This window comes from Ictidomys tridecemlineatus, chromosome 9 (genome assembly GCF_052094955.1).
Source record: "Ictidomys tridecemlineatus isolate mIctTri1 chromosome 9, mIctTri1.hap1, whole genome shotgun sequence".
Lineage (NCBI taxonomy): Eukaryota > Metazoa > Chordata > Mammalia > Rodentia > Sciuridae > Ictidomys > Ictidomys tridecemlineatus.
This window is the reverse complement of record NC_135485.1, coordinates 72,836,904-72,908,992: the sequence shown is the minus strand read 5'-3', so window position 1 is coordinate 72,908,992 and position 72,089 is coordinate 72,836,904. Positions and strand designations below refer to the sequence as shown.

The following is a 72,089-nucleotide window of genomic DNA, read 5'->3' as shown; positions in this document are numbered from 1 at the left end:
ACTTCCTGATTTTGAAATATATTACAAAACCTCAGTCATCAAAATTGGATGGCATTGGCACAAAGACAGACATGTAGACTTGTGGGACAGAACAGCAGGCTCAGAAATAAGTCCACCCAAGATCCACTAATCTTTGACAAAAAAGAACAATGGGGAACGACAGTCTCTTTAACAAATGTGTTGGGTAAAGTGGATATTCATACCATATACAGTCTCTCACACCAGATACAAATATCTCTTCAAAGTGGTTTAAATACTTAAGTGCAGACCCAAAATTATAAAACTACTGGAAGAAAACATGGGGTAACCTTGTTCCCATTGGTCTTGGTGTGTGTTTTTTATGAGACACCCAAATCACATGCAGCTAAAATATGAACAAGTTGGATTGCATCAACTAAGATGCTTTGTACAGCAAGGCAAGCAATCAACAGAGGAAAGACGCAATCTACACAATAAGAAAAATGTGTTTAAACTGTCGATTTGATGGGAAGTTAACAGCCAAAATATGTAAGCAATCCCAACCGCTCAATACAAGAGGTGATAGACCTGAAATATGTTTCTCAGAAGTCATATAAATGGCAAAGTGGCCAAAGAGTGCATATTTTTGCTGCCCCAAAATGTTGTGGGTATATGAATTTTTATAGCCATTATGGTAATAAAAATTTTGCTACAAAATGTGTAGCATCATTAGTCATCAAAAAAATACAAATCAAAGCCACAATGAGACAGAGATCTACACCTGTTAAAATGGCTGTTTTCAGAGACATGAAAGAGAACAACTGTGAGTGAGGCTGTGGGGAGAGAGAACACTTGGACCCTGTTGTGGGGATGTAAATTTTTATAGCCATTAGGGAAACAGAATGGAGGGTCCTCAAAAAACTAAAAACAGAGCTGCCATTCAACCCAGAAGTTCAACTTCCAGGTGTACACCCAAGGGAAATGAAATTGAGGTCAAAGAGACATCTTCACTCCCACCGGCACAGGGACATTAATCCCAATATGCAAAACAGAGCAACAGAGTGCCCGTGACTGACCAAAGGTAAGGACAGTGAGGTGCATGCACATACGATGACACAGGATTTTGCCTTAGAAAGGGAGAGCTTGTCCTCGGCAACCTGGGCAGACCTGGACAGCAGTGCCAGGCACCAAGGACAAATAACGTGTGACTGATCTCATTGTGTGCAATCTAAAGTCGGACTCTGGGAAGTAAAGTGGGTTGGTGATTACCATGGGCTCAGGGTTGGGAAAATGGGGACATGTTAATCAAAAGGCGGGGGGTTCAGTCATGCAGGATGAATAAGTTCTAGAGACCTAATGGACACTATGGTAACTATGGTTAATATTGTAGTTTGAGATCTGCTAAGAATGTTTGACACTTTTCTTAATCAAATCTTTAGAGTCAGGGTAGTAAAGTGTAGCCTGAGAGCCAATCCCGTTTGTCTATTTTTGAAAATGAACTTTTATAGGAACATGGCCAAGCCCTGTGGCTATTTTCATGTCACCACAGCAGTGTAGAATATTTTCACAGTTATTTACTAACTCTTCCTTTACCCAGAATGTATTATGTGAACTTTTTCTGCCACCTCCCATTTAGTGTAAGAGTAATGTCTTGCCTCATGCCTTGAGTTGGTCAGTGTGAGAGCAGTGCACAGCCCTGAGAACCTGACAAGAGCTCCAGGGCTGCTCCACCTAGAGGCAATGCTCCCTGTGATCCTCCTGTGGTGCAGGCGGGCTGTTCCTCTCTGTAGTGTGGTCAGCCAGCTGTCCTCTGACTCTCCTGCAGCCCACCCGGACCACTATCAGGCATAACTGTACTCCTCTTTCTTTTTAATGTTTCCTAAGCCTCTTTCTGTCCTTCAATTTCTGGCCAGGAATATCTGGTGAAGCTGCAGGCCAGGCCCACAGACCCACAGATGACAAATCCCGAGAAACAAGTTTGCTTTTATAATGATGGCTGCTATCTAGTTTTAAATTTGTTGGCACAAAATTCTGATTTATTTTTACCAATTAGAGTGTCAGTTTTTGCCATGACAAAAAATGGATTTCTGACACTATATTCCTATTGATACTCATTTGCCTTATGTCTAACCCTAGAAGATTTCGTGTCTTTTTCAGCACAAGGAAGGTGAAGATGTACACACACTTGTTGAAATCCAGAAAGACTGCTGTCCGACCCTCTCCCCTCTGCCTGTGTGGAGCCATTCTGGGCCCCAGCACCCCCAGCACTTTGTTGGGCCCAGTTTTAAATCCACTGTAACAGAAATTTAAGTCAAAAAGTAAAATTCCTAGTGAGGAGTGGCACATAGGTCTATGGCTATGTCTCCAATTACAAAATAAGAAACACTGGAAGGACTTTATTCAGAAGAACAGTGAAATAATAACTGTTTTAGGCTTTGGAAATATATATAAAATTTTTATTTACCAGAAAAATGAAACCATTACTGACCTTACCATTGCTTATGGATATAATCAAGACATTGCATTTTGTAATACTTAGCCTTTAAAAATAAAACCCTATATTTCTAAAAATACAAATAATTTATTTAGTAAAAGAGAAGGAAAGAAAATTCTGGATGGTAATTTGACCCAGAATAACTCCACATATTTGTTTGGCACATTCTTTTACCTTTGAGTGGAAACAGAAATGAAAGATGCCGGCAGCCATTTCTGAACCTTCAAAGTCAGTTACTTAAACTTATGGAAGTTTTCTAATCGTGTAGAACATAAACATGTCGTGCATTAGTATTCAATTTCTCGTTGACTTTATGGCTATTACTGTATCAAAAATATATTACTCATTTTATCATTCTTTATTAATGCCTACGTGCCTATAATCATAGGATAAATTTTAGCAAGGTGCGTGGCCTGCACTCAGCTGAGGTTCAATTTTGTAATTACTTTGTTTACAATGAGTTTACAGAACATCCAGAAGAGTAGAATTTGAAAAGAAGGGTGACATCACAGTATGTCCTATGGTCTTAAAGGGCTTCATAAAAATTAAAACGGAACACAACCCTGCCACCTAGTGGATACACAGAGAAATGAAATGGTGTTTATATTGTTTCAAAAACAATTGTAATAAATTTCAACAAAATGTTGCATGTTTCTTGAGCAAAATAGGACCTGTCTCCTTATGGCTTTTGTGAAGATTTATGCATGTGTGAATAAGATTTTTTGACAATGTTTTGAAAAAATGAGACTTAGATATTGCAAGTTAAAAGGTAGACATAGTGTGTACAATGAGTGACAAATTAATGTTTTCATGGGTGGAATACCACAAAGCAAGAGCAAGAGAAGAAGGGGAGAGCAACAGATCTCTTTATTAAATTTTCCAAAGGGGAAAACAGATTTAAAAGGAGCATTGCTTAGCAAATCTTTAAAACGTAAACCAGAAGCCCCCAAGGTTCAAGGAATTATTTAGTCTTATGTATGGAAAGCTTGGCAATGAGAAAAAGTGTCTTTTGGAAGAAATGTTAACATCTGGGAAGAGGGATAAAAGAGAAGATGCAGAGCGGCTGAAAGGAAGGCCCGCACAGAAGTGCAAGGCTCACTGCAGCCCGGCCTCCTCAGCTTGGCCTCATACTTTCTGGGCTGGGTGGAGCTGGGGGAAACCAGGAGCCAGCCAGTAGGGGTGCTCAACTCTGCTCTGCCTTGATAAAGTGAAATAGCATCAAAAGGCTGAGTTGATACCAAGCAAAGGGAACCCGAGGCCAGTCACGGCCTCGAATGTCTGCTTGGTATCATAGAACGCACAGGTGGCAGGAGTCTTGGGTCTAAGGTGGTCCTGCAATGGTGAAAACAGGTATGCAGGAGAAAACAGCAACAGGACAGATCCATTTTGGACTCTGAAAGTGATTTGTGGCCTATTTCTCCTCAGTCCTATCAAGAACATCCCACTGTGTTTCTCAAAGTAAGTTTTTGAAGAGGAGAAAAGTGACTAAGACATAGTGTGAACTCAATCAAACATTTATTAAAAATAACAATATGACATTGATTGTATTCAGGATGTCCAAGTGTGCTTTCATGATGGTGTAGGTTTATAGCTCTTTAATATAAGTGACATGAATTCCAGGGAATTCACAAGGACATGAATTTCAAGGCGTTTAGGAAGAAGATCTGCCCGTGGCTAGCAGCCTGTGACTGTGGAGAAAACCCTCCAGATTCCAGACTCCAGCTCAAGGCGCTGGACAGCCAGAGCCCTAGCCTTCTTGTCCATTTCTTACAAGGAGACCTCAGCAGGGTGATATATATGTCACCCACACAGTCAGGGGAAAGAGGGCTGGCAAGCCTTGGCTAGCCACAGCATCCACAGTCATTTTCTGGGTGTGAAAGCCATGTGCCCTCTGCCCATTCCATCCTTGCTGGGCCTGTCAGTGGGCAGTTTTGATGGGCCTTCTAGAGCGATACCAAAAAAGAAATGAAGAAATGACCAGGAGGGACAGCAAGCTGAATGTTTACCACAGGGTAGCCAGTCCATGGTACTGATAATTCGCAGCATATTAGAGCAATTTGCAGTGTATGGAATTGGTAAATAGTTCCTCTGTAGCAAGAGGGAGATCAATGACATGGACAATACTTTAGGAGCAACATTTTTGGGCTGGCTAATAAACAGGAGAGGTTGGTTCCAACACAGTTATTTGGAATTAGTGCTATATTCTTGGATTGAAAATATGATTTGAACTGAGTGATAGTGACAATAAAAAGAGAAAAAAATAAAATAAAATTGAGATCACTAGCATAATTTATGAAATAGAATGCTATTTGAGATCTAACAGATAAGCTCATCATATCCTTTTGAGAGGAATGATAAATAGTTCAGGAAACAGGCAAGATGAAAAAAATTGTAACACTTGGAGGTTTGGTCTGCAACTGTACAGTTTGGGTTTGGGCTCTCAAGCTGGCTGTGAGAACCTTGAGGTACTGGGTGTAACTAGAACCTCCTAGGGCCTCCCAGTACCTGGGACCTGGGGGCAGGTGGTCCAATGGAGGAAGTCTAGGAAGGCAGACACCTGTGACAAGCTGTCCTCCTGTTAGAGCAACTTGGCCCAGTGTCGTAATCTGCTTCATAGGACTGGGAGCTCCTAGAGGTCTGGCCACTTCTTTTTGGGTGTCTTTGACTGGATCATGCCTGGACATGAGAACCAACGAGGAACCACTCCAGCACTCTCAGGAATATAGGGTTAGAGCCAATTCCAACTCAAACCTCAGGCTAAAATGGTTGGACCACCAGGATGTAAACTGCTTTACTAAGTGAAGGAAGGAGCAGAAACAGTCTGCAGAGAGACAAGGTGAATACAGGGAAGGAGTGGAGACCAGGAGCCTGAAATAAAGACCTCAACAGTTTCAAGTTACCATCCTGCTTCCTTGCCTGGCCCAGCCATGTGCCTGCCCTTGAGTTTCAGTAGATACCTCTGCACTGATATGGAACATGCTCGATTTACTTAAGTAAAGACAAGCAAATACCTGTTCTTTGCATGAAGATTAATAACACACACAGCAATTTACTCCACACTGACCAAACTCAGCCACGGGGGCCAGAGGCAGGATTTCAGTGTCTCAGACTTTAGAATGTGGGGACCCCAATAGGTTTCCCAGTCTCTGGAAATGTGATAAAATGAATTTCTGATGGGCCTTTTAGGGGATACCACAGTCTCGAGCATTCTGTTAACACAGGGTGTTATGTGGGAGTTGAGGGTAAAGTCAGTATTGAACCTCAACATATTCTAAGAATATAGTGATTAAGCCCTAAAGAGGTCAAGAGAAAACATGGCTGGAAGAATATTATTCTAGTTGTGCTCTAATCTTCATAAGATAAAGCGACTAGAAATGTTTGCACATCCCCCTTTGCACTCACATTCCTAAGCATACACAGGAAGCAAGCTACCCGGGTGGGAGAGCCCCGGGAGGCTAGCACACAGGGACAGCACTGAGGACAGAGGGTCCTCATGATGGATCATGTGACCAGGAGTGAGGGTGTGGACTCAGGGAACTGCAGAAGCAGTTCTTCATGTGCCATGTGGTGGTATTGAAAGCTGGATACTTTTTTTTCTGGTGTCAGAGATTATAAATTTGCCAGAAATGGTGCATTGTCACTGATAAAGAAGAGCCAGGAGGGGGAGCCTAGGATGAGGAGGGGAGGAAGTGGTGTCCAGTCCTAATGAAAGAGATGGGCACATGGAGAATCTTGAGCAGTGATTGAAGAACAACCAGTATTTTTCTCTCCATTACTGTTAGCTTTCTTCACTAAATCACTGTATCTCACGTGGACCTGTGAACTTTGTTCTTAGTTAAATTATTTATATAGAGACCCCCCATATTCACCTCGAGGGTGGCCCTGAGCTGTGTGGCATAGGCAGAGGCACACACCACAGGAGCAAGGAAACTGCAGACGACTGCGCTGGGGCCCAGTCCAGGCCTTGGCGGAGGAGGCCCATGTAAACAGCTTCACTGAACAGCAGGAAGAGCCTGCCCCCTGGCTGTGGCCTGCCTGTGGGCGGTGGCCTGGGGCAGGGCAGTGCTCTGTGTGCCCGTGGAGGGCTGCCTAGGGCTGCGTGAGGTGTGTCTCTACTTGCTTTGAAGATGTCTTGAGGTCCTCCTGCCCCTTGTGTTTACTGCAATGCAGGGAGATTCTGACAGGTGGTTTAAGAAAGGGGAGTGGAGAGAATATAGACAAGTAATCAACCATTAAGATGAGGCTAGAGGGTCAGGACACAGCTCCCAAACCATGGCCTAATATGACTCAGAGTATGCTTTGGATGACAAATGTCCCCAAACACAATTTGTTTCTAACTGTGAAGCCATACGGTCAGAAGACCTAATGGTGTATGTGCGTGTGTGTGTGTCTGGTGGAGGCTCACTGGGACTCCCTAGATGAGTTGATACAGGCTGTTCTAGTTAAGGGTACGAGCAGTGCCATCACCAGAGAGGAGATAATATGTTTTCAAATAAAGACTTCCAAACTGACAGAAGAGAAAGCTTGGAAAGGGAAGAGAGAGGCAAGAGGCAGGCAGAGTTCAGACTCTGCACGGTCTACAGAAACCGTACATTCCCGGCAAACCAGGCACCAGGGAAGCACAGGGACTGGTGGCACCTGTCTGAGCTGTCGCTCTGGCTGCAGGCTGAAGGCAGGAGCAGGGTGAAGCTGCTCGGAGTTGACAGCGGAATGAGGTGGACTAACTCCAGGAGATGGATGGGACACTAGCTGTGGGTGCACAGCCTCACAAGAGCACTTACAGGCATGGGTGGGGACAGGGAGTAGGACAGCTCAAGTGCAAGGTGCTGTGGGGTCCCTCGGGGTTTCTTAAGGGGAGATGCACCTGGAGGATGGAGGCCTCTGACTGGAAGTCTGGGGTGAGGCTGGCTTGTCCCTCAGGCCAGAGGCCTGTTGTTCAGCCCGCATGCCATCTGGACAGCAGGGCACTGGAGCCAGGCACATGCCTTCTCTGTGTAATAGTGGCTTCCAAATGCTAAAGGGGAGGAACACAGATGTGGCTGGTACACGCCATAAACAGAGTGCTCACTTACTTTACAGTGGGCCGCCCCATGCCGGGCTCAGAATGAAACTCCAAACCACAGAAAGTGTTCCTTCTGCACCGACAGTGAGGCCCCATGTTCCCCTATGTTGTCACATACACACCAAATGGCTTCCGGTCCTCACATTAGGGAGTCACATTCACACGGCCATAGCATGCATTTGAAGACAGCCTTTCCCTGCACAAATACTCACACTGACCCCTCTCTGAATTCACTGAGACACCTACCCATTGCCAGATGTCCTCCTGTCTTGAGCCTATGCTCTGACCCTGTGGGAGGTCTGTATTCTCCACATTCAGAAAGAAGTCAGTCTGGGGAGAGTGAGTGGCAGCTTAAAAACAAGAATGTCCTCAAAAGCTGTGGCTTCATCACTCAGATCAAGAAAGACTTATCAAGCTGGGCACAGTGGTGCATGCCTGTAAACCAGCGACTTGGGAGGCTGAGACAGGGGGATCACGAGTTCAAAGCCAGACTCAGCAAAAAGCAAGGCACTGAGCAACTCAGGGAGACCCTGTCTCTAAATAAAATTTAAAATAGGGCTGGGGATGTGGCTCAGTGGTCTAGAGCTCCTGGGATCAATCCCTGGTTACTCCCCACCAAAAAATAAAGACTGATCAATATTAAGTTTTCCTTCTGAAATTTTGGTTGAGATTTTAAGAATTCACTTGCAGTCTACAATAGGTCTCCAAAAATATTTTACAGTGTCATTTAGAAACTCGGTGGCCTGCAAGGCATTTGTTCTGATTATCTGTTCTGTGACAGAGCACAGAAGAAACTTCCTTTCAACTTCAACACTTCAGAGGTTAAAAAGGAAAACCAGTCCTGCTGAGGAGAAGCCTGACTCTGAGCGCCAGCTGTGGCCGCCATGTTTCCACTGCCTTTTCTTGGATTTGTGCAGCTGTGAAAAACCAAGTGTGGGCCCAAGGCTTCCCTGTGCCACAGTCTGTTTGCTACAGCACTCACACTGCTGTTTCACTCCTGCAGGTGTCCACATGGGGTCCCCAGAGCCTAGGGACATGGGAAGAGTGGGTCAGGGGGCCCTCTGGTCCCTGTGTTGGTCTCAATGGAACAATTCCTTTTTAGGTGTCTCACATACTGGGTTCACCTAAAATTATTAATTAGGAAAATGACTTCTACTCAGAAATTGCTGACTATTGTACCATAAAATCAACTCTAATGAAGCCAGGGAACTGAGGAACTGTAGCACCAGGGAGCAGAACCAACATCAGGGTCAACATGGTGAACCCCCTACCTCTCCTTGTCAAAAATAAACCAAGCACATTTAGTACAAAGACCGACTAGCTTCTGTCCCTCCAGAATTCGGTGACACTGCGTGCTATAATGCCCAGTGAGTGCTCAGAGCAGCCCAGCAGAGAAGCTTGGTCCAACAGGCAGAAAGGGGCTGAAGGGAGACCACACAGGATGCTTCGACCATCTCGAAGGCTCTTCCCTATCAGGCTAAAACAGGGCCTGCCTTACTACACTGGCCCAGGGGACCGAAATCTCCTGTTCTTATGAAAACTAGCCTATTTCCAACTCCAGTTTGTGTGCATGGCACGGAGGGTCAGCGTCCCCTGGCCTGGGTTGGTCTGCTGGGGATAGGACAGGAGGCTACTCTCCAGTGGCCTGTCATAAATCTGAGCCTCCAGGATGTCTGAAAGTATACTTTTGTCTTTCCCCAGTGTCCATTGGCAAATGACTCACAGGATGCTGTTTTCTTATCTTTATTTTAAAGATGAATACAAAGGATTCTGGAATCCTAAAGAACTTTATAGATGTGCCTGAGGCACTGATAAATACTATGGAATGTGGATGGAACATAATCACCTTCTAGAAAGGGTCGAGGGGTGTCAGTTGGTGGAGGAGCCTAGTTTCAGCTAGGGTGTGCTTTTTTGTTTGTTTTTTTTCCAGATTACTGTGAGTTTATTTTATTTTATTTTTTTAGTTTTATTGATTTTATTTTTAAAAAATACATGACAGCGGAATGCATTACAGTTCTTATTACACATACAGAGTACAATTTTTCATATCTTTGTATATAGAGTATATTTATGCCAATTCATGCCTTTATACATGTACTTTGGGTTTTTTTGCATTACAATTCTTATGACACATATAAAACACAATTTTTCATATCTGTTTATATATAAAGTAAATTGACACCCAATTCAAGTCTTCATACATGTACTTTGGATAATGATAGACATCATTATCCAGGAGTTCTTTGAAGGAGACCCTGACTAACTGCACAGCTCTCTGGGCAGTTCCAACAGGAAGGAGAATCTTGGCTCTGCTGCATTTCGTTTTTAATCAGTTTTACTGAGGTGTAATTTACTGGGTGCTTTGCCAAACCCACTTCCACTTCCAAGGACATTGCTTCTTTTACATCACCCCCTGCAGATGGAAGTGGCCTTAATTATTTCTGGAGAGAGAGTTAACCACAGGTTCTGAAGGGCAAGCACAGTGCACCATGCTCATCAGCTGGGGCCTTCACAGCTACCAACGCTCAAGCCCCAGGCCCAAGCTGGAACCTCGGGCGGCCAGCACTCTGAGGCCAAAGGCCCTCCTGGAGACTAGAATGCACAGTGAAGTCCAAGCTGGCCTTGGATGAGGCCCAGCCTGGAGGCCTGCCACAGTGGTATTGCCCAACTGGTTCCACAGAGGTAATGACAGTTAACCAAGCTGTTCTCTGCTTCCTGAATTGAAGGAGAAGGCTGGAAGAGAGCAGCCAGCTGTGAGCAGAGAGAGAGGACATTGACATCAGTGCAGAATGCAAAAGCAGAGTCGAGTCATTCCAGGACAGGGAGCAACCATTCCCGTTGTGTCCCTCTGACTCTCACATTCTCATTTCCACCTTCCTCCAGCAGGCTTCCAGGACAGGAGGTGGCTCACGATCAAAGCAGCTGCAGCCATCTCGCCCTCTATAATTTGGTCGATGCAGAAGAATTGAAGTGTGTAACTGTTTGAGTCAAGAAGATAGAGAACAAGCCAAAGGCAGTACTTATATGCTGAGAAAATAATGATATTGTACACAAAGGGGTCAGAGGAACAAAAATGCTCTCTTTGTTCTGCAGAAAAATAACAAAAATTAAAATAGTAATTAGTGAATGGGCTCATGACTCACCATATGGCCGTTACTGATCTCGTGTGTTTACACAGACATGTATCTCAATCGACTTCATTCACATAGTGACCCACCCATATGTATATTAGCTCTACATTTGTTTTATGGATTTATAGGTATCCTGAAGATAGAGGAAAATTAATTACCTCACCCCAGGATATACTTGCAATCGGTTGGAGAGAAGGGTTTGTACCTGGCAGCCAGCACGAGAGCATGTGCTGTCAATTGTGATGCTGTGCAGCTCCTTCATGGGAGTTATTAAAAATAATCCTCCAGGTTTGGGATTCTATACACAGCCTATTTATCTCCATGGTAACCATATTCAAGGCCCTGTGCTTCTAAACTGTCATCTGAAATCCTCACTAACCCTAAGAACCATATGGCTCCTGTGTGTCCCACAAAACATTCAAACATGGTTACATTTTACATATGACTCCTAACATCTCCATCACATAGTGTCTGATATCATGAGCACTGGTTTACTTCATCTGTGAACTGTTTACATTCGATTTTCTTGTTGGGATCCTAAAAAAAAAAAAAAAAAAAAAAAAAGAGGGAGGAAGGGAAGAAAGTAGGTACTGTCCCTGACTTCCTACATCATAAATACATTTAAGTTTTGTGGCTGACGTGAGTGCAGCTTAGAGGTTTTGCTAAAAATTGCAGGCATGGCCCTCACATCCACCAAAACGGTCAACACCCTGCTGAGTCAATTCTGAGAAAGGTGTGCACATCCCAAGTTGTTAGCGAGCAATGCTATGTACATTTGTTTTCACACACACCCCCACAATTTCAAGGTTTTAACTCCAAAGGAAAATGGCAGAATATTGCCTATCAGGGCCACAAATCTTCTGCTTCTTTCCCTTGATCCTTTCTAACCACAGTCTTTACCAATCACCTGTGATTGGCAGGGACTCTACTACCCACACTGCAGACAGAACCAACCAGTGCCCACTCCAAGGCTTCCTCTGATGCAGCTGCAGCTGATCACTGCTCTTGGCTGCCCAGTGAGCTGAGCTCTATGGCCACCCTGAGGGCAGCAGCAGCATTGCCTGGGCTCAGGGAGGAGCAGTGGCTGCAGCCTGGGCTGCTCAGTCACCAGGAAGCCTGTGGACTGAGCACTCCACTAGTTCTGAGAGGGCTCAGGAAAGCCCCCCAGGAGCAACTTCCTACCAGTCTCCTCCTCGGGTTGTCCGGAATACTCCTTCCATCAGTCCCTCTTATTACATAGAAAGGGGCTATTGTACTCCAGTTGAGACCACACAAGCCGGGAGAACAACATTTACTGTGAATCATGTATCTGAGAGCACTCTGGGGCCCAATGAGGTGAGGGGACATCAGAAGCAATTGAAGGCACAGAGGAAAGGCTGAGGATGGGTTTCTGGCCCTAGGCTCCAGAGATGCTCAGAAGTGCTGTAGTGTGTAGGAGCCTCCTAGGCATGACAGGTGACCAGCGTTTCTGGGCTCCTCACCCTGTGGGAATGGACTGTGCTCTCTCCATAGGTGGTTCAGTCCTGCTCCCCAAGAGTCTCCCTACTGTGTGGTGAGCAAAACAGGGTCATTTCAGAAATCTCATTGGCATTTAACAAGTGCTTATTTAAACATTAGCCACATGTAATTACAACTTCTTAAATAAAAATATTCTGGTGAAGAAATTAGGTGTTTTGAAAAGCAACAAAGAGAATCAAACACTGGAGAGAACTTAAAACGAGGATCATGAAATTGCTGTTTTATGATTCATACTACAGAATCATTAGGCTCTTCTCCTTTGCAAGTTCCTTTAGACACAATGTTAGAGATTATATGGACTCATTAATGCACTCCCATTTTAGAAAGTGCTATTATACATCTCTCCACTTCCTGGCCATTACAAATGACCCCCCATTTTCTTTCCATTTAGCATAATTCAAACAAAAGCATGGTATTAAGAGCTATAGTAGTAAGGTGTATAAATAGAATAATAAAAACTACAAATTTGTTGTATAATATTGAATACTAATATAATTTAATATTACTGTATAATATTAAAAAGGAAATAGAGAAAGAAGCAGAAACTTGTGGTCCTGGTAGGTAACATTGTACTGTTTTCCTTTTGAGTTGAAACCTTGAAATTGTAGGTGTGTGGGTAAAAGAAAGAAACAGACATTATTTTATAATTATATTAAAACAGTTTAAATAAAAGCAATGCCTTCAATCCACTGTTTAAAACCCTAATGTCAGCTGGGAAAGTGCCACTGGGTGGTGCCCCTGGCTCCTAAGACTTCTGGTAGTGTAGCACTTCTGCTTCCAGAGTTTTCTTGTTACTGAAGCTGGGCTTTAACCCTTAGGAGGAATTATTAGGCCAATAATAGCATGGGGTGATGCTTAGGCTACTACTATTAGGACATAAGGGAATTTGAGGTCTAGGATAGTCATTTTCTTTCTCTACAAGTACATAAAAGGATGCAAGTATAATCACCCCATTTCTGGAAATTGGCAGTAATTTGACTTTCTGGAAAAGAACAATCAATAATTTAATATTCTATGGCAAAGAAAGCCAGCTAGGGAGGTTCATTGGAATGCAGCTTTCTCTCATTAGTGGGTACTAAGTGTCCCCTCTAGGAAGAGTTTACAGGAGAATTCCAAGAGGAGCACAAGCTAACACATTTGTCACTCAATTATATGGCCAGTTAAAGAAATCCATTTAAAAAATTATTTAGACTGCATTCACCAGGCAGTCTCAGTCTGCTCCCTACATTCTGGGAAAATGCAGATGCTTAAGTCAATTCTAGAAATGATTCTAAGAGAGCAAGAAACAGCTCACATACAATACAGTTGAGACTATTGAAAAAAGATTTTAAATTACTGCCTTCACATTCTTCTTTGTTTAATGTACTTTGAAAATGTAAAGCTTTATTTAGGTGCAATTGACATGGATATTTAAATTGTACTATTTTGCTAAGTTTTAATAAATACCCAGCACCATAACAAGGACATTCCCTGTGATCCCACTTCCACAAGTAACCAAGAATCCTTTTTCTGTCCTGAAAGTTGCTTTGCATTTTCAAAATTCCTAAAAGGATCAAATCCTCCAGCCATTTCCTTGTAGCACAGATGCCTTCAAAGCTAGTCCAGAGTTGACCGTTTTTTCTTTCGCCTTTCAATTGTCCTCCTCCTTTGCCTGGGCACTAAAGGACTTTGGAGAAGATGCTGAGATTGCCTCTCCATGTACAATCCTAAATTCTGTTGACACTTCAAGATTTCTGTCATCCCTTAGTTCCTCCACCCCTCCTCACTAGCCTCTTTTGACCCCTCTTCACTCTCTCACATCTCTGGCTGTAGGATTATCCTTCCAGAAGAATTCCTTCCCCAAGAGCAGGGAGCCTGCAGGTGGTGCGACCACCTCCAACCCTGTACTTCTGCCCCTGCTCAGCCCTTCTGGCCTCTGTCTGCCTCAGGAGAAACAAATAACCCTCTTCCTTTCCAAAACATAACCTTGGCCAGGTGCAGTGGTACATGCCTATAATCCCAGCAGCTCAGGAGGCTGAGGCAGGAGGATCGTGGGTTCAAAGCCAGCCTCAGTAATAAGTGAGGCACTTAGCAACTGTCTCTAAATAAAATACAAAATAGGGCTGGGGATGTGGCTCAGTGGTCTAGTGTCCCTGAGTTCAATCCCTGGTAGAAAGGAAGAAAGGAAGGAAGAAAGAAAAAACAAAACATAACCCTTACCTTTGTGTTTTCAGGAACTAACCCGTGTAAACACGACAGAACCATTCTGTGCCTCGAAACTAAAAAATTCCTTTCTCAACATATTTTCACATAAAACCAGCAAATGTCATTTCTTTCTCTTACTCTGCTCTGTAAAATTCTTTGCCTTGGGGCTGGGGCTGGGGCTCAGTGGTAGAGCACTCACCTTGTGCATGCAAGGTCCTGGATTCGATCCTCAGCACCACATAAAAATTAATGAATAAATAAAATAAATTTATTGTGTACAACTACAAAAAAAATATTTTAAAAAATTCTGTGCCTTGCCTGTTTCTCCTCCTGTCCCAGCTTTGGTTTCCTCCTGGACATGTAACTGCTGTGAGTTTGCAGGAGCATGAACTTCAGGCAGGTGGACACTGGGCTTTTCTCGTTGGCAGGACTTTGCAAAATGCCAGCCAATCAAATATTCACTGAGTCAACATATGCCATCATGCCCCGACACCTCTGGAAACTTCTCCTACAAGGAAAATACCCCCAACCCTGCAATGTGGTAGCATGAGAAGCTTCTGGGATTTTTTTCCTACTTAAAATCCTCATTTTATTGATTTCCTTGTCCATACTCTGTGTGTTTTTCTCCTTTCTTTCTAAACACTGTGTCTTCTTCCTTGGGAACCTTTCTTCTGCCTGCTCCCTCCATTTCAATGAACATTCTCCTTTAGTTTTTATCCTTTTCCTGTGTGATTTTCTCTGACATATGAAGAATATAAATGTGTTAGCTTGACTACACATCAATGAACAAATTCATATTTTCAAATCCAGATTAATTAAGATAGTGCAATATTGACATCAGGTTAACAAGTAGATCAATGGAACAGAATAGAGAGCAAATACATAGATTCACCTGTATGAGGTTAAATGATTTTGAACAAAGTCCCCAATTCAGCTCAGCAGGTAGTCTTAAGAAAAGATGATAGAACAGCTGGATCATAACATGAAATAAACACTAGCATTGACATCTACATAGTAATATACAAAATATTAACTTGAGATAGATTTTAAATAGAAAAGTTAAAACTGTTAAGTTTCTGAAAGAATGTATAGGAGCACATCTTTGTGACCATGGGAAATGAAGTTTTTTTTAAGCAAAATTTAAAAATCACTAAATGTTAAGGAAAAAGTTAATTTGACTTCATAAAAATATTTGCTAATCTGCTTGTCACAATATATTTAGAGGCTCAGGTTTAGCTCTGTGGTATAGGGCATCCTTAGCACACAGGAGGCCTTGGGTTAGGGTGAAGGTGGTGATAAGTGATAGAGCATTTCCCCAGCATGCTCTAGGCCCTGGGTTCCATCCCCAGCACCAAACACAGATACACACACCAAAAGATACATGAAGAAAATAAGACATTTAGGCTCTGAGAAAATATTCTCCATATATACATTCAACAAAAGATTTCTATAAATCAAGTGACTAAAAGAATTTAGACAAGATTTCAAAAAATAAGAAACATAGATATATGGATGGTCAAAAATTACCTGAAAAAATGATCAACACAATAGGTTATTAAATATGAGAATTAAAATTACAGTGAAATACTTCTACACACCTATTAAAATGGCTAAAGTTGAAAAGATTCATAGTGGGTACTATATGTTGGAGACTTATGAAGCAATTTTCTGTCTCAAATGTTTTGTTTTTTTTTTTTCCTGAGTGTGATATGGCACTAACACTATGAAAAACATGTTGGTAGCTCCTTATAAATTTAAACCTGCATTGATGTAGCAATTCCACTTCTAGGTATCTACTTAAAAGAAATAAAAATATTTGTCTCTTCCTAAATTTGTAAGAGAATATTCACTGTTCCTTTATTTATATAACAAAAAATTGAAAACAACTTAAATATCCAGCCAGAGAAAAACTGACAAAAATATTATTGCATGTTCATGCAGTGGAATAATAACCAGCAATACACTAAAGAAGAATTTCTAACTCACATGCTTAATTGTAAAAAAATTTCATGTTTAGTGAAAGAAGCCAAACTTAAAACCCTGGGCCCTGCACATGCTAGGCAAGTGCTCCACCACTGAACTACACCCTCAGCCCATGATGGTGATGTTCTGAACACGTGGATATACTTAGCAAAACTCCTGAACTCTGCACTTAAGTACTCTACATTTTACTCCATTTAATTATATCTTGATTAAAATTAATTAAAATACCAAATTTCCATGCCTCACCTCTCTCTTGAAGTCTACCTTTGTTAGTGATTGGTTGAGTATCTTCACTCAGACATCTCTAATTCAAGTATACTATGTCAGATGACATCAGTGTTTTCTTCCTGCTCTCAGCCCTTCCTCCCCTGCAGGTTCCACTCTAAGGTAAGAGCATCGCCATAGCCTTTCCACCTGTCCCCAGCTGCACTGTGCTCCAAGCTCCTGCTGATCTAGTTCCGCTGCCTCCCTCCACTCACCCTCAAGATCACCTTCTGGACCTCAGCATTTCAAGGAGATGTTCTCCTACATTCTCGAGACCTGGGAGATGGAGGTCAGGCTGCACCTGCAGGTGGAGGGCAAGTTGGCCTGCAGCACAGGGGTACACTGCCAACTCGCCCCCTGGGAGAAACGCCTCCTCTGGAGTTCAAAGGCCACGGTGTCAAAGCACTGCAAGTTCTGATGTCCCTGTCATGAACCATCACCTGCAGGAAATCAGCATCACAGAAGAGACTACAGGAAGTCCATTGAGATGACATGGGATCAGTCCAGGGAAGACTCGAAGAGCGGAACCCGGAGAGAGTGCCTTTTAAGACCGTTGCAGAACAAAGCCAGCACATCCCTGCTGGTTTCAACAGCTACCGGGTCATTCCTGGTGAAAACTCATTCTTGGTTGCTGCCCTGGATGCAGAGAGGATGGCATGACCCCACATGTGAGCTCTTTAAGGATGGCTCACAAGTGGGAAGACGTTAACAACCTCAGCAGGTCCCTTGGCTCTCTCACCTGGCGGTACGACTGCTGCTGGTGATCCCTGCCACTCCAGACGCTGTCATCTGCAGCTGGATTTTTTCCACCACGGTTTGTTTGGAGAGGAGGCATAGTTTCATCAAAAAATATATACACCATGTAAGTTATCTGAAAATAATGTACATATAAACAAACAAAACCACCACCACCACCAAAAACAACAACAGGAGCGTCGCCACGGAGTCAGGCCTCGGGGTGTCAGGCCCACCCCTGCCTCCTTCTCCCTGACGCTGTCTGGCTGTCTGTTCTGCTCATTGTGACGGCTATGAGTCCTCCTCCAAGCCATCCCTTGCAGCTCCTCACCTTAGCGCCTCAGCCACTTAGAAAGCCCTGAGGTGGATTTCTTTTTTTGCATAAATGATGATGACATATTAGGGTACAGATGTCTTGTAATATGTTTAGTTTGGTGTTACGGTAATATCGGTCTTTGTTACTATTGTCTTTTTGTGTTTTATGTTTGAGCATTTTATATGATTCTATTTTTTCTTGTAGTTCTTTTCTTACTACGTTTAGTGATTGTCCATCTAAGACTCATCCAACTTCATATTCACATAACTCTATATTAATTTTCTGAGTGCAAAGACCTTATAGGACAAAATATTCTGATTCTTTCTTGTCCTTTGAATCACTGCCATCATTCATTTCACTTACACATAGTTGAATATATATGTTCATATACATAAGCATTCATAATCAAATAGATTGTTTTAAAAGTATATGTTGATGTTAGATTAACTAAGAAAAATAAATACTTTTATTTTACTTTCACTTATTCATTCTCTAAGTCTCCTTTTTTCTTTATTTAGATCTGAATTTTGGCCTGTATCATATTCCTTCTTTCTGGAAGAACTTCTTTGAACATTTCTTGCAAGATAGGTATACCAGCAACAAATACCCTCAATGTTTATTTATCTGAGAAAATAGTTCTTTTTAAGTTTTGAAAAAATAATTCTATAGGCTAAAGAATTATGGGTTGATTTTTTTTTCTCTGAACACTTTAAATATTTCACTCCACTTTCATCTTGCTTGCATAGTTTCTGAAGAGAAGCTGCATTCATTTTTATATTTCCTCTCAATGGATAAGTTTTTTCCTCCCCTTTGGCTACTTTCAAGAATATTTCTTTTTTTGGGGGGGTGGGTAGCGGGAAATTAACCCAAGAACACTTGGCCACTGAGCCACATCCCCAGCCCTATTTTGTATTTTATTTAGAGACGGAGTCTCACTGAGTTGCTTAGCACATAGATTTTTCAGAGTCTGGCTTTGAACTCGTGATTCTCCTGCCTTTGCCTCCTGAGCTGCTGGAATTACAGGGGTGCACAACGGCGCCTAACTAAGAATATTTGATTTCCTTCTGTTTATATGCCACAATGTGGTTTTCTTTTATACAGTTATCCTCATTACTGTTCTCTGGATATATTGGGAAATGAATAGTTTTGTTAATTTTTTGTTTGCTTAGAGTTAAAATATGCCACAAGTAAGCATACATGCAGCCTTCACTGTGGTTCACCTGGACAGAGTTGAAGCAGATCAATCAAGATTACACTTTTTTCACATTATTACTTAACTTTTACCTATGCTAATTCCATAGGTAGTAAGAAAGTCAGAATGAAGAATGGGCTGCAGTGTTAGAATGCACAGGGCAAAGCTAGAACAATTGCTCTTGAGGAATGTGAGAAGCAGAACATTAAAGTCACCAAGAAAACCTCATGGGCTGAGATTTCGAATAGCTCCCAGAATCCATAAATGAACTTTGGCATGTCCTTTATGTTGCATGGGCTGGAAAGTTGGATTGCAAATTTTCCCAACTACCTGGCTAGTGGATGCAGAGATGCAACTGAGGTTCTCTGCCAATGAGGTGCACCCATGTGAAGCAGAGAGCGTTTCCTGTGAGAGTGGTTCTTAGGGACATCACATCTGTCACAGCTTTTTAGTAGTGGCAGCCATCAGGTTGTACCAGTGTCCCACTATTTCCTTGTCTCTAAATGGCAACCACGGTAGCATTACTTTGACACAACAACAGCTCTCTTATCCTCCCATCTGTAGTGCTTCCAAAATTCTACAAACATCTAGCCATCTGTAGAAAGAGTCTAAGGAACTTCTTTGTTAAATAATTAGGATGGATTTTATTTCCTGTATTCAATGTTTGACACTTCTCATTCCAGATGGAGAAAAGGATTTTCTAGAGTTGATCTAGGTCAGAAAGGGTCCTTGGCAGGAATTAGACTAGAATTAAGCTCCTTCATTTTCTTTCAAATATCCTACATCTGCATATATTTAAAAATTGTGTAATATTGTAGAAAATGTATGCTTAGACTTACTTAGTAGAATTCCACTTGGATTCCAGATTTTCTTTGACTATATGTTTGGCCTTGGACAAGTCACTTGATTTCTTAGCATCACACAAAGTTGTTATACATATTGAAATAATATTAAATTTCTTAACATCAAAGAAACTAAGAAATGATATGTGTTTCTATTTTGCTTATCACATGAGTAACGTAAAAGTTGATTATAACACTCATGTTTAGAGATTCTAACTGCAATATTCTCCTCTATGATGGTTTGTGTTCTTTCTTTTTTATTAGCAATTTCCTGCTTATCAATGAACTATCTGGGAGATTTTCATATGTTTGAATGATGGTGTTCAATTGATGGTGTTCAGTTTTCTATTTCTTCCTCTCACCCTCTCACTATTGAAATTTCTCTCTCTCTCTCTCTCTCTCTCTCTCTCTCTCTCTCTCTCTCTCTCTCTCTCTCTCTCTCTCTCTCTCTCTCCTCCCAATGCCCCCAAGGAGATGATTTTTAATAATGAAAGACATTTCTGCCTACTGGAATGGTACACTGTGGAAGTTGAGCAGCTATAAGTAGGGGGGAGAGAGAGAAAGACAGAGAGAGGGGGGGGGAGAGAGAGAAAGACAGAGAGAGAGAGAGAGAGAGAGAGAGAGAGAGAGAGAGAGAGAAATTTCTCCCCCCTACTTATAGCTGCTCAACTTCCACAGTGTACCATCCCAGTAGGCAGAAATGTCTTTCATTATCAAAAATCATCTCCTTGGGGGCATTGGGAGGAGAGAGAGAGAAAGAGAGAGAGAGAGAGAGAGAGAGAGAGAGAGAGAGAGAGAGAGAGAGAGAGAGAAATCACTACTTCCAATTAACAGGGAACCTCCAATACTCAATCTCACTTCATTTGATGTGTAGTCTCTGAGGAACTGAAGTCACAACAGAAGTTTATGGAAAATCAACAAATAAGAAAAATACAGGTGAATTTTCTGCTTGCATGTTGATGAGCCTGTAGAGAGACAGCATAATCTGCATAGAAAACAGGCATCCCTGAGTCTCCCTCAGGAGACTTCTTAACGAGCAGCAACTCTTCTCTCAGTAATTCCAGCGGATAGAGTTTTATTTGCCCATTTTCTGTATTTGAGAACCAGAAAAATTGGCTGCATGTGTTTCACACTCACGTTGCATGCAAAAATATATATATATATTAGACACCAGAATAAAGTTTGATGTGGTGGATGGTCACACATCAGGCCTTTCTGGAATCAGTCCTAACTGAGTGAGGACCAAATTCATCTTTCCATCTCACACTGACTCTGGAGCCTGTATTGCTGCCTGTAGAAAGGCAGGCTGGGTTGTTCCAGCTCTTTCTCCTTTCTCTTCTGTCCCAGAGCATAGAGATGGATTTTCTTATATTTTCTTATATATGAAACCACTGTACTTAATTTTCTAACACCAAGATCTCAGTGGGCCACTAACTTCACAGCTTCCTTCAGTTGATCTTCTGGCTTTGGACTTATGAACAACATGAATCCTAAAAGGTAGACAACTGGGCAAGAGACTATTTTCCTGTCTCAGGGATCTTGTTCCATCTCTAGCCGTTAGTATGGCAATGTCTATTAGTGTTCAAAGAAGCACAGTATCAGTGACCATTAACTGACTGGATGGAATTTGACACACTGAAAAAACTGCATAGGACTCACACCCTCTGTCTTCTTCCTAAGGTGGCGGACTTGTGTGTATTTACATCTGAATGAGGTGAGAAATACATTATTCAGGCAAGAAGAAAGATGTGTTTAGGAAGAGTTTTAATTTGGTCTGAGTCTTTTAGTATTTTCAAAGGTCTTTTCTCCACATCATGCCCCCACCCAAGTATAAAAGAAACACATATTCATTCCAGAAAACATGAAAAAAGCAGCTTCTCTGTTAGGGGGTTTAACTGTTAAGAAAGATAAGCCACATCCAACTGGTTTAAGCAAAATTTAATCTATTCAATGCATAGCCTATATGTCCCAGAATTGGAAGGAGGTTTTGCAAACTAGGTTTAGAAAGTGAAAATGAATTGTAGAAGCCATTGGAGGTGGTGGAGCTGGAGCCTTGGCTACAGTGGGAGGAGTTTCTGCTAAGCTTCTGTCTTCTGTGGCTCATAGCTTGGAACTCTTCTTTTTTTGCATCGTTAACTCATCAGGATGTGGAATCTTGTGGAAGGGTATCTGACTGGCTGGACTGAGGGCATACGATTATTTCCTGCTTATTTATATTTCTTAATTCCTGTAGAGAAAGGAAGAAAACTGAAATTACCTGGTCACCCATGCATAAGGTAAGGACTTGAAATCAAATTTGGGTGTGGCAACCACACTCCTTGAGGATACCCATGAGTCATGATTTTTACCTCCAGGTATTTAGGCTATTAACATAGGTCACTCTAACACTGAGCCAGAGCTCATTTGCACATCCAATGGATGATGGCAGAGTAAAGGGTATGTGGCTTTTGAAGTCACTGTTCTTTTTCTTTGATCTCATTTGTTACCCACTCTTGAAGAAGTAGCTGTACTCTTACAAGATGTTCAAGGCAGATGTGGAGAAGCCCATGGCAGAATAAACTGGGGCCTCCTCCAGCAAGGACCTACCAGCCGTGTGAGAGTCATCACTGTGGAAATACATGCCCCAGTCCCAGCCAAGCTTCCACATGAGACTGCAGCCCCAGTGGCACCAAAGCTGCAGCCTTATGAAAGGTCTGAGTCAGAACCTCTGCTGAGCCCCTCTCAGAAAATCTACCCACAAACATTGTGAGACAAAAAAATGTGTACTATTGCTTTAAGAAGCTGAGTTTGGGAATGAGCTATTAACCAGAAAAATGTAACAAATATATTGTCCCACCCAGACCCCTGGATAGCCTTTTAACTGTCTATTGGGGGAGCTATTGTTCATGTCCCCACCTATCATCTTCCCCAGAGAACTGTTCATAGTGATGTACACTGTCTCCCCTGGAGGTATTTGGGAGACATGTCCTTCTTTATCTCCCACTCCCTGGCATGACATGTAGCCAAATCTTAGGTATTTAGTCCAAAGATCTCTCTCCTTTATCTCAAAGAGGAAATGGCACTGTGGTGCAGATCATACTCCAGAGCTCCCCAAAGAACAGGTAGGGTGACACTGCTCTTGAAAACACACCGTTTTTGTTTCTCTCTTTCTGTTATAGTCAGCTTTGGTGTCACTGTGTTAAAAATACTCAACAGGGCTGGGGATGTGGCTCAAGCGGTAGCGCGCTCGCCTGGCATGCATGCGGCCCGGGTTCGATCCTCAGAACCACATACAAAGATGTTGTGTCTGCCGAGAACTAAAAAATAAATATTAAAAAAATCTCTCTCTCTCTCTCTCTCTCTCTCTCTCTCTCTCTCTCTCTCTCTCTCTCTTTGAAAAAAATACTCAACAAGTACAATTGTAGAGGAGGAAAAGTTTACTTAGGCTGGTGGTATCTGAGGACTCAGTCCATAGATGCCTGACTCCATTGATCTGGGCTCAAGGTGAGGCAGCACATCATGGCAAAATGGCCCACCAGAGGAAAGGTGCTCAGTTCATGGGGAGGTCAACAGAGGGTGGAGGAGAGATGGTGAGAGAGAGGAGAAGAGAGAGATGGAGAGAGAAAGGGACCCACTGGAAGAAAACCCTTCCAGAACATACCCCAAGGACCCACCTCCTTCAGCTATGCCCACCTGCATATAGCTACTACCCAGTCACTCCATTCAAACTGGATGTACTAATAAGGTTATAGCTCTCATAATCCAAATATTTTATCTCTGAACATTTCTGAATGAACAAGAGATTTGGGGGGACACTTCATTCAGAAACCATAACATCTCCTATCTTGCTTTCTTCACTCACTGCTTGAGAACATATCCTCAGTACATAATTTCCCATCTCTGGTTCTGTTTATAGGAAACCTAAGATAGAATTTAGCTAGGAAGAAACAACAAATGCTGTAAGAAAATGCCATGGATAGTGTTGATTAAACAATAAAACTTATTTCTCATGGTTCTGGAAGATGGGAAATCCCAAATCAAAGTGTCAGCATGGTTAAGTTCTGATGAGAGTTCTATCCTGGCATGTAGATGACCTCCTTCTCACTATGTTCTCATTTCAGAGAAACAGGGCAAGAAAGCTATCTGGGGTCTTATAACTGTCATGACCTAATTACATTCCAAAGCCATTGCCTCCTAATATCATTGCATCAGGTATTATGATTCCAACATATAAATTTTGGGAGGACACACACTTTACTTTCATAGTAAATGACAGGCAGTCAAGCACAATGTTTAACCAATGCAGCCCACCCTTTTGCCAGCTCAAATATATATAAAGTATACATATTTATACTTTTCAATGTGTTCTTCCAAATAACCACAGTTTCCTGTTCCAACAGAGACAGCCATCTTCTCCCTGAAGGAAAATAATCCATATCTTGTCAATGAATGCAATTAGCCATAAATGCATATACTTCCTGGGTCTTGTTTAGTCTTCTATTCTTTTGTGATCCTGTTTCAATATCTTGTAGCTTATGAAATGATAAATGTAACCACCCTCATCTACCATTGTCAGCAAAAGAGAAGAGAGAGAGAGTATCAGCATTATTTAAAATATTTAATATTGTGACTAGGAAAATTGGAACAATAATACCTGATCTTGCGGGGAGCATCAATTGGGAACATGTATATTGATGCATTCATTTAACAAGTAGTTTTAGATCATCTACCAAGAGCCAGCACTGGGGCCAGGAGCTCTGGAGACACAATAGTGAATGAAGCAAAAATAGTTCCTGACCACCTGGACCTTCTATTAAGTGAAGTTGAACATAAGTAACAAATCACAATCCTGAGGAAGGTTTTCAACAGATACACTGTCAGCTCTTCTCCTGTCCTGGTCGCCTTGCTGCTGCTTAGCTATCTCCTACTTTCAGCCTTCCAGAATTCAGAGACTGTAAGGTGCCTTTTGTGACTGTCAAAGTCTTTCTGAAGAGAGAGCCACATCCCAGTGCTGAGCAGCAAATGGAGGGAAGAGTTCAGTTTTCTCCACAGAGCATCAAGTTGGCACCATATTGGCTGAGTCTTGTTGTCATTTTGCCATGACTGTAGGTTTATGGAAAAATGTTAAGCCCTACCAGGAGGCAGAGAGAAAGGCTTTCATCCTATGCCTGACTGTATATCTCATTGCTCCATGGGAAACCCCCACCCACTTAAATGTGCACAAACTTTCATTTCAACCACTTTGCAAGGTGTTGGCTTAGACTCCCGAGAAGCCTAGCAGGCAGCAGGTCCATGTCTGGCTGGGAAGAGCATGAGGAGAACACAAAAGAAGGAGGAAAATAAAGTAATGTATTTTGCCAATGAACTTGCAGACCCTGAACTTCATGCAAAGGGGAAAGTTTAAAACAATGTATTTTGGTGGAATCTCTGTAGTCCGCACCTCACCTCCCCAGCATGCTTTCTCCCTAATACCCATTCTCATTGCCATATCTGCCATTTACTACCTGGACCCTCTTGGCTGTCTTTGTCCTCCTCTTGGACCCACTAATCATCTGGACCCACCAGTCTTATGGCCTAGGCATGACATATGTATACCATGTGTAAACACCACTCACCATTAACAGCACCATCTAATGAGAATCAGTGTCACAAGGGTAAGCTTCAAAGTGGCTTAGGGATGGAAGTGCCTGGAATAAAAGCTGACTTGATGTCCCAATTAACACATTTCATAATTCTATTTCCTGCCTTTGCAGGTTTGCAGTCACCTCCCTCTAATTTCTGTGAAAGACAGAGATGGAGTTGATAGAGAGGAAGGAACTTAGTAATGTGATAGTTTTGTGGATGACTTGATACACAGGCTTGAATTATGCACATTAGGCAAATTAGGGAATGAAGGAGGAAGACAAAAAAGACAGAACGACAGTAGGAGAAAATGTCATCCCGAGTAATAGTATTAATATAGATTGAGGCTTGGCTTGTGAGGGTGGCTGGAAAAATTGAGAGCAGAAAAAAAAAAACAGCCACATTAACTTTTATTTCAGGGTGAAAGAGAGAAACTATTGCCATACACTTTCTTCTCTGCTGGGGGAAAACCAGCTATGGGGCTGCTCAATAAGATAATGGGTGGCCTCCATCTTGGCCCAACCTTTTTATTGACTCTAGTGTAGGTCTTTGATGGAAATAAAGCTAAATACACAGAGAACCTGGGAAAGGTCATCTTGGAAGACGTGGTGGTCTCTGAGAATGTTCAAAGAACTTTGAAACGTCTCTATGGACTGGGCAGCCTGAAAGCCCACCCTAGGATGGCTCTTCCAGGGCTGCCTAGCCCCATCTTATTCACACAGGCAAGTGCTTGCAGAGGGCAAAGCAGGCCCTGCTGAACCCATTGGCACACACAGATTTTCAGAGGCCAGGGCCATGGGGAACAGAAGACCCCCCTCCACCTGAGCCATCTCTGGCTTCATTTTCCTGCCTCCAGTTTCTCCCCAGCTTGTTTTTGTCCTCTGTTCAGCTTACACACACCTCTTTACTAATCTTTCCAAGCCATGAAACCCATCTTATCCCTTCTCACTTAAATATCTGTCATGGATCCCCAGTCCTATGTCTGGTCACCTGAGCATGGCATTCCAGACCTGTCATAACCAGAAGAGCTTTCTCTGGAGCCTGCCATCTTCCCCTCACATCTGGGACTTTCACCCAAGCCCAGGTCTCCCCAGCCTGCCAGTTCCTTTGCTTCTACATGGATGCACACCTGCTGTGGTACTGGGCCTTCTTTAGCTTAGGTCTCCCCCACTCCTTTGTTTTTTCCAGTGGGCTCTCTGTCTACCCAGGTCAAGTCAAAGTTCAAGAGGTTCCTTGCTTAAGCTTTTCCAGGCATTTAAGTTGCCTTTGCATGTTCCTGAGGACCTGTATTTGAATCTCTGCATTCTCACAGTTCTCACTGCTTTGTAAACATTTGCCTGTGTGTCTGGTTTTCCTAGGGCTGCAGCTCCCAGAAGATAGAGAGAGGAGAGGACAAGTGGCTTCAGTTTCTGTATATCTGCAGTGTCTCACATAACATAGACCTTCAATAAATGAGCAAAGAAAGAGAGGGAGAGAGTAAGAGGCAGAGTAAAGAGTGTGCAGGAAGAAGGGGAAACATGTATAGCATTGTTATCTGTGTCACAATGCTATTGTCATTTTACATGGCCAGCCAGTTAAAGACAAGATGGGCCGAGTTCTCTTTAGAACTTCCTCAATGTACAGACGTTAGCCAGGCTACATGATGCATCTAGTGACTGAGAGCTAACCTAGGCTTTGTAGATACAGATCTCCAAAAGTTGAATCCCATTGAAGTCACTGCCACTGGTGAGGTTATGTGAGCTTCAGCTCTATTGTCAGCAAAATGGTAGGAAGGTACTGAGGATTCAACAAGGCAAAGTACTTGAAGGACTTTGCCCAGAGCCTGGTACATAGCACATGATCATTAAAAATTAACAGACTGGTCTCAGCCTGGGAAAGCTGCCATTATTACAGATCCCCCATGGATGGCCTCTTACAAGCCTCTCCTGCCCAGATTCTTCCCCATGATCTAAACTTCTCATTCTCTTTGCTGCCTGGATAGATATGTCAGGGAATGGCCCAATAGCCACTGGGATCTTGGTGATCAGGAAACATTGTCACTGTCACACAAATATCCACCAAAGCACCTTGGCTATATCATTGTCTTAGAAGCAGAAGACTTAGCAAGGATTCATAGATCTGAAAGCAGGAGGCTCAGTTCTTCCACTGTGATCTGTCAGCCTGGAGAACCCAGAATGGGTACTGAACCCATGCACAGGGGCTTCCCATCAAGATAATATTGTGTTTTCCCCTCATGTTTGTAGGGTGTGGTGTCCCTTCCTAGAGCAGCAGTGCCTCCTCCCAAGCCTGTCTGTGTAAATGTTGGCACAGCAGCCCAAGAAACTTGGTGGCATTTCCAGGTTTATTTGTTAAGACCTTCTTGGGAGTTGGGGAAGAAGGTGTACTGGTTTTCTCTTCATCACCGAAATACAACAGGAAGTCCAGAGATATTAGACCAGTGTCACTCTTGCAGGCTGTGCAGATCCAGTTCAGGACAAAGGACATATTCCACTGCACTCATGGTGTCAGAGAGATATTTCCAGCTCCAGCCCTCTCCAGGCACTGGCTTCCACTGAAGTGCCCCCTCTGCTCAAGGCTACATCTTCTTCCAAAACAGCAGGCCTCCAAAGACTGGTAAAGCCTGGTAATAATAACACAGACCCTGGCCACACTCAGAGTGATGGCCCATCTTCAGAGTCCTCACAGGGTTGGCTGATGGCTTTATTCAGGTTCATCACAGCCCAGTCTCTCTCACTATGATACTTGCTTTTTTTAGGGATCCTGCTGTTAGGTACAGAAGCCAGGGCCTCATGCACATGGAAAGCACTCGGCCATTGAGTGACATCCTCAGCCTCCAGCCCCAATCCTTTTCCTCCCTCCCATCCCATTAAATGTCCTGAACATTGTCCATCCCAGTAGTTGCTTCCTGGGGAATCTGCAACCTCCAGCCCATACCAGGAGAAAGGGAACAAGGTGAGGCTACAACACAAGAGCCAACACTCTTGATGATGACATCTGTGGTCTATTTCTATGGTGTTGGGCCCTGAATCAGGATCTGGGAATGAAGTCCTTCACAGATGACCCTGTACTCCATGTCTTCCATGTTTGAAAGGTGCCAGGTACCAGACTTATAATTACTGACAGGAGTGCTAACCTTACTTCAGGAAGAGAGGACAGGATGTTTGAGTTGTCTTGTTACACAGCAAGAGCTGACTGTAACATTCTCCTCTAGTAGGAAAACATTCCAGATACACATGCATACCCAATAGCTCAAATTTATTGAGTACCAATACTGTGCCTGGCTTTGTCCTCAGTGTTGTTGCTCATTTTCTGCAAGACATGTCAGGTCTTGATTTACATGTGCGTATACACCTAATCATATAATTAAAATTTAATCCAAATATTTTAAGTCCAGTTTTATCAGGACTTCCCCCTGCCATTAAAGTCTCTCTTATTTGTGTATTTAAGCACTGATGGCCCTGGCTACAAAGTCACACAGCCTGTCTACTAATCCCTGCCAAGAAGCAAGAGAGGTGGGGTGTTGGCCTGGGTGGGTCAGAGTTCCAGCGGCCCTGCTGCTGCCTGGAGCCAGTGCCTAGGGAGTAAAGGCTCCCTGACCTGTCAGACCTGTCATCTGCAGCAGCCAGGCCTTGGCACAGCAGGGAGGCCTGCTGCAGAAGCCCATGCCATGCATCACTGCAGCTGGGTCCACAACCTCAACTTCCCACTACTCAACCTCCATTGAGAAAATGGAAGTGGGGCAGACATGAATGAATGGTGGGAATATAGCATTAGATCATTTCCAAACCTGATTGGCCAAAATCTGGACCAATAGCATTGGTACATTTTTCGAAACCTAATTAGCATAACTTTGAGCCAATCACAGTAACCCAAGGGCTATATAAGACCCCGGTGCCAGACACATTTCTCAGAAGATTGAAGACAGCAGAAGAAGACATCTGAAGAGGAGAAGGGAGAAGGCAGCAGCGGCAGAGGAGAAGGCAGCGGAGGCGGCGGCAGCGGTAGAAGCGGCGGCGGCGGCTGCGGCAGAGGCGGCGGCGGCGGCGGCGGCGGCTGCGGCAGAGGCGGCGGCGGCGGCGGCTGCGGCAGAGGAGGCGCCGGCGGCGGCTGCGGCAGAGGAGGCGGCGGCGGCGGCGGCTGCGGCAGAGGAGGCGGCGGCGGCGGCGGCGGCGGCGGCGGCGGCAGAGGAGGCGGCAGAGGAGGCGGCGGCGGCGGCGGCGGCGGCGGCGGCGGCGGCGGCAGAGGAGGCGGCGGCTGCGGCAGAGGAGGCGGCGGCGGCTGCAGCGGCGGCAGAGGAGGCGGCGGCGGCTGCGGCAGAGAAGACAAGGGCAGAGAAGATGCAGTGTGTTGCACTGCGAGTCTTCTACACTGATCTTCAACAAATACTTGGTCCATCTGGCCTGAGGATTCCATTCTTCGTGTTTGTGGGAGAAGACCTTTAAAAGAAAAAGACGTCGAGGGTGAGTTGCTGGGGTGTGCTGCTCTGCACAAAATACCTTATTTATTTTTATGCGGTGCTGAAGATGGAACCCAGGGCCTAGCACGTGCCAGGTGAGGGCTCTACAGCTGAGCCACAACCCAAGCACCCCCCCACCCCAAGTCTTGAATGTTCTTATAGTGAGTTTTTCCTCTTTGTAGTTGTTCTTGTTATTGACAAATCTAAACGATGTTCTTGTCTTGTGAAAATTGTTTTTCCCAAAATCCAGTATATCCATCGTTGAGGTATCTGAAAGTTAGGCTTCAGGATCCTAATGTAAGATAACATTGGGTAGCTAGTACTGAGTTCAGGAGGAACCAGGAAAAAATATGAAGGGAAGGACAAAAAGAACCCCTGAAAAATGTAACCTGTCAGGTCTTGATTTACATGTGCTTGTACACAAAACACCATATGATTAAAATTTAATCCAAATATTTTAAATCTAGTTTTATCAGGATTTTTCCTCACAAGTTAAAGTGTATCTTATTTGGCTTTGAACTTATCAACGACTAACTAATTTTGCTAGAAATAATTTTAATATTTTCCTCCTTGTTTCATCTATTCATTTCATCATTTTCTTTCCATGTCTTTTACATTTGCCTTTACTTCATATTTAGTTTATTATTCTGAGAACATGAAGGAATTTTTTTTCAAATACTTGATTGAATTATCACATAAGGTTCTCATGAATGGGATATGCCATTCTGACCAAGATTTGATAGTTTCAAAGATAAAATTAACCTGTGGCACTTGAGAAAGGTAGATGTCTATGCAGTTTCTTACTTTCCAGGATCTTGGCTTCTATTGGATATTGATATTGAGCAATATCCCCATCCTCAACAATTTAAGTTACTCAGCATTAAAAGAGAATAAAATTATGGCATTTGCATGTGAATGGATGGAGTTGGACAGTAACGTGCTAAATGAAATAAGTCAATCTCTAAAAACCAAAGGCAGAATATTCTGATAAGTGGATGCTGATCCATAGAGGAGAGGGGTTAGACATGGAAAAAATGAAGAAATATACTGTTTTTAACTTTAAAATACAATAATCCTTTGTTGGTATTCATTCAATTTCTTTAATATATACAGTACCATTCAGATCATCTACTTATTTTTGTAGTAGGCATTTTGGTAGATTTTGTCTTTCAAGAAATTATTCCATTTCATCTAGGTTTTCAAATTTCTGATTACATAAGTATTCATAATATTACTTTATTATCCTTCTAACATTCAGAGAATATTTAGGAATGGCCTCTTTTTCATTTCCAATATTAGTAATTTATTATTCCTCTCCTTCTCTCTCTCTCCTTTTAGCTACCTTGATTAGATTCTTACAAATTTTATCTTTTCAAAAGACCATCTTTTTTATTATTAATTTTCTCTTTTGGTATCCTGTTCTCAATGTCATTGAGTTCTGCTCTAATTTTAATTCTTTTTTTCCTTTTATTTAAGATTTAGTCTGCTTTCCTTTTTCTGGTTTCCTAAGTGAGAAGCTTAGGTTATTGATTTCAGATCTTTCTTCTTTAATATATGCATTCAACATTACCAATTTTCCTGCTGTTTTTAATGTTCCCCACAAATTTTTATAACTTGTAATTTGATTTTTGATTATTTTGAAATGGTTTTAAATTTCTCTTGAGATTTCATATTTGTCTCATGTCACTTTAGAAGTCTTTTTTTTTTTTTTTTACCCTTCCAGTCAGTATTCAGGGCTTTTCACTATCTTTCTATTGTCAGTTTCTAGTTTATTCATTGTGATCTGAGATTAGGCAGTGTAATTTCTACTTGTATGATTGTTAAGGTGTATTTTATGATCCAGAATGTGGTTTGATTTGGATGGTTTTTCATGTGAGCTGGAGAGCAAAATGTATAATTGTATATATGTGAATTAAATACAGCTAATTAGTATTAGCACAATGGAGTCAGACTAATTAAAAATAAGAAAAATTGTTTTTGCATTTTTCTTTCACTTTGTCTAATACTCATCATGTCTTTATGTAGATTTGTTTTCTGAGCTGTGATATTTTCTTTTCCTCTGAGGCATTCCTTTTAATACTTCTTGCAGGGCAAGGTATACTGTCAAAGAGTACCTCAATTTTTGTTGAGAAAGTCTTGATCTCTGCTTCACATTTGAAGGATAATTTTACTGAATACAGAATTTTATTTGGGTGGTTTTTATATTTCAAAGCTTTAAATATGTCGCTGTGTTTTTATTTGTAAGGTTTCTTAACAATGTCTGATAAATTCCATGCTTTCTCCTAAAGAGCTAAGGTGTTTTTTTTTTTTTAATAGAACGTCTTTCAATTTATTTTTCTTTATATTTGGTTATCCACAGTTTGAATATGGTATGCTTAAGGTATTGATATTTTTTACATTTATACTGATTGATGTTTTAAGAGATTTCTATAAAGATCGGATGAACATGGTAAGGAAAATTAAGATTTATAAGTTAGGTATAAAGCTATCAAATAGATATGGTCCATGATGGAACATGGACGATATGTAATTTGAAATGTTCCAATTACTACATATAAAATGCTGGAAATCATAGTAACTATGAGTGGTAATGGCTATATTAATTAGACCATGGTGATCAATACATGATATGTGCACATATGTGTGTATACATACGATCGTTTTGCATACTTGAATATATATAGATTTATGTGCTGATTAAACATTTTAAAGTAAATAATATCAACAAATTTAATTTTAATGTAATTTGACTCAAATATAAAAATTATTATTTCAGTACATAATCGGTGTTTAATGACTAATTGTATCCCTTCTTTTATATTAATTCTTTGGTACCTGTGGTTTATTTTGCATGTATAGTCCATCTTAACTCATACTAGTCACACTTCAAGCATTCAATTATCATATGTGGCCAGAAGTAACTATATTGAACAGTACAGATCTATACATTTTTATGTATTAAGAGTTCATAATACAAATATTATTTCAAAATGTCAATTAACTGGTATTTTCTTGCTATATTCCCATGATTTTAAGTCAGGTTTGTGGGTGTTTACCAGAAAAATCTCAGACATAAAGTGTCATTTTCATATATCATATATGAGTGGTACATATAGCTTCTTTGATGTAACAGTATTGTTTTTTAAATCCTAATCCATTATTCAATATTTTGAAGAAAGTCACTGTACACAGTGGGAAGGTTTTGTTTAACTGTAGATATGAAACTAATTTGGATTTCTTGCAACACTTTAGATGTTTCACTGTACTCTTCATTTGCTTGCATATAATTTTAGATGAAAGAAGAAATAAGTTGAAATAATTCATCTGTTTTCTTTAAGTTATGCTGAGGGTCAAACCCAGGGCCTCAGATATGCTAGGCACGTATTCTATACCCCAGTGAGCTATAATTCTTAACTATACTCCAGTCCCTATAATTCTTAACTTTGCTTGTCCATAGGTGCAGTATTTTTTCCATTAGACTTCTTTCAAGATTTTCTCCTTGTCTTTTGTTTTCTGTAGTTTGAGGTGGATATAGGTAGGTGAAAAGTATTTGATATTGTATCTGGCTGCTGGAGTTCATCTCTGCTTATATATAAGAAAGAGAGAGAGAGGGAGAATTTTTGAGATCTGATTTAGTCAGCAGTTTTGCAGCTATGATCAAAAGATCTTACAAGAACAATTAGTGGATTTGGGGGCTCACTGTCTCAGAGCACTCAGTCCAGGGACAGCTGGCTCCATTCCTAAGGTTTTGAGGTGAGGCAGGACATCATAGCAGAAGAGTGTGGCAGAGTGAAGTAGCTCACATGATGAAAGCAGAGAGGAATGTTGGTAGCCAGATACAAAATAATATCCCACAGACATGTCCCCAGGGACCTACTCCATTCGTTCTCTACCTGCCTTCAGTTACCACCCAGGTAATCCCATCAATGGAATTAATCCATGGATTGGGTTAAGGCTCTCATATCCCAATCATTTCCTTCTTGCATTGTCTCACACATGAGCTTTTGGAGGACACCTCACATCCAAACCATAACAATTTCACATCTCCATGCTCTGTCTGTTTTTGCATTTCTGTTCTCTGCCTTTTATACTAGAGGCTTTGATGTATCTGAATCTGGTTCTGCTACTTGCTTCTTCTCTTCACACTGTTATTTATTTCTTGTCTTAATCCTTATTATACATTTTTTCATTGAATGATGAACACTTATTAATAGATTTAATGTACATAAGGCAGATAGTGTGAAAATTGTTGCTAGTCTTTCTCAGGCTTGGAATTTATATATAGTTTTGTTCGCTGACCATGCAAGGAGTTTAAGTTACTTCTTGGTTCTTACCTTTGTATCCTGTCTTGATTTTGACCTCTTTTGAATATTCTTGTTCAGGGAGTCTGGATCTTTCAATAACTTAAGTTGTAGCCCACTATACTAGAGCTCTGTTGTTGTGATGGTAATGAATCCTTAATCTCAAAACTAAGTGCCAGTCATGAGTGTGTCCATATCCATGAAATCTGACCTTCACACTATTTTTTCTTCTGTAAAGTGCAATAGTAATGTCAAAGGGGCTGAATGGAGAGAGTGCTCCTCTTCTACCTGAGATTTTGTGGCAAGGACAGTTTTTCCATTTTCTGTTCTGTTCTAACCAACCCCCTGCCATTCCAGTCCCTGAAGAGTAGACTGTTGTTAGGGAGAACACTCTAGGGTAATTTCACAAGGATTTTTTTCAAAATATTTTCCTGGCTCTATTTACCATGAGAACCTCATAGAAAACATAGAGGTACAACCCCAAACCTTCAGGCTGCAGCTCCCAGGAGTTAGTCATCTCCTGATAGTTCACACTAAGCCTCTAGCAGTTTCTCAAAGTTGCTACTGAAATCTCTCCACCAGTTTATGGCTATAGTGACCTCTGCTTCAGATCTTGGGCAAAGTCTCTGTTGGGACTCTCTGAATCCCTGGCTTTTTCAGATTTGGGGGAGGCAGTTTGCCCTGGAAATTTGTTTTTCTGATGTGTGTGTAAGAAAAATTATTGGAGTTTATTTGTTAGTTGTAATCTGATTTTCCTCATTGTAAAATAGGGATGACAAAATACAGGATATTTGTATATAGGAACTGACATCTTTAGATTCATTAAAAAACAAGAAACAAACAAACAAAAAACGCTTATCTCCACTACTGAAATTTACTTTGGAAGCATGCAGGGAGGACAGGTTTTTGTTTTTGTTTTTTAATCAAAAATCAAAAACTAATATTTAAGAGGAAGAGATTATTTTCCTTACTCTAATATAATGAGATAGGGAAATTGACAGAATAAGGTTGAATTTTCTCTTATGGAATTTTAATTAAATTCAGGAAGGTACATTCTTCAGATTTTGTAGGTACAAGACAGAATATGAGTAGAAATTCATTTGACCTAAATTCTTTATATTTAATACAAAATTATGCATCTGTGTGTGTATGATCATTCTTAAGTCAAATGTTCATTACAATTATTTACTATAGTTTAAAATTTTCTAATGATCATTTCACTTTCCAAGTTTGTAATTTCAAATTCAGGGAATTTACATCATTTAGAATATACTTTATAAAAGTATTCATCAAAATTAATCATAAGTAAATATATTCAAACCCTCACTGTTAAATTCCCTCATTTTTTTCCAAATCAAACAAAAACAAAGAAATTACCTTTGCGCAAAAACTGAAAATGGAAAATTTTAACCAAAGGGGAATTATTTAAAAATTCTCAAGTGTCCTCAAATCAAAGCTTATAGTGGAAACTCTTTCACAAATTTAATTATATTGGTCATCCTCCCCAATGTTTATAATGGGTTAGGATACCTAAACTGGATGCAAAAGCAAAGTAAAAAATCTCAGGCCTAAAACCACATAAAGGCTCTTAATATTTAGGATAATTTCTATTCCCCTTAGGGCATATGTTGTGAAATATGGACATCTTCTGCAAGTAACTGGCACAGCTATATCCCCAAATCCTGGTAGAATTATATAGAAGTTTCCAGAATTAAAGAATTTCTCCTCTCTTCAATAACTAAAAGAATAAAATCTCGATTTTTCGTAAAAATTGGATGTGATAAATATTATGGGGTGCTTTAGTTTTGGAAATTGGATACTCTTGGGCCCATGCCCATGTATGTAGTAAAGTATATAAATCCAGATTAGTTTTTAGCCCAAAGAAGAAATGGATGTGAAGTGGGGGAGTATGTCCTTCACTCAACTGTCACCATTCTTGAACCTTCTTGGTTCCAATTCAGATGGATGCTTGAGTGCAGGAATCAGTTTTCAAGCTGCAAGTACATTTGGTTTGCAAAAGAAAGGTTATTGTATTAGTAATCCATAGCCATTTGTCATGCAGCTATTATCTGCCAAACACCAACCTGGTTTTCTTCCCAAAGAGGATACACATTATCCTTCTTCTCTAAATGCTATTATTAACTGGTGGAGTCTTTTAGACTGCTCTTCACTCATTGGGTATCTGTTCTAGTTGGGAGCAGAGATATCTGGGAAAAGAAAATGAGAGGGCTATAAAAAGGGAAATGGCCAATTCCAGGGGATAGAGGGCTCATTCTTCTTCCAGGGTCCCTTTCAAGGGAAGAAGCTGTTCAACTTAACTAGGTAGGACTGCCTGGGGTTAACTCAGTCACTCAACATAGATTGAAGACAATCATGTGATCACACCAGAACCCTCTCAGGGGTTGCCAGGGCACTATATCCACCCTGAGTCAATTTTAACAAACTCAAGATTGCAATGGCTTTCTGAAGTTTTGAATATATAATATATAATCCTTCCTTTATTTCCTCATTGTTCAATGTTAACACCCTCCAATGGTTAGCACATTTTGAGATTTAGAAAATGTTCTGAAAATTAAATGTGGCCATAAAATTGAAACAGGAAAAGCTACTATGGCCAACTCAAAATATTTGACAGTCAAGAAAAGCATTAGAAAAGCTGAAAATCAATCCTGATTATTTCTGTCAACTAACATAATTTGCCTAAGGTCATTGCAAATTATATGACGTTATCAAAATCTTTGGGCAGTTCTACTACCTGCAATGAACAATACAGTACACTCCTATAATTCATTCACTCCTGTAAAAACAATTTTGTTCTTAAATTAGCTTCTTCACAATACTCTCCTATTTTTTCTCCTATACACTTTTTAAAATCAACACTTTCCAAATCATCTCTTCCACTCTGGGCCTTTAAATACCAGAGATGTGCTAATCATTCTCAAGTTTACATGGGAGTATCTCACCTCTACCTCAGTGTTCCATACCCACCTTCTTACTGAGTACTTCTCTGGCTTTCAAATAGGCATCCAAATCTAGCAAGTTTCAAACTTTATTCTTGAGTCCAACATAAGCCAGCAGTCCTTGAAGTCCAAACCCACAGAATCACATCTCATCTCTCCTCATAACAAAACTCTTCAAATAAGCACCACCTCTGCCATCTCTCATCTGGACTTTGGCAGTAGTCTCCTGGTTGATTCTGTCTCCTCCACACAGACGGCAGATGCTTTTTGGTTCATGGGTTTATAAAAGAAAGCGAGATGGGAGGTGATGAATATCTTGTTCAGGTTATGCTGAGCCTGACAATTGTCCCATCATTCAGAGCAGAGAGCAACTATCCCATGCCTCAGAGGCCCTCATCTGCTACCTCCAGATTTGCTTTTCCTAAATGAAGAAGGGAGACAGGAAGATATCAAAATGATTCTCTTTATTAGCATTAGTATGTGCTTTGCTAATGGTGACCTCTGTGGGATCACGTTTTCATTTCTTAATTTCCACTTGGCCCTCTTCTCCCATGTGGAAAATGAATTTATTGATACTCCCTTCATGTTGAGGTTGATATGAAGATTAAATGAGATTAAACTTCTCTGTAGTGCCTGACTCAACTCAGGTTGACTGTATGGTCATTTGTATTCGTGGGATTCTTTTATTTAGGTAAATTCCTTGTAGGTTTGCTGCCTCAAGCATCACGTATAAGTGAGATAGTTTAATTCCCAAGAATAATTTATCACCTCATCTCCAGGTCCTTGTCATTCATCTTTTGTCATGGATTGGATGTGAGGTGTCCCCCAGCTCACATGTGGAACAATGCAAGAAGGTTCAGAAATGATTGGGTGGTAAGAGTCTTAACTCAATAATTTTATCCCCTGCTAGGGATTACCTGAGTGATAACTGAACTGGTAGGGTATGTCTACAGGAGGTGGGAATTAGGGCAAGGATTTAGTGTCTATTTATATCTGGAAAGTGGAGTCTGTCTCTTTGCTTTCTGATCACCATGATGTGAGCTGTTTCCCTCTGCCACACTCTCCCATCATGATGTTCAGCTTCACTTTGCCTCCTGGGAAATGGAGCCAGCCTTCTATGAACTAAGACCTTTAAAACCATGAGCTTCTGAATAAGCTTTTCCTCTTCTATAATCGTGTTGGTCAGGTCCTTTAATCACAGCAGCAAAAAAAGCTGAATAAAACATTTTTTCTATTCCGTTGGAATGCTATCTGCACCATGTAAGTGTGACTTAATGACCAAAGTATTGAAAAGACAGTAAAGAAAAGGATATTATTTGTTTCTTAAGGAAGAAGGGACATTATCTCAGAAGAGATGTCAGACTTGAGAATGGAACACATTGGCCTGCTGTTTCTAGGTTAGGTTACTGCATCTCCTTTAGGTGATATTTCCCAGAATCCATCCAGGGCTATACAGAGCTCAGATTCTTATCTCCTTACATTTCCAAAAATACTTAGACAGAAGACCATCTGGGAAGTTTTATTTTCTTTCTTTGGTATCTTCATTAAGACTCCCAAAGACTCAAAGTTGGCTTCCAGCTGAACCAAAGCTGCAGGCATCCATCAATGCCTGGGACCAGAGATTTTTTTCAGAAACAAAGGAGTTCTCCCCCAAGTCTCAGGATGAGGGACAAGACACCTGGAAGGTCTAAAAGCAGCAGGACCTTCTCCTCCTTCATTTCTGTTCAGAGATTTCTGCATGGAAGTATTCCAATCATGCATTGTTTTATTGCTTCTCTACCAACTTTCTGTTCTCTAGCTTAACTCATGTGTAAATCACAAGTAAAAGTTGTGTATATTTAAGGCAGGTAACATGATGTTTTGACTTGAGCATAAGTGGGAATGCTGGGTCGTATAGTAGGCCTATTTTTAATTTCTTGAGGAACCTCCATACTGCTTCCCATTATGATTGTACCAATTTACATTTCCACCAACAGGAAGCAAGTGTGAAACTGGTGAAAACAGCTTCCTCATTCTTCTCAAACACAATACTATAAAGAGGTAGAGAAGGAGGTAAGAATAAAGTCTACACAGACATCTAGCACCATAGTGAAACTCCAGCTGCTTTGCCAGGACACAGGTCCCTCAAAATTAATTTTTTTCCCCAAAATTGTATTTTTCTTTTTAAGCAAAGAGAATTATTTTGAGAATTCATGTTTTAACAAAAGAACGTTGTGGATGAAAGCAAGTCAGGGAGACCTGATAATTGGGAAGCACCACCATTGAATAAGAACATGAGGTTCCTGAGTGCTCCCTGTGGAAGCAGCCCCATCCAGCCAGCCTTTTGGACCAGGAAAACAAAGCAGAATGACCAGGCCTAGCCAGGCACAGCACCCTCCACCAGCCATGAGCCAGCCTCGGTGTAGTGCTAGACCTGGATCCTTCGTTTAGGGACCATCTGAGGAGCTACTGGGCAGCTTAGCAGGCCCATGCCCTCAACTCCAAATTTTCAGAGGGTAGCAGTAGTCAAGGCCACTGCTACTTTCTTTCCTATCCTGAAGAGGATTTTCTTCCCCTCATGTCTTTCTTTTTCTTAATGTATTAAAATTTAGTTTGTAAAAGCATTATTATTACTAATTATCCCATAGTAATTGGACATATGTTGGTGTTATCCAAAGGAGTTAGAGCAGTAGAGTTTAATCAACATGTACAGGGTCAAAGACCTCCACTCTTTGCCTTGGTGAAGGGACTCATGTAGATGAAACTGTCCTCACAGGACTGGTGGTGATTAAAAAGTCCTCAAAGGATTGGGACAAATTAAAGTGGCCTTACTAGATTGGCATAGATTAACATTTCCTTATTGGATTTGTGAAGATTAACGTGTCTTTATAGGATTGGTTTAGATTAATGTGGCCTCACAGGATTCATATTGATTAAACTGTCCTCACAGGCTTGTATGTGTATGTATATATATATATATATATATATATATATATATATATATATATATATATATATAAATGATCTTTCTACGTTGGTATTGATTAAGCTGTCTTCACAGGGATAGGATTGCATCACTTCTTGCAGTAGCCTTTTGTTTGACGTGGAATGAGCCCTGTCTGTGTGAAGGGTTGATTCCTAGCCCCTCACAATTCTTACTTTGAAGTCCTAACCGAGTAGCTCATAATATGCCCGTATTTGGAGACAGGGATTTTCTTTAGTGATTATTAAATTTAATGAGGCTTTCTGGTGGCTCCATTCAGATGCAAGCAGTGTCCTTAGAGCTGAGAAAACTGGGCACAGATTCCCAGAGGTACCAATATAAGGACATAGGGAGGGAGGCCATCTGCAAGCTCAGAGAGAAGCCTCAGAGGGTACCAGCCCTGACCACACTGGTTGTCAGACTCTGGCAAGCCCTGTGTTGGGGCTACCTACTCCACATGTAGGTGGCTATCCTGCCTATGTACTGGGAGATCTTTCCATATAATGTGGAGCAAAGTGCAGTGGCAGCTTGACCTTTCTGACCACCTGTCTCTGACTCTCCATAATCCCTCCCCCAGTTTTGTCCCTGAATTTTCCTCACCTCTTCTTCTACCCTCAGCACCTCTTCCTGGCTTTCCAATCAATCCTGAGGACAGCCCCTCTTGGCAACTTCCCTGAAGATGGATAACCCAAAGTGTCATCTGGGAGCTCTGAGTAGCTCTAGTCCTGTCCCATTCTGGTTAGAGTAATGTAACTCCATCTCATCTTCCACACTCTAAGATTACTCAAAGTGATTTCTCCCGAACTCTGCCTAGAATTTTGCATCATATATGATTATATGGGCTGTCAGCAGCCTCTTGCATTACAGTCTGAGCCCCTAGGCTCTGCTCCCTGAGGTGATTATTTGTGCACATGCTGAGTACCTCTGACTTTGGTCAGCTAAAGTGCAAGAGGATGATACTCCACCCCCAATACTGAATTTCCTGAATTTCCATTTCCACTTAGTGAGAATTCAGTTCCACCAATCTGATCTGTTTGACCTTAGATCTTTAAAGCATATCTCAAGGCCTTTTTGAATTTCAAAATTCTAGAGTGACACAAGTACATTTAAATGCCTTTCAGATTTTTTTTAGAAATGTATCCCCTTTAAAGTAGTAGTAAATCTATGAATATGCTTAAATTCTCTGTAAATTTTTTCATTAAGCTGAATTTTTGAGAATGAGTCATTGTGATATTTTGTTTTGTCAACCACTTATTTATGAATGTGCAAAATCCGTGCACCCTCAGGAGCTGAGTGGCAGTGATGGAGAAGCACAAACCTCATCTCGGGGTAAGGGTCAAATATTTTGTCAGAGGAAATGACAATTTTTAGAGAATTTGTCTTTTTAGGGTCTTGGGCAGAGTTAGCCCAGCATGCTTTGGTTTCCTGGATAGTGTCTATTCCATGTGGCCATTGAGCTTGTGAATTGTGGCTGGGGAGACTTAGAAATAGACTTTTGCTTTTAATTACTTAGAATGAAAATAATTTCACGTGGCTGATGGCTATTTCATAGGACTCTGGGGAGTTGAAGTGATTTGGACATCATGGATGCCTGCTTTCCTAAGAGAAGTCCCTAAGGGCCACCCAGGCCCTCATGGGGCAGGGATGCAGAATGGAGACAGATGACTTAGGAGCTGAGAGAAACATGGAAGACAGGAGGACAGGACAGTATATTGTGCTGTGTGTTGCCAACCCAAAGCCATCCTCACTGTAGAGGTTGCTCTGTGGAAAAAAGACCAATCTGTCTGAGGTGGGGGTAGAATAGATGCAGGGGAATGGTGTGCTGGGTGCCCAGGATCTGTGGTCTCAAGGACATGTCAGATCCTCAACCACTAACAATAGGCCCTTCTATGCTAAGGACATTGCCGGTAAGTGGTGTGAGGCCAGAGGCCTCTCAAGAGCAGTGATGGGCACCTTGGTTCCTTGAAAGTATAGCCATCGGGACACCCACCAGCCTCAGAGCTTGGGAGTAAGACCTGAAGAAGCCTCTGGAAGGCCTTGCCCCCAGGAAGAATGTCATTCCTCTGATTATCCTGCATCGCTGAGCACTGACAGCAAATTCTCTTCTCAATGCCAGTTTCATTAGTGTGCCTGGCACAGCTCCTTAGGGAAGCAACCAGAAGTCAAAAAAGAGGTGAACTGGCAGAAGAAATCCCAGGGTAATGTCTGGTGTCCACACTCATAGACATAAAGCACAATGGATTCTTCCTCTTATTTCACTTCTAAGAGAAAATGAATGAGGTGGAGGGAAAGGAGGAGGCAGGGAAAGAAGACAAGGAAGAGGAGGAAAGAAAAGTAAAAAGTCATAGGATGGAAGGAACAGAAGAGAAGGAGGAGGAACAGTAAGAGAAAGTGAAAGAAGATAAAAAAAAAAGGAGTGGAGGAGGAGGAGGAAGGAGGAGGAGGAGGAGGAGGAGGAGGAGGAGGAGGAGGAGGAGAATTATTCCACATTGTGGACTATAGCAAATCAAGAGACTCACTCTTTGCAAAGCACAACCATTGCATTAGAATATGGGGTCCCTGAGTACTCCCTGTGAAAGGAGCCCCACCCAGCCTGCCCTTTAGACCAGGAAAAAAAAAATGCTTGGAGAGGAGGTTTCATAGGCAGGCCTGGCTAAGCACAGCAACTTTGCCAGCTATGAGCTAGCCAGGGTGTGGGCAGTCCTGTCTCCTTTGCTTAGGAACCATCTGTGTAGCTGCTGACAGTGTAGAAGACAGGTAACTCTGACTTAGTTTTCAGAGGGTGGCAGCAGTCAAGTCCACTGCTGCTATCTGAGATTCTCTTTCCTATTTTGGGGAGGATTGTTTCCCCTTAAGTCCGTTTTTCCTTCCCAGATCTTTAGTTGCAGATGGACACAATACATTTATTTTGTTTATTTAATATTTTTTTAAAATGTGGTGATGTTGATGATCGAACTCAGTGCCTCATGCATGCTAGACAAGGGCTCTACCACTGAGCCACTACCCCATCCCAAGTTTGTCTTTTTCTTAACATCCTAAGTGAGTTTTTTGATTTAACTTATAAAAGTAATTTTATTCCTAATTATCACATAGTAATTGGACATATGTTGGTATTATCCTGAGAAGTTAGAGCAGAACAGTTCAACCACGTACAGGGGAAATGTCCTTTCCACATTGTCTTGATGAAAGGACTCCTGTCAATGGGATTATTCTCCCAGGACTGGTGTTGAGTAAAAAGTCCTCACAGGATTATAGATTCAATTATAGATTAAAGTTGCCTTACCAGATTTGTATTGATTAAAGTGGCCTTACTGGTTTGGTATAGATTAAATTTGCCTTATTGGATTGGTATTGATTAAAATCTTTTCACAGTATTGGCATAATTCAAAATGGCCTTACCATTTTGATATAGATTAAGCAATTTTCATGGCTTGGATCATGTAACTTCTCACAGTGGTCCAGTGTTTGGAGAGGAATGAGCCCAATCTGTGTGATGGGCTAACTCCAGGCTCACAGTGCATTTGTTGAAATCCTAACTCAGTAGCTCAGAATGTGACTATTTGGAGACAGGATCTCTACTTGCCCTGGAGTGAGTGCTGAACCTGTTTTCTGAGACCATAGCTGACCCAGAACTGTGTCAACACCCTACAGGGAGCCTCAGAGTCTAGCCTCTGGGAGGCCATCACATTTCTCACCTATGTCCTGGCATGCCCCAGGTAATCCTCAATCCTGGAGGAAGAGGAGGGCACTAGTCCTGGCCTCCCAGGTTCCTTGAGCTCAGCAGGGTGTGTGGAGTTGGGGGAAAGCTCTCTGCCTGCTTTCCACAGCTGCACTGGGCCCCTGTGACCCCACCAGGAAGTCTCTCCCAGAGTCAGGGCAGAGGGAGTGACTACTGTGTTTTAGGCTGGTATAGGGTGTAGCAGCTCTCAGCCCTCTCAGGAAACATTCAGAGCCCTGGGCTCATCCCAGCCTCAGCCTGTGGCCTTTCCTGAAGATGGGGGAGGGTCTAGAGTTTAAGTAGGGTGAAGCCTGTGAGGAGCTGGTCAATTAGAGACAGGGACTGAGCGATGACCCTCAAGGTCCTTTTGCTTCCTATGTTAAACAGGCAGTGGGTTCTGTCCTGAAATTTCCAGAACCCTGGAACTTCATTATCTGACCTCATCATGTCCATTTTGAGGAAAATGGATTCAAGTGCCTGCAGCTGACCCTTGACTAGGTAGGAAAGGACCTCCTGGGAAGGGGTAACTTTGCAGTGTCCAGAGGTCATCTGGATGGAGGCAGGAGTTCTCTCCTTAGTCCCTGTGCTCAGCCCCTATGGGGAAAGGTGTCTACTCTCAGTATACTGACAGTCAGCCCCCTTCCCTTCCACCCATCTGACTTTGTCTTGCACCACTCTTATGGGTGTGGCTCCCAGCTTGTTCTGTGCTCACTCCCTTGAAGGGCCAGCTGGGCCCAGTGGGCACAGGTGAGACACCATGACCAAGTGGAGTATCATCTACTGTACATTCCTGAGGGACTCCCTGCTGAGATTAAAAGCGATATTTTGTCTGTTCCAGAGTGTGGATGACAACAGGGGAGCTGAAAGAGAATATAAGGGGTGGTTTGTTCAGCCCTGGACTTTCTGGGCTCCAGGGCTTTGGGGACATAAAATATGGGTGGAAAATATTCAAACCATAGCACCATTTTTTTCGATCAAAACATGGGATGATTGCTCTACTTTAGCTAAAATATGCAAATGTATGTTGAATAACTAGAATCGTGAATTTCAGAGGTTGTGCATCAGGATTAGGTAGTGGCACAGCTCTCTCTGCAACACTAAACAAGCTAATAAATCAACAGAATCTAAGCTCGGGATGCATTTGTAACCTGTGGAAAGAGATGAAATTAAAAGTTGGGATGGGGGTATGAAGCTGTAGCATAATGTCCTCTAAGCTAATCAGAGGTGGGTCACAGAGGCCCTAATGGCAGTCACCTCCAGGTTCTCCCCTAGATGCGGTTCTGTGGGGATCCTGGAGTTGCCTCCATGTTTGCCTGATGTTCCCCAGGAAGCTCCTATGGACAAAGATGCAGGCCTGGGTTGTTGTGCTTGCATTTTTCTGAGTTTACCATCCACATCCAAAACTTTTAAATCTCTTTATCCATATGCAACAACTTCATACTGAGCCTGAGTTTATCAGCTGCATATACAGGTGTTTCTACTCAGAATTCATTTTTTCCTCTGTGAGGTGTGCAAAGGTCAGGGCAGTCCAGAGTCCAGACTAGAGGCCTGGGGGAGCTGAGAGACACCAGGGCCTCCATGGCATGGATTCATAGCAGTTATGCTGTTTGTTCACCCATTGAAGTGCATCCTGATTGCTTAAGGTATTGGGCATTGTGAATAGAACTACTGTATGTAATTGCATGTACATTTTTGAGGCAGTTGTCTATATTTTTAGAAACATGGTGGTGACACCATGTCTAAAACTTTGGGGAAAAATAGTCAGTTTTTTGATAGGGGTGAGCTGTTGTGTGCTCTACCAGCAATGCACAAGAGTACCTGTGGCTGCTCATCATCCTCATGGTTGATACTACACTTAGTAAAGACCTTAGCAGCTTAGAAGGTGTGCAGTGCACCTTGGGGTCTTAGTTTGTGCTTTCCTCATGACAGGTGATGCAAAGAATCATTTCTTTGCTTCTTTGCCATCTCATATCTTTCTTGTCAGTTGTCTTTTCAGATCTTTACCCATTATGTTGTCTTATTGTTGAGTCTTACTATATTTTGTACACAGGTTTGTTTTAGACATATACTTTCCAAAGTTTCCCCCAGTCTTTGACCTCTCTTTTTATTTCCTTATATGATTTTTTACAGAGTAATTTAATACAGTCTATGTTATCAAGTTTTTCTTTCGTGGATTTTTTGTTGTGATTGTTTGGTAGCAGGGATTGAACCTAGGGGTGCTTAACTACTGAACCACATCCCCAGCTTTCATGGATTTTTTTGTGGGGCTGTATTTAAAACCTCATCATGAAACATGTGGTCATGCACATCTTCTAGCATTTTACAGTTTCACATTTTAAATGCAAGTCTAGGGAGTATTTTGATAGGTTCTGGCGTCTAGATGTGTGGCTTCCTTTTGCAGTCAGTGCTGTCTAGTCTAGGTTTAAAAACAGCTTGTTGGAAATTTCTGGAATGCACTGAATCTTCAGATCAGGTTCAAGATAATTTCATCTTAATTATATTGAAACTTGAACAAAGAATATCTCTGCATTTATTTATATTTCCATATTTCCTTTTATTTCTTTCAAAACATTGCAAGATTTTCTGAAAGTATGGTTGTACTTCAAGACTTACATGAAAGTACTTCAAATTTGGGATCTCTATTTTAAATATTAATGCTTTAAAATTTTTCTTATTCCAATTTATAAATGTCACTGTTTCCTCTACGTGATTGCTGAAATATAGGAAATCAATGAAATTTTGTCTATGGGCCATGCACTCTGCTGCTTGCTATCTCCATCCATTCTGATCAAGACGTAGGATGGTAGGCTCTATTTCTTTTTGATTTCCAAAATCCTGTCCTGGAATAGTCAAAACTCTGAATTTCAGAGCTTCACTGTGCCTAGCAAAAGGGGGTGCAGCTCTGAGTAGTGAACACCCAGCATTCTGCACTGACCACAGTGGCCAGCAGGGGGCACTCAGAACAACTTTCTCTGATCAACTGCTTTTGGGGGCTGTGTTCTGTGCCCTACTCGAACTTCCTTCTCCTGGGGACCCATCTGAGAGATGCCACATCTAGGGACTCCTAGGGGCTCTATCAAAGGTGTAGACCAGAGTTTTTTTGTTTTGTTTTGTTTTGTTTTGTTTTTTTAATCCTTGGGACACACCTGGAAAGATACCATGGCCTGGTGGATATGTCTGTGGTGAGGACCAGAGGAAACTTCCTTTTCCTTGGCATCTACTCATGGAGACTCCATTGTGGATTCAGGATGACTGAGGTCCATGTGAGGAAAATATGAGGAAGAAGCTTCCTGTGCACTGCATGTTGTGCTGAGAAGGATTATTTCTGCTATGTTCTTTACTTTCTCGGGTAATATTTTAGTAGAACTTATTTTACAACAGTATTTCTTACTGGGGCTTTGGCTGCTCATTATATCATGGTATGTCAATGAATTTTGTGTGGCTTGAATGTCTGAAGACACAAATGCCCCCTCAAGATGGTGCAGGGAGGGCCCAGTGCCTGGAGTCTCACTGGGCCCTGCAGGTAAGGGCTGATGAAAAGGCAACAAGAAGCTCACAGGAGCCTCTAGGATGAGAGAGGCAAAAATTATGATGGATTGCACTACCCAGAATCCTGGGTAACTGCAGAATCCTCATTGTAGTTACCAGAGCCTTCTGCAGTGAGGGAAGCATGAGTCAAATAGCAACCTGTGCTACCCATAATTCTTGGGGACCTGCAACTTGCAGAGACCTCTGTGGAGAGGGCTGTACTGACAAAAACATCAAACTATGATACCAATTACTTTTGGTTGCCTACTCTGCCAAGGAGCTTCTGGGGTGAGAATTGCAAGGGCAGAATATCAGACTTCAATGCTCAGAACCTCTGGGGATGCCTACATACTCTGTAACCCTGTAAGTCCCCGAGGTTTCTGTGGTGATTGCTGTATTGGTAGAGCACCATTTCCTAGAATCTCCAAGGTATCAGGGAAAGCATGGAGTCTTCAGCTCCTGTGATCCTCAGCAAGACTGTGCAGGCACAACACTAGATTTTATTATCCAGAACCCTCAGGGACTACAGCTCCCAGAATGATCTGTGGTGTGTTTTCAAACCATTGAACTGCATCACCCACAAAACCTAAGGGGGAATTTAATTTTCAGAATTTTCTGCAGTGAGTAGGAAAAACACAGGACTATATTACCCACAAATATTGGTGCCAGCAGCTCTCAGGATCCTCTGTTGTGAGGACTGTTGGACTGAGGGATTAACTACAGTATCCAGAGTCCTTGGTGAGATGTGTTCCCAGGTGAGTATGCAGCCTGCGATTCCCAGGGTCCTCCCAAGTTAGAGCTGTGCACTATGCAGGTCAGACTATACTACCTACAATTCCTGGGGACACACTGGTGAATGTGCTGCCTGCAATTCCAGGAGGCTTCCACACTGAGGTCTTCAGTGCCAAGGCAAGCATGTGGCCTTCAATTCTCATGGCCCTTGCAGTAGGGGGATGCAGGCAAAACACTTGACTACCTTATCCGAATCCTCAGGATGGATTGCAGTTTCCAGGATCTGCAATAGTGAGAACTGCGTGTCCATGTGTCCTGGATCTCTCAGAGGCTTCCACAGTGAGGGCTATGGAGTCAGAAGGCAAGACTATACTACCCAGAATCCCTGGGGGCCTGCATTTCCCACACACCTTCCTTTTGAGTACTGCTGGGGTAAGTTTTGTATTGCATGACACAGACTCCTCCCCAGGAGTGTCTAGGTAGGCTTGTGCTACACAGATCCCAGAGCTTTGATGGTGAAGTCCACTTAGGTAGGATGGACTGCACTACCCAGGATAATCAGTGGCCCACAGCTCTCAGAGACCTGGGTCAGGGCTGACTGAGTAGAACTGACTACAATATTCAGAATTCCTGGGGGCACCGAGCTCTAAGTAGTCACTGTACAGTTGAACATAGAACCAGGCTGTAATACCCATGATCCTTTGGGGATTGCAGCTCCCAGAATCCACTGTAGTGATGCTGCATGGGCAGAATACCAGACTACACTGTCCAGAATCCCTAGGTATGCCTCTGACTGTGTAGCCTGAAATTTCTAGAGGCCTCTGCAGTGCGGGCTGCATTGTAGAAGACTGGATTACACTACTCAGAATCTTTGGTGCGGTTATGAGGGTGAATGTGCTACTTGAAGCCCACATAGGCTTCTGGTTTGAGGGCTGAATGGGGAAGAATGCCAGACTACACTGTTTTCAGAATCACTAGGGGTGCCTGAGTAGGCTGCAGCTCACAGAGACCTCTGCACTGTGTTGTGTTGTAGAATACAAGACTGCATTACCCAGAGTCCTGGGGCTATGAAGGTGAATGTGCTACTTGCAGCCCCTGGGCTTCTAGGGTGAGGGCTGCATCAATACAACACCAGAGTCCACTGTCAGCGTCCTCCAGGATGCCTGGGCCAGCACATGGCACACAGCTTCCATGGTCCGGAAGGGCAAATACTGTGTGGGCAGAGCACCAGATATACAAACTGTCCAGAATCCCTGAGAACCCTGAATCTGCATAGCCTACAGCTCCCAGGAGCATCCATGGTGAGAGCTGGACAGGCAGGACAGAGTGAATTACATAGAATGCTCTCAGAGGCTACTGGGAACTTGGTCTGAACTCAGGTTCTTCTGCTCTCCTACACTGGTCACCTTGGGCTGGGAATTGTCAGATTTTCTTAAAACCCCTGATTCTAAAACAGAGCAGTCCCTGGCTAAGTCACTCTTGTCTCAAAGACTACATGTCCCAGAAGTCCCTGTGGTGGTCTGTTTCTGACCTCTGTCCTTGGAAGTGTGAGTGAAGGTCTATACTCCCTGTAGCTGCCTTCCTCTGTGCCTCTGCCTGCCTGGCTCAGGCTGCTGCAGCACTTGGCCTGGTGGAGTGCAGAGAGAGGGGTCTCCTGGACTCCATTTCTCCTCTCCTGAGATTCCACTCCTCATGGTGCCACAGCCAGACCTAGTTACAGCAGTGGGAACAGATTTTATTCAGTAACTGCCAAGGGTGGAAGAAGGCACTGACTTTCATCAGGGAGCTGGGAAAGGCCCTGCCTTTGAGCCATGAGCAGCTCCTGCACTGCCTGTGGCCAAAGGGGCCTGGTCAACAAGGGGCAGGGCCTTGCCATCATCTTCAATGATACCTCCTTCAGAGTGAGGAGCTGGCTTCCCCCTCAGGATCAACCCAGGAGAGCCCTAGTTCACAGGGCAGATTTCCCTTCTCAGAGCAGATTGAGAGAGACATCCAGGTTGGGGACCCTCATGGTCACGCCTCCAGGGGGAGCTCCCTTGTTCTCAGAGCAGCCGCAGGGGACTCTTGGCTTAGAGACTTTTGTGAGTCTTGACTTTAGGGATGCCTGGGGCTCCTTTCTCCTTAGAGCAGCCTGAGGGGGATGCCCCTTTTGAGCACCCTTGTGTGTCACATTTCTAGGGTCGCCTAGGCTTTCCTTCTCAGAGCAGCCTGATGAAGATGCCAGGGTTGGGGACCATTGGGTCTTGTCTCTAGGATCACCAGGAACCCCTTTCTCCTCAGAGCAGCTTGAGGGAGAAGCCTGGTGTGGGGACTCTCATGGGTCACATCTCTAGGGACACCTTCTCAGAGCACCCTGAGGGAGATGCCAGGCCTTGGGACCCTCATGGGTCATTTCTCTAAGTAGATCCATGGTTTCTATCTCCTCAGAGTAGTCTGAATGAGACGCCAGTGTGGGGACCCTACTGGGTCTCATCTGTAGGGCAAGTCACAGCTTGTAGGGGCATGCTGCAACATGTGGTGCCACAGTCTGGCTGGGCACAAAATAACCCACCCGCCAGGAGGCACTTGTAGGTACAAACAGGAAGTCCTTTATTGCCCGAACTCCCAGTGCCATTCCAGGAACACCACCAACTGGAAATCCCTCCTCAACCAACACAAACTCCCCAGGAATCCCCGGGAGAACTCCAAAGTAGCAGGGCGCCCTGGGCAACCTAGGCAGACAGCAGGCTGTCTATATACAGCTGAATATGCAGCTTAATTTACCCATTATCATCTCAATGGCTTGCTGGCATCACCTCTCAACCACTCCCTCTGGCAAAATGCTAGGCATCATTCCCACTTGAATGTGGCTCTCAACATCTCCCCCCTGACAGATTATGCTAATGTCTTTATGTAAGTGGGTTTTCCACACTGTGGGTAAAGGAGCAGTTTTAGAGATGTCCCTTCCTGAGATTGTAGGAATGACCAGTCCATTCTACTAGTGTCAGGTACTAGTGGAGACTCAGGTGAGGACTGACTTCCACCTTAAATCTTCTTTGATTTCTGTTTTTTGCAGAAGAAAGATGGTCCAAATTTAGGTATCCAAGCTAGGGGAGAGAGTGCAGCTCATCAGTGCGCTCTCAAACCTGAGAGCAACAGGTCTCCAGAGACTGCAGACAAAGGTGAGCACTGGGCTGGCTTCTGAATATTTCACAAAGGCTTCATCAGTTTGCTTGCTCCCACATAGGGAGTGGGAAAGGTGTTTCAGCAGCACTGATGGAACCAAGTGAGGGATGCCTGAGCATTTGCTTCCTTTTAGAAAAAGCCCCTTTTGTACCTGATTTGTAATCTGGTCTATTAAGACTTTTGTTTTTATGTAGGGTGCTTAACTTTGGGCAGGGAGATAATTAATTGGTATTAGCAGATGCATTTACCTCCATTATGGACTTAACTAAGGCACTAGACTGTGTGGTCTGTGACCCCTCCTCTAACAAGTGTGGAAGAGCAGTGAAACCTCCCTTGGATTCTTTTCATTGGGAAACAAACTAGAATGAAAGGCCTTGTCCTGACATTTGGTGCTACATGATCTATGGTAACACTCTTTTAGCACCATCTTATCTTGTAGCAGGCATGCCCAGATGAAGCTTATTGTACATCTCTCAGAATGTTAAGGATCTTTAATATCCAGTTTCTATGCTATTGTCACCTGGCTGCTTAAACTCTTTCCATCTAAATATATATAATGCTAAATTGTGCTATCTCTTATCCAAAATGTTTGGAACTGGAAATGTTTCAGATTTTCAGATTTTGTAATATTTTTGTGTTATATATGATAATGAGATGTCTTGGATACTAGTAGTCAAGTCTCAACATGAAACTTACTTATGTTTCATATATAACCTATACGCATATATGAAAGTTGTTGTAGGGGAGGACAATTTTTTCCCTATTGTTTTGGTTTTTGCTGTTTTGAGCCTTGAACTGAGGATCTTGCATGGAGTAGGCAAGCACTCTGCCTTGAGCTACATGCCCAGCCCCTGAAAATAATCTTATGCAATATTTTTAGAAACTTTTTTTTTTTTGGTAGATGCTGTGGATTGACCCCAAAGATGCTTAACTACTGAGCAGCATCCCCAACCCTTTTTATGTTTTATTTAGAGACTGGGACTCACTAAATTCCTTAGGGCATCACTAAATTCCTGAGGCTTGCCTTGAGCTCATAATACTTCTGCCTCAGCCTCCTGAGCTGCAGGAATCTACAGGAATGAATGGGTCACCATGCTGGATACACCTTCATTTGGACTGCAACCCATCACAGGAGGTCATATGTGGAATTTTCTACCTTTGTCATATCAGACTGGCACTCAAACTTTTCAGATTTGGGAGTATTTCAGATTTTTTAATTAGGAATGTTCGACCTGTTGAACATATTCCAGTGGGATTTCTATTTGAAAACTTAATGTAACCTTGATTCACTTCACTTGTCTATGGACATCTCAGTCCAAGCCTTGAATTTCACATAATCACTATGCTACTTAATTCTCAAATATTTCTCTTAAATTAAATATATAGAAATTGCCCTACAAGGTGACCCTTGATACTAATACTTGGGTATTAGATTTTATCATACTAAACCACATGGTTGTTACAGAATGAATACAGAGTTTCATGTTAAAGACATCAGCACTGCCAAAATTTTCAGAATTCCTTGGAGACCAAATTGAGAAAGCTTCCCAACTAAGGCAGCTGTCTTCTTACCAGGAATCTCTAGTGTTGAAAGTAAATTTTTATACTTTGGGATAATTGTGGGAATGTGTAATGTAATACCTTTTTAATGATTTTTAATTTATGAAAAATGCATCTAATATTTATCGAGTACTTCCTATGGACACTTGCTATGTTTTTTCTCATGTACTCCTGGTGCCTGTCCTGGGAACATGAGTATTCATGCATTAAGCCCATTTTACTGATAGGGAAAATGTCTAATTCTGAGCCCTAGAGAGCTAGTTAAGGCAGAATTCAAACTGAGACTTTTTGCAACCAAACTTGCATTCTAAACCAGTATTCCATCTGGTTTTTCCATTGATCTTCCTCAGTGTTGGAGACTAAATCCTCTCTTCGACTGTGAGAACAAAATGAAGTCCTTTTAGATGTCAGACAATTGGTAGAAATTCTCTAATCCTGTTGGCTGAAATATTGCCTTGAGAATGAAAAAGATACAGATCATCTGGTGGCACTGTTCTGTTTCTTAACTACCAGAAAGAAAATTGGAAGGGGTGAGTGTGGAGGAGTGCAGAGAGAGAGAATACTTTTGAAAAGATACAGTCTTTGGGGCTGAGGCCTTAGCTCAGTGGCAGAGCACTGGCCTAGCATTTATGAGGCCCTGGATTGGAAATTTTGCACCATATAAAAATGAAAATAAGAAAGAAATGCTGTTCATCTACAGCAACAACAAAATATAAAATATTCAATCTTTGAAATCTATACGGTCCTCGAGTTCTTTTTTGGTTAATTTCAATTAACCAAAAATTTGGTTAATTTCAAATTTACATAAGTCACCCTCTTAAAATGTAAAATTGAGTGCTTTTTGGTATATTCACAGAGTTACACTATAATTACCACTATCTAATTCCACAAAATTTTTGTCACCCAAGTAGGAAACTCTGTACCTATAGAACAATCATTCATGCCCTAGCTTCCTTACTGGGTTTGGGATATTTTATATGAATGGAATCATAATAAGTGGCCGTGTGTATGCTTCTTGTAGTGTAATGTTGTCCTGGTCTGTTCATATTGTAGCATGTATCAGTACTTCATTTCTTTTTTGGCTGAGTAAAATTCCATGGTATGGACACAGCCCATTTTATTTATCCAAGCATGTGTTCATTATTGTTTGAATTGTTTCCATATGGGGACTATTAGGAATAATACTGGTGAGAATATTATTGTGCAGGGTTTTGCAGCTATGTTTTCTTCCCCTGAATATATGCTGGGTCATTGCCAGATGAACTGATTCTGCACTCAGGCCTGTAATCCCTTGTCATCCTGCCTGAGAGACTACCATGTCTCACAGACACAGGTCGTTATCTCAACTTCCTTTGTTCTAGTCAAGAAGATTCACCAGCTTACAAGCCCCAGGAACCAATTTCTTAGTGTTCTTGTGGGATTTATATCTGTATGGGGTCCTCACTTACCCAACCTAGTCCTTGTGTTGAGCTATAGTCAAGCCTCACCTGCCACATTCTCAGCTCTCTGAGAAAGATTGGGTAGTGGTCTGAATTTGGTTTTCATTTGCAATGCTTTAGCTATTCTGTGTGGTGGCTCCTACTGCTTCTTTCTTTAGTTTCTCTAAGTACTGCTTCCTAATCCTTTTATTCTACTGATACATGCCTGGCATCATAATGTTTACTTAAAGAGCCTCTCCATTATTCAGAGAGGCAACAGGTCCTGTAGAATTCCCAGAGGAATAGAGTGCCTGGCTTCAAGATGCTGCAACATACCTGGCACCCAAGAATGGGTCTGTGGCAACAGACACCTTTCCTTTGTTCCTGGCTGTTTTGCATTCTACAGCAGTTTCCTTTCTTTGCATTGCTGCACATAACCCCTCCAACCTCCTGTGGTGGCTCTGCTGGTCACAGTGGAGAATTTTAACTCCCATGGGGTCAATGGCCTGTCAAGTACTTTTTATTGACAGCTTTTTTTTTTTTTTTGGCTGTGTATCTCATTGGCTTGCTTACCAATACAAACTGGTTTTGGTTTCTTTCATACCCAAACCAGAACACATTTGGGTATCCTGAAATTTTATAAAGCATGCATTTTTTGTTATATGAATCTCATCTACCTTGTTTTCTCTTATGAAATAATGCAAATCTACTTTGTTCTAGTGGAGCTATTTGGGTAACATATAAGCAATTTTGGTTCAGTTTAGGGAATGAATTCAACTCAGTTTGGGCTTCATTTCATATCAGTGACAGCCATTTTAATTAATCTGAATAAAACATTTTGTTTTTCTCTCACTGTGTCTTACAAAGCACCCCCCTCCCTTGGTTTTAAAGAGAAAGAAAATCTTCTTTGATTCCTATGTTTATGGCTTCTATCCTCCTTTGAAAGCTGAGCCTAACTGATCATTGGCCAAAAATTAGTGTTCTAGAATCTACCTTCAGAATTAGAGTATTATTGGTTGTGAAGAAATGAAGACTATAGGTCAGGGGCTTTAGGTCTCTGCATGGTTGAAGGGGGCAAGGTGAAGAGGGGGCAAGGTGAGGGAGAAGTGAATCTCTGCCCATGTTCTCCCAGAAAAGATGGGCTTAGTCCTGCTTTGTATTTTGATACAATATAAGATCATGTTTACACAAGGAAAAAATGATTCCACTTAACTTTAAAAAGTAAAAGAAAATGGCTTAAAATATATTGCTAGAGGTCATATAGATAGGACACAGGCTTTCTTTGCAGTTGCTGGACCTAAGCCCTTTAGCCCATACATGGGGGAAAAAATGAACTACATTGCTGAGGGCCATAGCAGAATGGAGTGGTTGAGAGGTATGCCAGCAAGCCATTTAGATGATAATGGTTATGTTAAGCTGTGTATTCAATCATAAATTAGATCCCTGCTGTCCTCCTGGGCCTGCTACTTTGGAGTTCTCCAGGGATTCCCGGGGAGAGTTCCCATTGGTTGGGGAAGTGCCGGAGGGGGGGATTTTCAGAGGAGGGATTTCCGGTTGGTGTGTGGTGTGTCACGGGAGAAGGGAAATAAAGTAGTTGCTGTTGAGAGTTGAAATAAAGTAGTTGCTGTTTGAACCTACAAGGCTTTGTGGTGGCTCAGTTATTCATGCCCAGCCAGACTGCGGCTCTACATGTTTACTTACTTTTGAGAATCACAATCATACACACCACACTCCACAAAATAGGCAAAACTTGGCAATTCTCTCAGGACATCTACATTTAAAGTTTAGATTAAATATGGTTAGTTGTTTTGTTCATTTTCAAAATAAATGGGAAAAATTTGTGTGACAGAATCAGGCTATCTTTAGAGTGGGGCCAAATATCTCATAATTATCTTTGTGTCTCCTTTTTGGACCTTTTCCAGAAAGTATACAAATTATTAATATTCCCATGTAGTAGAATGACAGGGGACTCAACTTTCGTGTAGCCATGGATATCTTAAGATACATGCTTTGGATGTGTTACTCCATATAATATTAGGTGGTTACCACCAGCCCTTTCAGTAAGCAAATCTGTAGACCAAGCTGATGACACTCCATACACAGTCAAGCATTCATTCACCAAGGATGTTTTAAGAAGACATGATTAGGGAAGGGATACCAAGAGGTGGAAAGACCAGAAAGTGTAATGCCAGGCAGATGTAAATGGGAGAAGAGGCTCAGAGAAAATAACAAAAAAAGAAGAAAATGGCATATGCCCTTGGTACCTGTCTCATCAGTAAAAGAAAAATCATAATAGCCATTTTGCAGTGTTGTTCTGTCAGAAATAATGTAGAGAAACAATCAGCTAAGAATTGATACATCATAGGTATCACCAAGTCAGAACATAATGTGATGAGATTCACTGACCTCATGATGACTTGTTTGGCAAGTGGCATAGTTAGTCATCGTGGACTGGCATGGCTATGTACCCTCAGGCACTGTTACTCTTGTGGCAAGTTTACTTCCCATCCTGCAGAACAGCAGTGCCTTTGGGGACCTAGCCCAGGGTCTTGAACACATTGAATACTTGTTGGAGGGAATTTTGCTCATCCACAAATATTGGCTCAATGTGTCTCTTCAGAGCCAGCCTCCAGTCCTCATTGTATTGGTGAGACTTGTGCCACCATCACACTTGGGGAAGGAGATTGCCTTTCTCCTGGCAAATGAGATGCAAATGACTCTGACATTAATTAACTTCTAAATGGGCTCTGACCTGTGTGTCAAGATCAAGATTGACTCCTTTTTCTAATACCTGGCACCTGAAACTCACTTTCAGTGAGAGGAGGCTACAACCCTCAAGCAAAAGTCTACACATTTGGTCAGTTCACCCCTTGGGTCAGTGTGGAAAGGGAATAGAAGTGGACATGGCTTTCAGGACCCTCAAGAAAGGGTTAGGAGGCAGAATGGTCCAGTATGGGAGAAAGGTTCAGGCTGCAGAGGGTTGGGGCAGAGGGGATCTCCCGAAAGACAATTGGGAAGGGGAATGGGGTCTATTACTTTGGCATCCCATTAGGTGAGGGCTGCTGTGGGACCACCAGAGCAGGCTGCAGGGGAACAGGGGCTTCTGCCTGGGGGCTGCTGCCTCTGAAGGCATGATGCCTGTCTTCATGGAGGTGCGGCTCTGATGGAAGATCCGGAATTTGGAGTTGAGTGTCAATATTGGCAACAGCCTGAGGAGGGCCTATTCTGATCGCGGCAGTCATGCCATGTCTGTGTCGTCTGCTGACCCAGTACAGCAGTGGGCTGTAACTGAAGGTGGCAGCTCTCATCACCTCCACCCACTGCTGGGCACTCTGCCTCCTCTGCAGGTTCTTCCTCCAGTGTAGTAGGAGGATGCAGCCACCAGTTATCACGGTGCAGAGCCCCAACAATCTGAAGACCCATGGGACCCACACTGAGGCAGGAAAAAAAAGAAAGAGGCAAGCTGACTGACAGCTCCAGCTTGGGACCTGAACAGTTTCTCATTCCTCTCCTGGATTTGGCTCATTCTTCCTCTCATCCTTTCCCATCCTTCTTGAAGACATGCATAATAATTTCCTGATTCAGTCAAAGCTATATTTTCAGGGCACATAAGAGACCCCATTAGCCTTTTACAGATAAGGAACACTAGGTGTAGAGGGGCCATGACCTTCAGACTCAAGTCAGGCCTTCTGGCTCCAGTCCAGGCCCCATGCAGTCCTTCAGACTGAGAAGCCTCATGAAGGGCAAGGACCTCAATTGTATCTTTTCTGCTTGGGAAGAACATGGTCTCTGCCTTCAAGGAGTCCTTAGTTTCCTAGAGGAGTCTGTCTCTTAACTAATAGCACTCCATTCAGACAGCCACCACCCCATGCATGCAAAGGATCTTCCCTGAAAGTTTGTCCTCCACACTCTGGGTGTACTTATGGCCTGGAAGGCCCAGATCCTCCTTTTGCAAATCCATAAGGTTCACTCTGGTTACCAGGCCTATAGCTCTTGAAAGAGTGAACCCACCCACTACTCTGCCCAGCACTGTGAGTCCCCAGAAGGGCCCAGTCCCAATTTTCTCTAAAGATGAGGACTTTGGGTTCTGAGCCTCAGGATTCTATGGCTGGTGCTTGTAGAGGGGTTGATGGAATAAGGGACTCCATCTTGTGACATCTCATGAGCATATTGTCTTCCATGAAAGACTGGTTCACCATAGAATTGTTTGTCCCCAACTTTGTGTGATGAACTCACAGGGCAGCCTCCAGGAAAGGACCCTTACACCCTCAGGGGCTTCTACTTGTGTTTTCAGTTGTTAGGGAGCAATTTTCCAGTGGGGAGTGGGGCAGGGAGGACAGTGAGCATTGGACAGCCGTACCCTCAATAAATATCTTACCTAGTTGTCAGGGAACAAAACATCTCAGAAGAACCAAGTGGTCTAAACCTCCTCCTTTGGCTCCTACCATCTCTGTTTTGTTTCTTCAAGAAGTGTTTTTTTTTTTGGCATCATCAGGTCCCATGGGGACCTCCCCCCATGTGATCCTGCTTCTCTTTCCAGCTCCATCTCCCTTCCGACCCGTCATATACCTTTCTGCCCTGGGCATGCCAGATTCCCACAGACCCTGCTTATTCTCCCTCTGGACTTTTTGCTCCCTAACTCAGGAGTGTTGCTTACCACATTTCCACCACACTGAACACCTCCTTATCCTCCCAGGTGGTCAACTCCCCTACTCTGAGACAAATAGTCATTTCAGTTGATTTCCCAGTTTCTACAACTCTGAAGCAGATGAATTTGAAACAAATTGGTCCCAGTGACAGGAATAAAAGTGATTTCAACAACTATAAATTTGTATAAAGTGGAAAACATAGTGTTCTACTGATTTAATATATTATTTTTAGAAAATTGCTCTATTTGAACTGGTATAAAAGTGATGCCCTTTCAAATAACACGACCCGCCCACTATGAACAACTAAAGTTCAGTCAAATATGAATTAAATTTTAAAAAAATTAACCCGAAAAACCCCAGCATGATGATCTGCCACAGAGTCTTATTTTAAAATTGACAATTTTTTTCATCCCCCTCTCACCATCCCCAACCTGGGGGGAAACAGGATTACTTTTTGTCCCCATCCAGTTATCTATTCTTGAGCACACACCCACCATAGGAGTGAAGAAATTCAGAGTTGGGGATGGCAGCAGAAGACTTAAAAATTATATAATATATATACATATATGTATATGTATTATATAATTTTTATCTATATATATCTATATCTATATATCTATATATCTATGTCTGTATCTAGCTCGCTATCTATCTATCTATAAAGTTAGGGCTGATGCATTAAGACTATGTAGGAATAACAGTTAACAAAGAGACATAATCTTTATTTGAAGGTCCTTGGAAAGATCAATTATTGCTACAATTAAGAAATCATAACCAGTTGACTTGTATCTAATTTTTCCTATTTTATTTTATAGAGTGCTCCTCAGCCTTAGAGATTCACAGATATTCAAGAACACAGTGTCTATGGTTTGCAGGTATCACTCCTTTGATCCTGGAGTTTTTTAAGTCTCTGGGCTGGGGCTCCATCCCAGCTGTCTCTTTGACCTCATCTGTTTGTGGAGCCTGCTGCCCAGCAGGGATAGCAGGAGTGGTCTTGATGTTGAGAGGAAGGGTCCCTTCACCTAGGATATGGGTGCCTCAGAAGAGACTCCTCCCTTTTTATTGCCCTACTTGTGTAAATGCAACTAAGACTGTAAACGGTGCTGTGTGGGTGTGTGGCTACTGGCCACAGGCTTTTAAATAGATTCTAAGTGTTTGATGTTCTAGCACCCTGAATGATTCTAAGATGATTGAGCAGACATCCTAATTTTTAAATTATCAAGCTAACTGTCATTGTGGTGAAAAAAACAGATACACACCAGCTTTTTTGTTGTTGTTGTTAAAAACAATCATGAACATGGAAATCTGTGAGGATAAATGCATGGAGTACTACATACATGGCATACCTTAAGGGTGTCTGAGAGGCAAAGCACTCCCCTGTGAGTAGCATACCATTCACCCCATAGGCACAGCCCTAGGCATTAGGCCACATGTTGCAGTACCAGCACTTGGTCCATGGCCCCTTCTTGATTGGTCACTGCCAGGACAGTTGGACAGAAATTGTATTGGTGGCTGCCTATAGTCTGCTTAGCTATTGCCTAAGTTTATATACATGGTAACTGTGCAATAAAATCAGACCCGCTTCCTGCTTGGTCTCTGAAGGTCTTGATTAGTGACTGCACAGCCACACACTCCTCTAACCTGTACCATGTACCTCCTCACTGGGTGAGAGAGAGCCCACAGATATCCATCTCCAGGAACTGTGATTGACATGGTGATAACCAGGAAGCAATAGTATGATGGTTTTAGTTTTGCATCTGAATCTATAACATTCTCAGTTCACCTTGGCAAAATCACTTAATTTCAATTACTTCAACTTAGAAGGATTTTCTGATCCTTGACAACTAATTTGATCTATATGTTTCTCACCCTTGACCATGAACTCTTCATTTGGATTTAGAAATCGTGATTAAGTTTCCTAATCAAGTATTAGTGTCTGTGACTAAATCAAGGTTAATTTTAGTGTGCCCCTAAAGCCCCTTCAAGTATGAATATGAAAGTAGCAAGTTATGTGTTTGTTGCCATGTTGGAGTCAACACAAATCAAATATGAATTATGCCCTATCAAAATGTTTAATTATTGAATAGCCTGAAGAGGTTTTCTGTTTTTAAAAATGATTTCCTGTTTTTAAAAGGGGCAATATAAAAAAAGATTCTCTTATGCCACTTATCCTTAAAAACATGGACAAATGATGCATTATAAAGTAATATGAACACTGGATAACCCACAAAATACAGAGTTATTCTTACACTGTCAGCTCTAATATCCATGAATATATCAGAGCACTTACTTATGGTGGATTATTTCCTTACATTAAAAAATTATGAGTGAGAATCGGCAGGCAAATGACATCAGGATCAGACATTCAAAAATTTTACAGAATGAAATGGTGTAAACATTCCATAGTAAAGTATGCTTAAAGGGGAAAATTGTTAATGGAATAAAAGTCATAAGAAAACAAAATGAGAATGTTGAATTAAAAGGTCAATTTAGATTTTGATATTTAACAATGGTAAACTTCACAAAAATAAAGGAAAATTGGAAAATTGGAGGAAGTACCAAAGAGCGGTTTAAACCCAAAGAACATGTTTAACTAGAAAATAGAAGAAAATATCCATGGTTTAGTTGAGAGCCATAAAGATATGGAAGGGAAGAAAGTAAATGTTCAGCAAATTATAGGACAAAATAAAATCTTGCTGTATATCAAATAGAATTTTCCTTAGAAAAAATGTGGTTGGGAATAATAATCAAAAAAAGACTCTGAAATGTTTGAAAATCATAATTTAACTAAGATCAATGAAAATAATTCTTCACTTAGGCATATTATAGATTTAAGAATACTAGGGGGCTGAGGTTGTGGCTCAGTGGTAGAACGCTTGCCTAGAATGTGTGAGGCACTTGGTTCGATCCTCAGCACCACATGTAAATAAAATGAATAAAATAAAGGTCCATCAGTGTCTAAAAAATATTTTTTAAAAGACATTTAAAAAAAGAATACTAGGAAGAAGAAAATTTACAACAATTGGAAGAAGAATATGTTTATAAAAACAAATCATAAATGTATTATTTATTATTCAATACCAGTAGTAGAAACCAGAATAAATTCTACTGTATGCTTAAACCGTGCCAAAGTAATCAAAGTAGAATTTGATTCCCAGCTAAGCTATCATCAAGGGTGTCTGAATTACAAACATGCTTACATGAATATATAGGGCATGCACTGTAAGCCTTGATTTCATAAGTAATGAGTAACTGCTAGGGTATGTTAAAACAAGGTAAAGTCCTAGTTTAAAATTGATTTGTGTGTGTTCAAAGAAAACTCAGAAAGATAGATATATAATACTATAATAACATTTACACAGTAAAAGTTTAGAGAATTAAAACATTTTAAGGTTATTCAGTTACTGGGGAAAAAAAAGAGGTGCTGGATAAATTTAGACTTAACATTTTATTTCCATAATTCAGTTGTGTGAAACCACAATAGGAAATAAAACATATCAATAGAAGGGAAGAAATGAAGTAACATTAAGGAAGGGTAGAAACATTGACCAATAGAGTAGCATGCAGGGAAGGACTAATTGAAAAAGCTAAAGTATAATAAAGTCTTACCTAGGATTGTACACAGCCTCTTCAGTTACTGCCATTTGCATCATGCAGCCAGGACTTTGAACTCTCCTTCTGCCAAATGTGAACTGGGTGAATTCTCTGAATCTCAGTTTCTTCTATAAAATGAGAATAATACTACTTATCTTAAAGGGTTGTTTTCAGAACCCACAATGAAAGTAGGGCTTTACCATAATCCCTTACTTTGCATCCTTCGCTCATAGTTTTAACACCACTTCTTTTTTTTTTCTTTTCCTTTTTTTTTTTTTTTGTAATTCTTAGTGAAACAGCATTTAACATCACCACTTAAATTTTGTGTCAAAAATACATTTGTAAACTACTAGCATATTAGAATTTTGTTATCTATGACTTCCTTTATTTTGCCAGATCCTTTCTGCCACGATTGGCAATGCCTAGCTCATCTTGCAGATTGGCAATGCAAAATAGGCTGCATGGGATTCAGAATGAAGTGAGTGGAATAGACAGGTGATAATTTACCTTTCCTACCATGTCCTCTTATTCTCTGTTTTCCTGCCTCCATTGATAGTACATATTTTGAATCTTCTGAAGTTCACATTCTCCTTATATTTGGTGTTTGGACAAATGGAAATAGGATGATCACTCCAAAAAGTATTTAGACTCAAACATAATTCACATTACACATTGTTAAAATAAGTTGATTACTCTTAAGTCTATGGATCACTATAGTTTTAATGACCTACAATTCAACATAACCCTACCAATGCCCTAAACTTTAATTTTCAATGCATTCAATGAACTAATAATGTATCTGATAAGGGGTTAAGTGCAAAAATTGTTTTCCTGATACACATACACCTGAAATTTTATCCATCCACTTGTTTTTATATTTTCATCTCCTCCTCCATATCTCATACTTCCTGACATAAGGAATACAAACTTTTTGGATTACAGAATTTTCACACAGGAAGTTCCAAGGATGATGGCCTTTAGCCTATAAAATCTTGGCAAAATATATTGAAGAAGTACCAATGTTTTAAATTGAATAAATCATGAAGAAAATTCAGCAAAAGAATAACTATTATTTAATTTTCAGTTGCTTTTAGGACACCATTAGAAACTGCACAAATACAGGGGCTGCTATTTTTAAGGCCACAACAGCTAGCCAAAGTGGAATCCCTTCCTGGGGATGCACAGTGCTAGTGGGATTCATTGCTGTTGAAAAAGCATCATCTCATGACTTTTCTCTTTCCTTCCTTCCAACTGAAATACTAATCATGATACTGAAAAAAGGAAGGCATGGAGAGAAGGAAGGGAGTTACAAAAGCAAGAACACATATCACACACTACAGTGCTGCTATTTGAAAAGAGTCACATAGATCTGTGCATCAGATAGCCCTGAAGATGACAGTGTCCTTGTCCAAATCAGTGTATTGCATTTCTAAACTACATTTCAGATAGAAGAATGACCTGGCTGACAGCAATGTCCTGCAAAAGTTGCCATATGGGCTGACCCTAGCCAGAGCTGAACTGGAGATGCTGACTGAGAACCTGACGAAAGAGTTGGCCTATCTGAAGTAGAATCAATCATGAGGAGGCCAAAAATTGATTTCTTTTTTCCTTCCAGACCTCAAAATTAAAACATCAGGTTTGCAACGCTGGAGTTAAAACACGACCTCTTTAAGTAGCCATTTGTTTTGGATGTGCTCGTGCATGTACATTGCTGATACTGCTGTTTATAATAGTTCTTATATAATCAGAGACACATTCTGATTTTGTCATTTTCATAACAGGTAATAAATTAGGAAATAAAGAATTTTAACTCTCTTGATTTAGTGATTTTGAAATTATATATTATCAGTGCCACACATGGCACTCTGATGGACCACAGTGTATACCAGTGACTGTTGTAGAGAATAGACACTGGCAGTAAGTTTTTACTCAGTTTTCAGTGATTCTACCAATTCTGCAGGACTAAACACATCTTGCAGCCTTTGGCTTAACAGCTGTAGATAAAATCTATCTAGCAACTTGCATACCAAGCCTCCCCTTCCTGTACAGACAGGACAGTGGATTCTCTAGAAGGGGAGGATTAAGTAATCCTTCTGGCCCATAGGCACAGCATATAGAGTCCATGGTCACTTAAATATCCTGTGAAAATATCTTTAGTTGTTATTTTGTTGTTGTTGTTTGGAGTCTTAAAGGCAGTTTCCAGGACTTGGGGTCTGTTCCCTCTAAGGCGGGGAAAAGACGGGTCCTTGTGAATCAGGATGATCTTGACAAACCACAGTGAAGAATTCATGTGGCTTAGTATATTTGCAAGTTCATCCTACAGGTGTATGTTTGTGACCACCACAATGTGTATTCCTTTTAAATGACTGAACAACACTTGTACACTGCACCCACAGTCCACGCAGGAAGTGGCTGGGGATGGTGAGGTTCTCTCCCAAGACCGCCCCAACCTAGCAGACAACCTAGTTGCTCAGTAGAGAGGCTATATCAGGGGATGGCGTGAGCAGCCACACAGTGGCCTCATGGTTGAGCGAGACATGGCAGCTGGGGGAAGCATAAGGTCCTGGGCATCTGCCTGGGTACGACTGCCTCCCGCATTCTTCTTCCTGAGCAGGACAGTCGACCAGGCGCAAGACCAGGGCCTGGAGCCTCCACCAGAGACAACATCCCAGCTACTGGTTACCTTATCACTCTGACACCCACTATCCCATGCCCTTGCTGCCATGCCAGCCTGGAACTCTTCGCTGCAGCCAAACAGACTCCCCACATGGCCACTGGGTGCCACTTTCACTGTCCTGCAGCTGGTCCCCAGTTACTCTTGCAGGATGAAGATGCTCACTGCTGGACACTGCCTGTTGTTGCTTCCCCTGCTTCTGAACTCTTATGGTGCCACCACCATTGTGCAGCACTCAAATTTCCAAACTCCAGATGGACTCCAACAATGCCCACCAAGGCCCCAATGTCATTGTACTTTACACCACAACTGGTGCCCAACCCCTATACTGAGGCTGGACCCCTGATGCATCTGCATGTTGCTCCTGCACCTGCCAGACTCTGGAGCTCCACCCTGCTGCCACCAGACTTTAACATGGATACTAGACAGTGACACTCAGTACTGGGGCCAACTTCACTGCAACTGCCAGAATTTGGTCCATTATGTTTTTGCCAAGAAGACCCTCTCCATTAAGTAAAAGTGCAAGGCAAAAAAACAAGTGCTGATGTAGAAGCTCTTGCAAGTTATCTAGAAGGTCTTGGTAAGCTATTCGATGAAGATGTGTTGTGCTTGAAGGTATTATTGTCTAAATTTCAGTTATGGCAGTGGTGGCAAAGGCAACTGAGGAGTCTGTAGGTGGCAACGTCAAGCCAGGAATCCAGAGAGTTGCATTCTCATCCTCTGGAAGTGGCAGGAATCTGGTCCCAGGGCAGTGATGGTGGCCGCACATCACTGGTGGCCCTGTGGGGACTCCAGTGGCTTCAGTGTGGAGCTCTTTTAGCAGTGATGGTGACAGCTTGGGACAGCAGGCCTCAGAGTCATAGGGTGACTGGAGGCTGTGATGGCCTCTGCAGTGGCTCCTCCAGGCAACTGGTATTGCTCCTTGTAGGGCCTGCCTGCCCACAAAGCAGGGCGCAGGAGCTGGTGGTACCCAGACACCTGCTGAGGACCTTATGCTGCCCATTTCAGCAATGCCTGTCATTGGCCTTGAGTCCACCAGGCTGCTCACCTAATCTTTGAGTTCACCCTGCCACTCCCTGCATTGCAGCCTCTGAGGGATGAGTAGGCCTGCTGCCAGCTGGGGCAACCTTTGGAGAAAGCGCCCACCCTCCCCAGGTACATCTCCTCTGTGCTGGGTAGCAGAGTGCAGAGGTGGGAGGTGGGGGGGCCTAGAAAATCCTCACCCTCCAAGTGCATTCCTTGGGCTGACAAGGGTATAGGGCACAGGTGGCAGTGGGAGTCTAAGGGCAACGAGTTCTCTGTCTTGGTCTTCTGCCACTCCCAGCCACAGAAATGCACTTTTGGGGTGAAGATGTCCTAGGACCTCTGCTTTCTGCACCCACAGTCCACGCAGGAAGTGGCTGGGGATGGTGAGGTTCTCTCCCAAGACCGCCCCAACCTAGCAGACAACCTAGTTGCTCAGTAGAGAGGGTATATCAGGGGATGGGGTGAGCAGACACACAGTGGGCTCATGGACAGAGCTAGACATGGCAGCTGTGGGAAGCATAAGGTCCTGGGCAGCTGCCTGGGTACCACCGCCTCCCGCATTCTTCTTCCTGAGCAGGACAGTCGACCAGGGACAAGACCAGGGCCTGGAGCCTCCACCACAGATGACATCCCAGCTACTGGTTACCTTATCACTCTGACACCCACTATCCCATGCCCTTGCTGCCATGCCAGCCTGGAACTCGTCGCTGCAGCCAACCAGACTCCCCACATGGCCACTGGATGCCACTTTCACTGTCCTGCAGCTGGCCCCCAGTTACTTCTGCAGGATGAAGATGCTCACTGCTGGACACTGCCTGTTGTTGCTTCCCCTGCTTCTGAACTCTTATGGTGCCACCACCATTGTGCAGCACTCAAACTTCCAAACTCCAGATGGACACCAACCATGCCCAATAAGGCCCCAATGTCATTGTACTTTACACCACACCTGCTGCCCGACCCCTATACAGAGGCTGGACCCCTGATGCAGCTGTATGTTGCTTCCGCCCCTGCCAGACTCTGGAGCTCCACCCTGCTGCCACCAGACTTTAACGTGGATACTAGACAGTGACACTCAGTACTGGGGCCAACTTCATTGCAACTGCAGCCAAACCCTTGTCACTATGGCAGATGAAAACACTCATGGCTGGAAGCATCTGTTGTTACAACCACTGTTTCTGGATTCTTCCACCGTCACCGCCACCATGAGTAGGAAGCAAGGAACTCCCCTAAATCAGAGTTGCATGCTGACACCGCCACAGTCGCCCCCACCTCACACCAATACTCAACTCCTGACTTTCGACGCCTGATGCCCTATGCCCACAACAGCTGGATGCTGCTCTTGCCACCATATGCCACCATTTCATGATGGTGCCATTGCAGTGAATTGACCCCAACGATGCTTCTCTGCTCAAGATGTATAAGAGCTGGGAAACTGATCGTTCTCCATTACAGTCACCTCACCAAGTTCCACTGCATGCTGCCTGCCTTTTGTCACCCCAGGACCAGACACCAGTCCTCAGGACCCTAGAGGAGTTGTGGCTCTAACTCAGGGAACTCATCCAAATAAACAAGTGAGCACTCTCAATAAAGGCTGCAGTCCTCACAGCAGGCAGTGGGTGGGACTAGGTGGGTCCAGCTCACTGGTGAAAGGGTGGGGTTAGAGCCTGGGAGCTGCTGGCAAGGTCTAGACCTGATCCTGTAGGGCAAGATAGAGAGGGATCTTTGGCTGCTCTGGAAGTCTAGCCCTGGAAGAACCTTCTGGTTCTTTCTCCTGAACTTTCCATGGTGTCTCCTTCTCCTACTCCTCCACTCTTCCCTGAGGAGACTCTGTGTCCTGGACATAGGGTCATCTGGGCACAGGGTCTCTGGGCAGTGGAGTGAGGCCCCAGTACATTGCAGCAGGCTGGGGACAGCCAGACTGGCCATACCTGGACCTGTAGGAAAAATAGCCTATTGGGAAAATACCCTCCTAGATCTACCAAATTTAGCCTAACACTGGCTTCTTCCAAGAGATTATCAAGAAAGGAAAAATATAAGTAAGCAAGTTTGTCTGGCTAAGGGGTGGTTTGAGGAGAAGTAAAGACTTCAGATTGGGTAGAGCTGGATTTAAATCCCTCTTAACTGGGTGACCTTGACCAGGGTGCAGAACTAGGTAAAACCTTGGGTTTGCATCTGGTAAAGTAAAGTTGGGTGAGGAGGATAAGCCAGGGGTAAAATTAAGCTGTTGAGCAGTACCTAAACTTTGGGAGCCAGGAAGGCATTTGACATGATTTCCATGCAGAAATATATTCTGAGATTAAAGTCAACCCACTTAGAGGTGCACCTTTGGAAGCAACTGACCTGTGAGCAGGCGGTTGAATTTACTTCATTTTTTAGATGAAATAATAATATATGGAAGATCATAGGCCGATGTTGGGTCAGGCTTGTGAAATTATAGGCTGTTTTCAAATTTGTTTAAAGACTTAAATCTACATAGTTCAAGCCTCCTGGGACATCCCCCACCTCTTGTCACACCCCCTCATAGAGCACTATCTACAATCCCTTACTCTAATTTTTAGAGTGTCACCAAATATGTCAATGCATGTATGTACATATGCAGAGATATACATTATGTAATACTTTGTTCCTTTTAGCCTGCTTTGGAACCTCCTGAAAATAAAATCTCTTATTCTTACGTACATTCTTTTGCAGCTTTCCCTCCTTAATTGGTACCCCTTAAGCTGAGCATCAGGAAGAAGGAAACACCAGAGAAACTCAAAGATCCAAAGGACACCAACCCTGCTCAAGTCACTCTGGAAGCTGACTAGCCTGAATGTGCCCAAAGCTTGAGGAAACATCAGCCCTGCTTCAGCCACTCTGGGTTGGATGTAGAAGGTGAAAGATATACTAACCAAAAGGAAAAATGGACTGTTTCACTCTTTAAGACAGCTCTTATACTGTCATTGCCACCCCTTACTTCTGTCATATACAGAGTCCTTTGTTTTGTCTTGACCCTAGGACTGATAGCAATCAAACACATAGTTAATAATATCAGAAAACAAACGCATGTACCAGTTCAATCCTGAAAGGGCATTGCAGTTGAGATCCAAGCTCACTATTTGGAGGATGGTTTCCTTTTCTTGGTGGATTCAAAAGCTTAATTGACATAGCATGGATTGTGCTCTGAACTTGTGTATTGCTTCCATGTTTGTTTCCTCTTTTCATTAAAACTAGGGGTTCTACAATAGAAGCAGGTTTCCTTTTTGAAAAAGAGAAACAACAACTATGATATTACATTATATAAAGCTTTAAGCCAAGAAGATAATAATGCCCTTTGACTTAGAGGATTAAATAATGAGCATCAAAGGGGGTAATGCTGTAGTTTCCAAAAGACTCACACCTTAATTGTAACACACAGGTCTCTCTCCTAATCAAGAAGAGATTATTTTAAGAAGTCAACAAAATTTCCAGAGCACTCATTGTGCTTTGAGCTCCTTTTTGTTGTAAAGGCCAGGTTTCTCTTTCTTGTAAGAGTTAGGCCTGCAGGGCTGGGGTTGTGGCTCAGTGATAGAGCACTTGCCTCGCACATGTGAGGCCCCTTGTTCAATTCTCAGCACCACATAAAAATAAAGGTATTGTGCTCATCTACACCCTAAAAGAAAATAGTCTCCGACCAAGTTTTTTGATGTGCGAAAATTTCTGTTTTCTGTGTAAAACATTGTGAAACCTCTGTCCAACCTATGAATGTGGAACAAAGTTAAGTTATATTAAACATTGTGCTGTGTAACCACCCACTGCAATGTTAGAGAATTTCCAGACCTGGGGTCCAGAGCTTGTTTGGTGTTATCCCCTCTGGGTTGCTGCAGCTTAAATAAATCTGCTTCCTCCAAATTCCTCAGGTGTCCAGACTCATCTTTCCTGCATCAATGCCTGCTTGAAATGCTAGAATGTCCTAATTCTTGAAGGGCCTGAAGAGACAGTCTCTCAGACTCTGTCACAGTATGAATTCTAGGAATGAATTCACAGTATGAATTCATCACAATGAATCTAATTTCAGGTTTCATTATAGGGACTTCCTGGATGTAATATCAAAGTTGCGTGATAAAACTTGTATACGTCTATTGAGTTGCCATGATATACTCCATAAAGATATATAAATGACATATTTGAATAAAAATTTAATCTGGGGGAAAATATGTTTTGTGAGAAATCTAAAGCCATGCTTGCATTTTGTGTTATTTTAAATATTATGCTGTAATAATATTATATTTTATTATTACATTTTTAAATCTGAAAAAGACATCAGAATTTTGTACCATAATATTGTCAAAAAGGGAAAATTTTATTGATTAGAAATATGCTTTCCTGTTTTTAGAGCTAACAGTTGAATTAAAGTTTTGCACCAGACACCAAGTCCATCAGAACCTCAGTCTGGTGAAACCACATCTTGGTGCCCAAGAGCAGGTCCCAGAAGGAAATCAGGCTGGCTCTTCCCAGAGCCCTCTGGACAGAGGTTGGCCTCCTCCACTCTTTGTGTTATTTTTTCTCTGATTGCTTGGCTCCTCTCCATGCTCTTCAAGCTGTCCTCTCCCATCTTTGTTGTTCAGTGACATCACCTGTCATTCATGTTTTTATAGACCTCTGAGGAAGAGAAAATCCACATGGATTTCAGAATGGCTCAAGATGCAAATGACTGGTCATCATTGGACACCCTAAAAGGGGATGGTATTGATGGCACAGGGGTATAAATCTCATGACGGGTCAGAAAACTCATTTACAGAGCAGCCAAAGGTCTATGTAGATCCATAAAATGGCCACAAACAACCTGAAAATCTAGGTAGTAACTCATCTGGAGCAGTCATAACCTCTTTCGGCTGGAGAAATATCAGTGGCTTCTTTTGGAATTGAATTAGGTGCGAAAAATAGCTCCTATGCCATTTGGTTAGGAAAAATGGTAATGATGATGGAGGTGATAATGCAATAGCTTATATTCATAGACCACTTTGCATACATTATTTCATTGAATATTCACAAAGTCCTTTCACTGACTGTCCTAGTCAGTTCTAGCTGCTACAACAAAATACTCTAAGCTTAAGAAACATTTATTTCTCCCCATTTGGGAGGGTGGGAAGTTCATGGTCAAGGTACTGATAGATTGAATTCTTGGAAAGAGCCCTCTTTTTGCTCATAGCTGGCTGCCTCTCACTGTATTCTCAACTGGTGGAGAGCAAGTAAGCCCTGGTCTCTTTTTGAAATTCTGAGAAAACTAATCTCATGTTGGGAGACATGCCCCGAGCCTCCCCCCCCCACCCCCCACCGGCCTATCGAAATCTGATTACCTCCCAATGGCCCCACTTCTCATGCCATCATATTGGCATTAGGGCTTCAACATGAATTTGGAGGAGACACAAACATTCAGTAGGAAATGCACTGTGGAGTCTTGGGCATATTCTGTATCTTCTCTGTGCTTCTGCTGCCTCATAAAGAAAAAGGATGGTAATAACTCCTGGTCAATGTGCCTGTGTGTGTGTGTGTGTGTGTGTGTGTGTGTGTGTGTGTGTATGATTACATTGAATTAAAAACAGGTGATTAGATGATATATGCAAGTAATCCTCGATTTAAAAAAACTGAATATACAAACACAGGTGTCAAAATAAAAGCTGAAACCAAGTTTAAGAAAAAAATTCAGTGTGGGAATAGAAAATATTTCCCAGGAAGAGGATAAAAATGGAGTTTTTTTTCTGATATCAACTTTTTAGGAGATCTAATAGATATTTATGAAATTTAACATGACAATTTAGAAACAATGATATATGCTTATATTATGCATGTATTACTTTATTCTGATTCCACATTTAGAAATCAATTTTTAACTAAAACTCATCATAGTCCTCTCCAACATTGGTGTTTTTTTACCCTCTCCAAAACAAATTTGGAGTCTTAAAGGCAGTTTCCAGGACTTGGGGTCTGTTCCCTCTAAGGCGAGGGAAAGACGGGTCCTTGAGAATCAGGATGATCTTGACAAACCACAGTGAGGCCTTCATGTGGCTTAGTATATTTGCAAGTTCATCCTACAGGTGTATGTTT

The 72,089-nt window shown here is 42.2% G+C and overlaps 1 long non-coding RNA gene and 1 pseudogene across 1 annotated transcript; one reads left to right on the top strand and one right to left on the bottom strand.

The window, feature by feature from the left end:
• Positions 1-29,529: 29,529 nt before the first annotated feature.
• On the top strand, positions 29,530-69,893 carry LOC144366785 (uncharacterized). Its single transcript, XR_013425928.1, has 2 exons — positions 29,530-29,740; positions 68,715-69,893. It is a non-coding gene; the product is annotated as an uncharacterized LOC144366785 (long non-coding RNA).
• On the bottom strand, positions 56,939-60,608 carry LOC144366973 (testis-expressed protein 38 pseudogene; annotated as a pseudogene).
• Positions 69,894-72,089: the final 2,196 nt, after the last annotated feature.